This window comes from Ixodes scapularis, unplaced genomic scaffold, assembly GCF_016920785.2.
Source record: "Ixodes scapularis isolate PalLabHiFi unplaced genomic scaffold, ASM1692078v2 PGA_scaffold9__187_contigs__length_104089568, whole genome shotgun sequence".
In the NCBI taxonomy this organism is placed as follows: domain Eukaryota; kingdom Metazoa; phylum Arthropoda; class Arachnida; order Ixodida; family Ixodidae; genus Ixodes; species Ixodes scapularis.
The window spans coordinates 44,232,742-44,294,239 of NW_024609884.1; the positions used below are offsets into that span (position 1 = coordinate 44,232,742).

At 44.4% G+C, this 61,498-nt stretch overlaps 6 protein-coding genes across 11 annotated transcripts; 3 read left to right on the forward strand and 3 right to left on the reverse strand.

Moving 5' to 3' along the window:
- Positions 1-16,456: 16,456 nt before the first annotated feature.
- On the forward strand, positions 16,457-17,522 carry LOC121833780 (uncharacterized protein K02A2.6-like). The gene is made up of 2 exons (XM_042287402.1): positions 16,457-17,098; positions 17,179-17,522. Exons 1-2 carry the CDS (start codon positions 16,513-16,515, stop codon positions 17,520-17,522), a joined length of 930 nt encoding a protein of 309 aa, XP_042143336.1. The 5' UTR covers positions 16,457-16,512.
- A 4,590-nt stretch (positions 17,523-22,112) lies between these two features.
- LOC8037124 (trafficking protein particle complex subunit 2-like protein) lies at positions 22,113-26,077 on the reverse strand. The gene is made up of 4 exons (XM_029968370.3): positions 25,845-26,077; positions 22,560-22,820; positions 22,419-22,498; positions 22,113-22,283 (listed from the first exon to the last, which is right to left on the reverse strand). The coding sequence occupies exons 1-4, from the start codon at positions 25,875-25,877 to the stop codon at positions 22,241-22,243; spliced, it is 417 nt and encodes a 138-aa protein (XP_029824230.1). The 5' UTR covers positions 25,878-26,077; the 3' UTR covers positions 22,113-22,240.
- Positions 26,078-26,174: 97 nt separating this feature from the next.
- On the forward strand, positions 26,175-38,756 carry LOC8037121 (ankyrin repeat and SAM domain-containing protein 6). Of its 5 annotated transcripts, none has more exons than XM_029968367.4 (17): positions 26,175-26,502; positions 26,854-27,081; positions 27,825-28,034; positions 28,580-28,768; positions 33,274-33,318; positions 33,391-33,598; positions 33,997-34,094; positions 34,167-34,272; positions 34,427-34,463; positions 34,572-34,757; positions 34,889-34,999; positions 35,149-35,215; positions 35,359-35,422; positions 35,560-35,602; positions 36,120-36,177; positions 36,237-36,304; positions 38,540-38,756. In XM_029968367.4, the coding sequence occupies exons 1-17, from the start codon at positions 26,427-26,429 to the stop codon at positions 38,666-38,668; spliced, it is 1,923 nt and encodes a 640-aa protein (XP_029824227.2). In that variant the 5' UTR covers positions 26,175-26,426; the 3' UTR covers positions 38,669-38,756. The 5 variants fall into 5 exon arrangements, 3 of the variants coding, with proteins under 3 accessions (XP_029824227.2, XP_029824228.2, XP_042143107.1); XM_029968368.4 differs by having other exon boundaries at positions 35,584-35,602; XM_042287173.1 differs by lacking the exon at positions 35,359-35,422 and having other exon boundaries at positions 35,584-35,602; positions 38,540-38,669.
- Positions 38,714-40,454, reverse strand: LOC8037123 (periodic tryptophan protein 1 homolog). Its single transcript, XM_002404235.5, has one exon. The coding sequence runs from the start codon at positions 40,327-40,329 to the stop codon at positions 38,890-38,892; it is 1,440 nt and encodes a 479-aa protein (XP_002404279.4). The 5' UTR covers positions 40,330-40,454; the 3' UTR covers positions 38,714-38,889.
- A 220-nt stretch (positions 40,455-40,674) lies between these two features.
- On the forward strand, positions 40,675-45,659 carry LOC8037120 (AN1-type zinc finger protein 1). Of its 2 annotated transcripts, none has more exons than XM_029968362.4 (7): positions 40,675-40,973; positions 41,230-41,272; positions 41,752-41,797; positions 42,508-42,733; positions 43,276-43,469; positions 43,836-43,916; positions 45,491-45,659. In XM_029968362.4, exons 1-7 carry the CDS (start codon positions 40,916-40,918, stop codon positions 45,656-45,658), a joined length of 816 nt encoding a protein of 271 aa, XP_029824222.1. In that variant the 5' UTR covers positions 40,675-40,915; the 3' UTR covers position 45,659. The 2 variants fall into 2 exon arrangements, with proteins under 2 accessions (XP_029824222.1, XP_029824223.1); XM_029968363.3 differs by having other exon boundaries at positions 40,720-40,973; positions 43,279-43,469.
- A 4,159-nt stretch (positions 45,660-49,818) lies between these two features.
- Positions 49,819-60,661, reverse strand: LOC8037119 (39S ribosomal protein L38, mitochondrial). The gene is made up of 10 exons (XM_029968371.4): positions 60,411-60,661; positions 60,057-60,209; positions 59,766-59,974; positions 56,208-56,326; positions 55,145-55,303; positions 53,436-53,572; positions 51,374-51,461; positions 50,837-51,018; positions 50,598-50,776; positions 49,819-49,878 (listed from the first exon to the last, which is right to left on the reverse strand). The coding sequence occupies exons 1-9, from the start codon at positions 60,553-60,555 to the stop codon at positions 50,634-50,636; spliced, it is 1,335 nt and encodes a 444-aa protein (XP_029824231.3). The 5' UTR covers positions 60,556-60,661; the 3' UTR covers positions 49,819-49,878; positions 50,598-50,633.
- Positions 60,662-61,498: the final 837 nt, after the last annotated feature.

Here is a 61,498-nt window from a genome sequence, read left to right on the forward strand (position 1 = left end):
CCACACTCTCTAGTGGCAACATTGATGCTTACAGCACGTTATCACCAATACAAATATATTCCTTGAGGCAAAATGGAGGCAAAGCATCATACAAAATGAAGCACCGTGGTCAAAGGCCATACAAAACGCACCGGTGCGATGAATATTGAGTTGCTATAATAGTGATGCCGGAACGCCTATCAAATTGTCTTAGTTTTTAATCATTTTTCTCTCAGTTGAATTAACCTTTCACGTTTTATTACACTCATAGGCGCGGCAGTGCTGTTGTACCACCCTGTTAAGGAAGCCTGGTTCTTCTACGGATCAACACCCGAACCCAGGTGCTACCACACAGCCGTCCTCGTGGGTAACGCCGTCATCGTGTCCGGTAGGTAGACGCCAAGTTGCTACCCCGTGACCTGACATTTTAGCGATTCCAAAAATGAAAAAGCAAATGAATGAGGTTCCCAATTCTACTGGTAAATGAGATCTTAACGTTTTCTTACCGTACCAAAAAGGACCGCGACCACTGGCCTTCTCTGCGATTTTAGAACGCACGGGGGAGCGAAACATGCTAAGCGGGACACCAACAAATCACCTTTCCGGGCATATATTGATGTATGTATTGCACGCCACAATCGTGCATTGGGTCTAAAGAATCAAATCCAACACGATGAATATGCACGCAAAAATTTAACGTCACTCCTTTATGCTAATGCTTGTTTCATTGCTCATATAGATTTTTCTTATTATCAAAAATCCGTCCCTTTGAGTGCAAATGTCGACAAGCGGATTTTTGCTATACGGTTCTTCAGAACTATAGTCCTGAGTTTTAGCATACAACCGAGGGAGTGTGAAAGCACGTTTCGTCCGTTCCGTGTATTGCGTTGCGCATGGTAAGCACCCTTGGGCGCCTCAATGAACGGGCACTTCCATTCACGCAGCCTGGGTCGCCCACGGTTCTTTGTTGTCCTTCATATACAGGCGGCTTCGATCCCCTTCGGGTGGGCACGAACGGAGAGATGCGGCCGTCGAGCAAAGTGTTCCTTCTGGACCTCGCCTACCGCAGCTGGCGGACTTTGGCCAACATGCGACACGACAGAGCCTACCACGCTGCTGTTGGCTGGCACGACCGGATGGTCGTCTTCGGAGGCATGGACCACACTGGAAGGTACTTGGGTAATGGCCCAAGCAAGCAATGGGTGCTTGCCAGGTTTACTCGGTATCAATACACGAAATGGAAGAAACGTGCAATCTCCCTTTCTGCGTGCCGCTACTAATAAAAAGCTCGCTCAAATATGAATCTTTTAACCAGCGAATATTCCAAGCACTTAGCGTCAAAGATGATCGATGTTAGTGTTATTCCTGACAAGCTGCTGCTGTGGGATAGTATACTTCGTTTCACCTTATGTTGAACCTCTTAGAACGCTACTAGTAATCCAAGCCAATGCAATGTTGTGCGCGCGTGCCACGTGATATTAGGGAAGAACGCAGCAACGCGCGAGGTTACAGTGCTGGATTGGCTGGGAGGGCTCGTGAAGATGAAACGGAGTACCGTAAGCAAGCGAGGTAATGAATGACCCCTTCGGTAAACGTTCTTGACATGCGCGTTTTTTTTTTTTTTTTTCTTTCTTTTCAGAACTCTTTCAAGCTGCGAGGTGTACTACCGAAAGCCCAATCAGTGGGCCATAATCCACCCGATGCCGCTGCCTCTCATGGGCATGGGTGCCACCACGCTCAACGGCCGCGTCTGGGTCCTCGGGGGCCTCACGCGTACCCGCCACGGTGTTTCGCTTCGAGACTCCGTCTACGTGTTCGACCCCAAGACCGACTCGTGAGTCAGATGTGCGTTGCCATGGACCCCCGTGCAACCCTTGTTTGCGCGCAGATGGCAAGAGGAAGTCCCCCTGCTGCAGCCTCGCGCTTTCTGCACGGCGGCCACGGTCCTCTGGGATGTCTGGGTGGTCGGCGGGATTCTGGACCTGCACTCGCTCCAGTGCACCTCGCGCATCGACGTCCTCGACGTGGCTGGTGGCTTGTGGGAGAGGCGCGCCGATTTGCCAGCCCCGAAACACTCGGTCCAGATTGCCAAAGCAGGTCACAAGTTCAGTGTTCTTCGAAACAGAGATGCGTTCACAGTGGCCGCGAAGAGAACGGTGGGCAAGGTATGCTGAGTCCTTGCAGGCTTTGCGGGAGACAACAGTCACAGGGAAAGAGAAAATATCAGATGTGTTGTGAGCGGAATAGCAGTGTTCATTTAAGGTCGAAGGAAGTGCGTGCGAAGTATTTTAAGATTTATTACCACCGAAGGAGGGCCGATATGCTGAAACGCAAGGGTATACCCATACAGCCACTGGAAGCGATACTGTTGCCTTTTCTGTGTAAGAGTTGTGCCGGTCGTTTGGGAGTTTCAACCCCTAAACAGACTGACATTGCATCTGGATATTTCAGAAGTGGACAGATACCATACGTTCTGGCACGATTAAGTACTGCACATAAGGGCCCTAAAACAAGCGTGTTTGCACCTGTTGGTAATGGGCACATCCAGCTCGCAAGAAGGAAAGCCGATCAATCTGGTGTCGAATGAATATTGCACTGGCACTCATCATCCTGCAAGTCTGTTACCAATATCCTATTCCTTTGATTCGTTGTGCAGGTCACCTCGTGTACATGATTGGTGGACAGGCTTCTGCGAACAAGGCCTCCAACACCATGACCGCATTTGACCGGCGTGATCGCACCTTCCATTCGTGTCCTCCTTTGCCCAAATCGATAGCGGGATTCACGGCCCTCGGTCTACCCGAAGATAAGAAGGCACTGCACGGACGCTTTTGGGTAAGTCTTGTGTGATTCAAGAACTGCAAAAAACAATCCATACGAGGCCTAATTATTGTAGCGAGCGCGCCCGCGAAGCGCTCCCATGTAATGCTTGCATCAAGAACAAAGCTTCACTGCAGTGTTCAATCATGCACGACTGCACCAGCCACGGTCGTTTACAGGCGTGCGTCAGCATCTGTTAACGCGCGGTAAGAGTCTGAAATAACTAGAAAAAGGTTTAAATAAACAAAACAAAAATGCAGCTCGCGCTGTTCTATCAAGACCAAAAGAGTGATTTTCTCTTAGTTTTTTTTTTTTTTTTTCTTGCTGTTTTTAATTCCGTAGTTTGTATATACCAATGATATTATGCCAGCTTAGCGTCCGCGAGCAAGGTGAAAAAGCGCATTGACACGCAACCGAAACGCGCCCAAGAAATACTCGACTTTGCTCGCCAGAGGCGCTGCCCAAACTTGAAAGTTACAGCCCTAAAAAGACTTCAGCCCACCAATTCGCGACTCCAATTCATTATAGGTGGCGCCACTCGTTTTCCAAAATGGCGGTTATAGTGAGGGTCGGAGATGCGTGCCGGTATACCAGTTGCTGATCCTGTCTGGTGTGCTGGCTTCACTGAGTGACACAAATTATTCCTGCCTATACGAGGAAGCTAGGGTGCTATGAGCGAACGTCACCTCTTCATCCTTAGGACAAAGACAGCTAGTGTTTAAAGTAATATTTACGCCAGGAGGCTACGTTTTAATTCTGGAACAAAACCGAAACTAACCTCTATTTTGGATTTTATTTTTCGGTATGGAATTTCGGTACGGAATTTCGGATTCTTTCCTAACTGAAGATGTTTCTCACAGCGTAATTATTGAGCTAAAGAAGTTGTTCGCGGTAACTTTATTTTGCGACATACGTGTCCGATCCACGCACTTCAAAATAAATTCTATAGTTCAGTGTCCCCTTAGATACACCTTAGGGCTCAAATAGAATATTGTATTTGTTGAAAAAATCAGTGCAGATATGTGTGTGTTCTTGCTGCCTTTTCTCGCTCAGATAATGGTCATGTGAAATAATGAACTGCGGGCCTTTTAATTGTTTTGGGGGGTATTTAGATGATTACCTGCTTTAACGTTATTCCCAAAATAAGAATAACAGAACCAATCAAAATTTCACAAAATATCACCATGGGCGATTAGTTTAGAAAATTTTCACAAGACGTATAAATTAAGAAACGCAGTTCTCACTACAAAAACACCGAGACGGAATTCGAGTCAGACAGCAGAAGTGTGTGTTTATTAAAGCTACGCGTGACGAATATGACTTCATATTGAATCCAGTGTTTGTTTATCTACTTTGATAACGATGTCAGAGCTTTTCATATGCTAAAAAGAAAACAAAATTAGACCTTTCTTGAAATACTGTTACAGCTAAATGGCGTCTTTTTGTGATCATGGCGTTTATTCGGGGCCTACATTGCCGCAATTAGTATTAATAATAATAATACAACTAAGATATTTTAATATGTAGTTTTTCAAGCTCAAATATAATTTGTTGCTTTGCATCTAATTTCAAACGCGCGAACAAGTATGACAATCAAAAATGTCCAAATTATCTTCACTAGTACCAATCGCACCATTTTTAATTTACAAGTTATAAAATAAAAATAGCCTAAAATTAATGAATCATTCTAGCTAATTAATCTGAGAAATAAGCGTAAAATTATATTAATATTAGGTAAAGCATTTAGTGCTATCGAAGTCGCGAATTTTGACAATCGGAAAACTTCAGAAGTCGCCGCCAATCCTTCCATACCAATATAGAACCGCGTTTTTCTTTCTCTTTCTCGGTATAGCTTTTTAAAATTAGAGGTCAGCCTATCGCGCTAAGCCAGGCGCTCCCCCAGGTCAGCCACTGCTCCTAGCACTCCGGTGCAAAGCGGCGAAGCTTGACACGCGCGCGCTTGTGTGAGGCGATGAATGTTGACACGAGTGGGCGCCAGTGCCACCGAACACTGCAGCCACGGCACGGAGGCATGTGGCAGACATGATAATCAAGTTATCATGTTGGGAGTGCAAGACCCTGGTTCTGCCTTATAACAGAAGCCGCCATCTTATTATTTGACAAATTATTCTCGCGATTAGCTCCTGACATTGCCGACATTGCCGGCGATGCAGGAGGTGTCTGTGATCAACCGGCCAGCGCATCAATCGGTCAACGAGATTGACGAGCATTCTCCATACTTCGTATATCGCTCTATACTTCGTATAGAGCAATCACTACAAGCCAATGGGACAAATCAAACAGCGTCAAAGCGCGACATTATGGCATTCGTGATCTTCCTGCTCGTGTTCTTTCATCGGCTACACCAATCAAGTGCAGCGAATGTACCGTAACTTGCTCTTTTATTATGCGTGTTCGTGGTTGTATAAGTTCGAGCCTTAAACTGTGCTCTGACCTAAGATGAAACAAACTACACGGTGAGTATAGAAACGCTGTGAAATCCATATCTGTACCCTTTTCCTTTCCTCTTATTTTAGTCGACCAACAATAAAATATTTTTATTGTTTTGTGCTGGGCGCAGGTGTGGCGCAATTCTTAGAATAGAAAAAAATGGCATTTTGGCGCAAGATGTAGCAGAGTTTCGTTCCTGGTGCAATTTGCAGCGAATGACGCAACACTTCCATATGCGCGTTGCCACGCTATTGGTGGAAAACAAGTGTCAACCACGCGAAAGGGAAATAGTTTCTGTCACCTCTGACACCAATCCATCTCTTCTCAACCCTTCCCCCTTGTCCCGCTGTGCTAGCCGTTAGAACTTAGATATTTGCGTTTTTCACATTGAAACGGAATACGCAAGCAGATCATTTGTGGATTTTAAAAATTCATGAAGCATGTAAACGAAGTTAGTCTTAGAAAGACAAAGTTGGAAACCTCTTTGGAGTATCTTCAACGGACAAATACACGGCCACGCCACACAATGATTACCAGTTACCAATGCCCATTCCTATTAAAGACTATCTAGATGCAATTGAGAATCCCCATACACCAATGCAACCAACCTGTGCACTCCTTATGTTCTTCTAGCCAGGGACCAATGCAACACCACAAACTCGATGGAATGCGGCAATAATCATCCAGCGAGCGTATCGACAATACAGGAGAGAAGGACACCTACAGCACTGTTCTACCGTGAGTAGATCCAGTATTTATGCGTGCCGCTAGTTTAACCGTTGGAAAAAATAACCGAACACTATAAGCCAATAAGTAACAAAAGTCGTTATATGAAGAGAACAACTGTTCATCTAATGATACAAGTTACACATTTCACTTTTCTACAGACAATGCAGCCTTCTCTCAAGACTTCTTACCACCGAGGTCCATCGAATCAAATTCTGCCATCGGTCCAGATTGAGGTGAAAGCGATAGCCAAACATTTTTGTGCCAGGTCATTATTGCTTAATGGCAGCAACACCCAAGAGAAAAAGGATACCTTTGTATTGTATGTCATAAGTCCTTGCTGGTATTGCCCAAGCTTTTATGAACCAAAAAAGCGATTTTGGCACGCTTTACAACTCGGCACTATGAATACACTTGTGCACGAGCTGATGTCACATTTCCGACTTGATGTATAACTTTATGAAGCCACCCATAGACGAGTTCAGTGAAGTTCCAACCGAGTACAAATGAGAAACTGTGTAAAAGACTAGTCGCCGCGCAGTCGGTCAACATTTGCGAGAACATGTGCATTCCGATAGTCATTCCAGAATAAAAGGAAAGCACCAATCCTGGATTGAGATGGGGAAGTGCGCCAAAGAATCCAATCTGGTAAAGGAATAAGAAACCCAGTTTCAAAGTTCGATGAACACACCTGCAAGTGTAGTTGTGCAGGTGTATGTCTGATGGGCGGAGGGGTGAGGTAACCTAACAGTGTAGACATTTTTAACGGGTGGTTATATTATATGTATATCAAGAGCGACGGCGGTTTAGGAGGTAGCAACGGAGCAGCAGCCCCTACTGTTTTCAGTCCGTCTCCCAATCACTCTTCAAAGTCATTTTCGAAACAGTGCGTGTACCCTTGTTTGTACACTCCCTGTTTGCCCCTTCGTCCGTCTGCTGCCAAACCTCGCCTCTTGACTGAGATGACGTCACAACAAAAGTGCGCTCCAAACTCGGTCCACAACTTTTTCTTTCGCGATTTTAACATAGTAAAGTAATGGGATTTAGGGTGCAGATATACGTATGTACTAAAGTCGCCATTGCAACCGCAAACTTAGAGTTGTTTCTTCGGTTGAGTATCCAAGAATATATGGCATAATGAGTAATCAGAGAGTGATAGAAATACTTTCGCAAATCTCATTTAGATACAAAAGAAAGGCCCTAGCGAAAACACGCACGATGTACACTTCGATCAACGTCCGTGAGGGCTTGGTCGACGGTTTCGTGACAGAATGTCAGTGTATGACGTCCTGCGTCAAACAACAATCGTTTTAAAAGACACACAGTAATGCCCGAGTCCCACTAGAGCGACAAACGAAAACAACCGACACGGAAAAGCCGCGAACGCATGCAGCATGCTCGTGATGGTACCTTTGGCAAGCGTTTAATCGTTCGTTGCTCGTGAAGTAAACATGAGTGATTACAAGCCTGCCAAAGATACCCTCGCGTGCATGATGCTCGTGTTTGAGCACAGCCTCCTTTATTCTACAAAGCCTGCCAAATCATGAAAGACTCTGGTTTGAGGCTTGTTGCTGTCGTTTGTTTCTGTTTGTCGCTCTAGTAAGACTTGGGCATAAAGAATATTCAACATTATGAAGCACAGCGCTAAGAGCAGTGTAAACTAGTTTTTTTCACGAAAATCTAGACTACGACTGAAAAGGTCTAATGGTCTACCTCCCATGGAACAAAGCGGGATATCCCATTGCCAGTATCCTCATATAAGCACTTCATAGATAAGCTACAAACTTTTCATGTCATTATAGAATGCCTGGCGAAAAATACGCGCAAGTAATTGACACTGCAACGTTTTTGTATTTTTTTTTTTAAGCAGAAGTGGCCACCCAGCACTCGGTCATCCACGACCGTTGACTCAAAATTAGGTGATTGCATCACTGGAGAGAAAAGGTGTCTGCACTATGAACCACTACCACTCGACATGGATCCAAACCTTGGAATGCTGATCAACATGGACAATTCATTCCTGAAGACAAAGTAAGTTGAAACTCACTGTGGCCGAGGGTCAGATTGCTCGAATGCGCACAAAAGGGATAATCGCCTGCTCTGCTGGATTGTAGGGCGAGTTTTGAGCCATGACCAGTAGCTCTCTTCTCCGAAATATCAGACGTCGCGCATGCGTCCAAAACCCAGTGACTCAGCATTTTTCGCCAGTGTGATAAGCGCGGGAAAGGTGCATTGATATTGTAACGGATCAAAACGGACATAATTAACAGAATGCTGAACGGGAAAATATTTCGAGCTCCACTGGCTTGACTCACTTTAGCCTTGGTATTGGACACGTGCACAGCGCGCAAGATGCCACTGTGCGCACCCCGGTCGGATCGTGGGTAGAAAAGGAGCTCCTTTCCGGATGGCGAAAAGCGTCCCCGGAGATAAGGCAAGGAGATGGTCAAAGAGCGCGGCAATGGGTTTTGTAGTGCCCAGCAGCAAAATGCTCATCCGAGCAGAACCTGTTCTGCCAGGGCCGTGCTTCTCTTGGTGTGAATTAAGGTCTTGAACGGACTCAGTATCGAAGACCGCACGTTACAGGGCAACTTCGGAAACCTGTTTGATTTGCGAAAATGCTGGCTGTTGCGTTTTTGTTCCTCGAATTCTGTTAACCAACAGTTCCCAGTGATTTTCTAGAAAATATATATCTCGTGCTCAACCTTTTGAAACGTTCATGGCCACTGAGATGTCCTGTCAATATCTGCAACTCTATGAACATCCCCAGACATGTACACGAAGGAGCAACAGTTCCGCAGTTAGTTCCTTTTAATTCATGCGAAGATTAAGCAAATCCGCCATGGACAAGGCTAATAACACAACGTAGAGCCAGCTTCCATTTCTTGAAAACGAAGGCATTTGCACATATTTCTAAACCTTATGAGGCAGATGGTAGTGTGCATATTACGTTTTAAGCGCACAGAAATTCGCAGTTTCCTCTGGTATATATCTTTTCATAAACGGATGATGAAATTTCGATCCAGGAAAACTTACAAGCGTATCACTTCTGCTAAGTGAACCAGACATATCAGTTCAGCTTTTGCGTTCATGCAAAGCGAAAGAACGCCTTCTCGTCCAAATGATATTGAGGCCCCAAATGCCTGTCCAAACTTACCTACCATAGATTACGGTAATTAACACCCCTTCTTGTTTGTTTTTCATTCGCACCAACGAACACAAAACTAGGACCCTCCTCGGATTGCGGATGACGCCAGAGAACCTCTCAGCGGGCATTCGCCTTCTTCGCCTTGCGCGCCAGCCGTGCGATCCTTGCTTACCCGTCATCCTGCTCTTCGGAGGCCTCGATCCCCGAAACCCGCTGGACACAGGTCAAACGCACTTTCAGGCCAGTCCTCCAAGAATTAAGTAGGGAACACATGAGTGATGAAAACTAAGCGCCGCGTAGCAGTTTCCATAGCAACTTGAGCGGACGCTCGGATGTGGACCTATGCCATGCCGCCACGTCACAGCGTCCGCGCAAGTTACTATGAAATGAAACTGCCGAGAAGCGCCTGTTTTCATCGCTCATGTGTCCACATCGGTCAAACGTTTCGTGCATCAACTACGCATCGCACAGAAATAAGATTCAAACCGGATTAGTCAGAGTCGAGGGGCCTCTTTAGTGAGGAGGTACATAGCGTTTAGGATAATTCATTTAGGATTGCATAATTAATTTTTAATGGGTAAAAATAAAGATTAGAAACTTTTTGGGCATCACCGAAAACCACTGAATCATTCAATTTTATTTTAGAGATTTGAAGCGCAAGTTTCGTTTTTCTGGGTCCCGAAAATGCATTCAACTTCGACGCGCCGCGCGGTGTTTCCGCATTTGCGTTCCGCCAGGCTTGCGCCTGTATACCCAGGCGGCAACTTTTGCACACCCCCAGGCTTCCCCCCACGCGTTTCAAGTCTACCCGAAATCTACCAATTTAGTGGTTTTTGATGATACTCAGCAGGTTTATAATTGGAACTATATATTTATTTTCACTAATCAGAAAGTTGATACAAAACAAATTAACGATTTCGTTATCCGAAACACTATTGTACCTCACCAAATTGTTCCTCGGCAGTGAGTGACTAATCGTTTTCGTCTGATGCGTATAGTTTTCGCAGAAGTTTGGCCGATGTTTGACGAAACAACAATCAGTAGGCTGATCAACAAACCTGTTAATTATATTTTTAATTAATGATCTTTCGGGTCATGTAACGACTGCAGTATCAACCAATTTAAACTTATTTCTTTCGAACAGGAAAAGTGTTTTTGAGATATTCATTGATAAGTTTTTTCCATGGTTATTGACATATTCTGCGACTGAACACAGAAGACCCAGGGTGATGCACTCGTTTCGGGCGGCACCTCGTGTCCTCGGCGGGTGCCGAGGTGCGCGATGCGAGCATGTGTCTTCTACGAATCCTTACGGACAGGGTTCGCGGCGCTTCCTTTTTGTCAGCTTCGGAATCGGGCGATAAAAACGACAAAACTAATCGATTAATACTCTAAAGCCCGTTGCCCTTTTCACGAATTGTTTAAATTGGTGTAGCCTCTAAAAATTATGGCTGTCTTTAAAACTGCAATTTAAACATGAACGATAAAAACAATTAAAATGAAAAATTTAGTTAATCATCCAACTTATCGTGACGGTTCTTCCCCATACAATAGAGAGTTTTAGTAGATCGTTGTGATACTCCGCCACCACCTTTGCGTATGCATTAGAACGTTTTAGTAGATCGTTCCAATACCTCCGATACCCCCGATAACGATAGTGCGATGCATTCCAAAAGGCGGCGGCGGAGTGTCGATAGCATAATTATCCGAGTCATCGGATAGATCTACTAAAACTCTCCATTGAATCATTATCGGGTATCGTTATCGGAGGTATCGGAGCGATCGACTAAAATTCTCTAATGCCCACCGATCTCCATGGACACGCAGCGAGGACATAATCCGTTTAAATTGCTCTTCCTTATATATTTTAAATATGTTTATATTAAAATTAAACCATCAGTATGTCGTTTTTTTTTAACTCACGATTTTTTTTTGCGTTTTTTTTTTTTTTTTTTGCTCTGAATGAACAATTGATAATTGTTTGTCTTCCAAAGATTCTTAGTCAACCTTCTTTCTTTTTTTTTTCTTTTTTTTTCTCATTTGTTGAGGAATTTTACACAATTAATTCCACGCGTTCAAGGAATTAACTTATTTCTTTGGACAAATGATATTTCCTTTGATTTCCTTTAAAAATACTAAAATACTAAAACAAAAAATTAAAAGGAGGGGAGGGCGAGGGCACTGAATCAGAAGTCCAAGTTTTGAGTCAACTCAAGCAGAAAGTGGAATAATATATTTACTTCGAGAATGCAGAACCGTGTTCCTTTTTATCGGGGGTAACCATCCTTCCCACCTTTGCTGTATCACCAGGTTCAGCAGTCTTGCAATACCACCCGTTTAAAGACCGCTGGATGCTGGTCAATGTCATGCCGGAACAACGGAACTACCACGCAGCAGCATATGTCGATGGCACTGTGTTCGTGACAGGTGTGTCTCGTCTTGTCAAGTTGATATTAGTTAGTCCAGACGTTTAGGCTGTTTGTTTGCGTTGCGTTACATCGTCTTACAGTAAATCTGTAACTGGCATTTATCATCTTGCTTGAAATTCTAAAATGCAATCTGAGACATACTTTTCCACTCGACTTGTTGATTAGATCATTCCTGGTGACAACATCCCTGACCCTGTAGCAAGAAGCTCCGAAGTCATTTAATTCATATTGACGACCTAGTATTAATGAAATTTAAAGGACATCAGACACGATACTCTTGCATGCCTAGACCGTTTACAGAAACACGACTTGCAAGGACTAGAGTATCAAGAAAGAGTACGTGCAACACAAAATCTGACTTCTTCCCGCGCGGAAAACCGCCGGTCAAAGACAAACTTCTATTGACTTATTTTCAAAGTAAGGAGTCATGATGCGAAGCAAATCTTTAATAAAAACAATATACTGTAACCCACCAAGATTGAAGGGCAAATATGTCGAATGAAGCTCTGTTGTCCTTCCATTGCATAAATCTGGTGATCGATCCATGGATAACAACTATCGGCCTGTCTCCCTCCACTCTTTAGTTTGTCGAAAGTATATGAAATTGTGCTGCACACTTGCCTCTATGCATATATTTTTGTCGGAAGATTATTCCTGAACAACATGGTTTCATAAAAAAAGGCCGCTTTGCAGAAACAAACCTATTTTTCCTTTCTGAGTTAAGTAGTACCATCTGAATACAGCGGAGGACAAGCGGATGTAGTGTACTTTGATATGACCAAAGCTTTTGATAAAGTAAACCATTGACTACTGTTGAGTAAACTTCCTAATTGCGGTCTGTCCACTAAGCACAGTCGTCTGTTCGATAGCCATCTGTCTCATCGAGTGAACTTCGTGCAAGTATCGGGTCGATTATCAGCTCCTTTTTTATCTACCTGCGATATTCCCCAAGACAGTATCCTCTGTCATTTACTCTTTTTTAATTTTTGTGAATGATATCGCTTCTTCTGGGAGCCATTACGCGAATAAAATGCAGTTTTTCTCAACCATTTTGTTTTTTACGTTTGTTTTCTTCAATTGTGCGCAGTCGTGTCGAACATGCCTCAACTGTATGGAACTGTATTGGAGTGACTAATTCAAGTGTAATAATTGAGCGTGTTCAATGTAAATTAATTTGTGTATTGTTTGATCGCTATTTTCAACCGAACTATTTCTACAGTTACGAAAGGATTTTCGGCCTCGTAAGATTGGACACGTTGCACAACAGGACGACGATCAGTGCATTGATGTTACAAAGTCGCGTCTACTTGCACGTTCCTCGTAGGTCTAGTAGACTTTATTCTTTGTTTTATCCTTCTGATTTTATCACGCAGCACCCATGACACGCCCTCAATTGACGTATAATGATTTAGCACAGATATTTGGGAATGTTAGCCTAGATATTTTTGACGAAGAGCGTAAATTTAGAAAGTGTGTTGCTACCATTGTTTTGTGTTTAACTTTCCGTTTTTGTTTTTCATTGTGTCCGAATAATATGACTACTATCTGACATTGAGAAGTGCACCACTAAGGAGGCGTCAAGTTGTTTGTGAATCACTAAAAAAAAGACGACACAACTACACCTTTCAAAGATGTTCTAGGACGATGACAATGTTTCAAAGTTGTGGTTGTGTCATCTTCGTCCAACATGTTTATTCTTTTTTTTTTCAATTTTGACCCGCACCAACACGCTTTTCGTCCATTACTAACCCACCAATCACGATTTTTACGACCACCGATGACCCAGGGTCTCTGACGTCATATCCTCTAAATCCGCCACTGGTTGTGCCGAGGATAAAAGTTCAGGGGAGGCACCTCGCACCCCTTTCCACTTTAGCAATGTGAACGCTGGAGTTCGCCCCCTCTCCAGCGTTCACTTTGCTAAAGTGGAAAGGGGTGGGAGGTGTGTTCCCTGAATTCTTAACCTGTCAGGCTATCACCGACTTTAGAGCTTCGTATTGGAAGCAAGCCTCTTCTTTTCTGACAATGCTGGTGACGACCTTATCAACTGCGCAAAAGTGACCCTAACAGCATTGGAAAAATTAACTTCAGATAATGAGCTAAAAATCTATACGAGTAAGACAGAGGCAAACATCTTTCGGCCTCAAAAAGGACAGTCTTAAATGTAAATGATATTGTAGATAATTTTAAGAATCTAGGTGTTATTTTTAATCAGTACTTATCTTGGGACAATCATGTAAATGACACGCACTATAGATTATCAAGGGTCATTGGACTAGTCTGTCGTAATCGTTTTATTTTACCAACAAATGTTAAACTTCTTGTACGCAACTTTTTTTTTTTTTCGTACCTATATTACCGTATGGGGCACAACCACCCGCACAAATCTTTAAAAAATACACCTCTTGCGAGACAAATGTGTGCGCCTAATTGAGAATGCTTCCTACAACTCAAGCAACCAGGATTTGTTTATAAAATATAATACGATTATAAACTCGCAGTCCGTTTTTTTTTTGTTTTTTTTTTTAAGTTAGAAAAAAAAAATGGGAATAGCTTAGTAAACCTTGCGGAGCTAAAGGAACATGTTACTTCCTACCGAAACTCGTTCGGCGGAAAATTGGACTGTGCATCTGTGTCATAATTATTATTCTATACAATCACTGGAGTTCACACTCACTACTGTATTCAACGTCTCGAGAAAAAAAACATTATTTCTATTACATTGCAGTACTTACGAATTAAACCAAAGTGGGGCGCAAACGAATGAATCAAGTTACGAGACCTGCTATTTAACTTTGTTATGTTAGTTTTCTCTGTGTTCGCCTTTACGATTTTACTTTGTTTGGGCTAGTGTATTTGAAACTGCAAGGGAAAAAAAGCTGTTTATACAGCTTTGTTCCCCCTTGTTTCCTCCATTTATGTGTTGAAATCGGAAATAAAGTGTATTAGTAAATTATTATTAAATGCATTTTGTGGAGTGTTATATACATTCGTGTTGGAGATATGTCGCAGTAACTTACAGTCGCAAATAAACCATTTTAATTCGAGAGGTATAAATCCTAGACAGAACAGAAAAACAGGACATGCCACTTACTTTTTCCTTCGATTTTTATGGGGGCACACGAGCACTTCTCAATTCCCAAACTTTCTGGGAACAATTAAGGTGCCCCAAATGCTCCTGATGATTAAATAGTTGCACAGTTATCCTTCAAAGTGCATACTAGTCAATTTTCGATGCTTTAAAGCAGTGGTTCTGAAAGAAGGGTTCGCGGACTCTTTGGTGTCCGCGAAGGCCATTCTAGGGGTCCGCAAAACCCGGCCTCATCAGGCAAGCCCGGTATTAAAAGTTGTCTTTTTTCAGATTGAGAACAAACGTTCCAATTTTAGAATGAGTTTTCTCGTGTATGTGTCAATAAGAGAAGTCTACTTCAACTCAAGAAAATAGGGCGAGGAAAAGGAAGGTGGGAAAGTCAAATTTGGGGGTTTTTACGTGCCAAACCAACGATGGGCATCTGGCACGCCCCAGCGGAGGACTGAGGATTAATTTGGACCACCTGGGGATCTTTTGACGTGCAACCGAAAGCTCGGTTACACGGCGCCTTCTCCGCAATAAGCCTCCGTCAGATTGCGGGCACCTCGGCCGGGATTCGAACCCGCCACATGGGGATCCGTAGGCCAGCGCACTCGCCTCGGAGCCACCGAGGCGGCTAGGAAGGTGGGAGAGGAGGAAATCGACGCAACGCTGGCGAGGGGATCTCCCCACCCCTCAACAGCGTTGCGTCCGCTTCCTTCTCTCCCACCTTCCTTTCCCTCGTCCTACCTTCTTAACCTGCAACATACTATAGTTGTATTAATTTACTGAACCATTATCATATTTAACCTATAGCTTTCTCTTCGCCTCACTGCAAGCGGGGTCCTCCATCATCTCCGCCCATCCACAAGGGGTCCGCGAAACAACAATGGTTGAGAACCACTGCTTTAAAGCATTACATAGTAAATGTTTCTCGTGGGAATTCTTTCGGCGTCACTTCCAACTTGTCAAACTTTGTTCCACTCGAAAGCTTAATGGAAACCCTGTCACGTGCAAACCAGGTGAATGATGAACCATGGCATGATTTACATTCACTATCGAAGAATGGTCTCGTGATGGTCCCAGAAACAATCGTGTCGCAGGAAAGTTGGCGTCGGCGTCAGTGTCACGAGAAAATCCCGATTGGTCGATAGGGTCATGACGTGACGGCCACATGACCTCGCGCGGGAATTTCAAACAACCCACAACGTTATTAGATTAGCTCAGTTGGAGAGCAGTACCCTCAGTCACTCACCACGACTCGCCTCGCCGTTCGGCGCGCCGGACGGCTGCTGTGGTAACTGCAGTTTATTCTATGGGATACGTACGTTTCTGTTGTGTCATCATGTCCGAATCTAATGTCATGTGTCGGTTAACTGTGACGTCACTCTTTAACCTATAGATAGCGCGGCTGCTATCAGTATAAAAGCAGCCATGAGTGTGCCTACGGGGTTGTTGTAGTCTTGGCATCATCGAATAAACATGCAAGCTGCAGAACTGAGTACTTCCCTTGAGGCTAAAACAGTGGCGACGAGGATGGGATAGCCGAGAAGACAGAAGCCAGCACTGTCATCGGCAAAAACCCAAGCGCCTTGACCGAGGACCACGGGATGGCTTCGTGCGGCGGCCGGTTCGAGCAGTTCATAGAAGATGGGGAGGAAGACTTCGAGTCGTACGTCGAGCGGATGGAACACTATCTTCGAGCAACGAAGGTGAGCGACGACTTGAAAGTCTCGGTCTTCGTAACGGCCATCGGGAAGCAAGCGTACCGCACGTTGAAGACGCTGTTAACACCAGTGAAGCCAGAACAAAAGGACTATGCGTATCGCGATCAGCAATGGTTTCTTGTGCTGGTGGACGCCCATTCTAAATGGATTGAAGTGTTTGTGATGAACAGTACTAGTAGTGAGAAGACCGTGGAAAAACTGCGCAGTGTGTTTGCGGCATACGGGCTACCGGAAGAGGTAGTGACCGATAATGGGCCTCAATTCACATCAGCAGATTTCGAACTCTTTTTGAGTAAGAATGGCGTCCTACACAGCAAGTCTCCGCCCTACCATCCCGCCTCCAATGGCAGCGCGGAACGCTGCGTACAAACCGTGAAAAAGGCTTTGTTTAAACAAGTGCTGGACGAGCAGAGAAGCGGCCATGCGAAGTCTCTGCAACATCGCGTCGATCAGTTCCTATTTAGTTACAGGAACACACCCACCGGGACAACCGATGAAACTCCGGCCCAGCTGTTCCTGTCCTGGAGGCCCAGAACAAGACTGAGTCTGCTGCACCCCGACATAGAGCAACGAATGAAAAAAAGACTCGAGCGAACCAAAGAATACGCAGACCAGCACCGGGGGCCCTGGAGAGAGTTCACTGAGGGTGACCAAGTTATAATAAAAGGCTTACGGGCCGGAGATTCCAAATGGCTGACGGGCACAATAAGCAAGCGTGTGAGCCCAGCTACGTATCTGGTTTGGGTTGGGGGGGAAGAGCCAAACAGGAACGTTTGGGTTGGGGGGGAAGAGCCAAACAGGAAGAGCCAAACAGGAACAGCACTGCAGGGGGGGAAGAGCGGTACATTCATGCTGACAACCTGCGGCCAAGATCATTTCAGGCGGACCTGAGGACACCTAACCGACTGGAGCAGTTTTCGGACATCGAGACCGATACGGCTACAACTGACAATGAATCACCTGACGACCATGACCCGGCACAAGCAGAGAACGGAGCCGCGACACCACGGGCACCTGACCCAGGCCGCAGCATGCCCAGTGCTGTGACTGTTGGTCCCAATGCCCCACCATCGGACAACCGGGCCTCCAGACTGGAAGCTCCGCCGGCTTCTCCACTCTTGCCTCGGCGCAGCACACGGCCAAGCCGACCCCCAGAGCGCTACAAGCCGTAGACTCCACAAACTTTCTAAAGGGGAAGGAATGTTGTGTCATCATGTCCGAATCTAATGTCATGTGTCGGTTAACTGTGACGTCACTCTTTAACCTATAGATAGCGCGGCTGCTATCAGTATAAAAGCAGCCATGAGTGTGCCTACGGGGTTGTTGTAGTCTTGGCATCATCGAATAAACATGCAAGCTGCAGAACTGAGTACTTCCCTTGAGGCTAAAACAGTTTCGAAGCAGTGTCTAGATGGCGTTCTACCGCACTCTATGGAACACATACGAAAATCTGGATGGCGCTTCGAACGACGGGAGGCGGTCTGAAGTGAGTGAGGGGGGGTACTTCCTTCCGCGGGAGTTCCACAACTGAGGTAATCTAGTAACGCTGACAAGCCACAACGCTCACGTCAAACATGACGTCACCCGTGGATTGAAAGTGATTAAAACATGACATGTACTGCGCGATTACAGGTCACCGCATGTCTCAAATTATTTCACTTTATAAAGCAATTCATTTGCCTCAAAGAAAAAATTTGAAGAATTTTAGGTGGAGGCGGGATTCCAATCCACGACCATTGGGTTGCGAGCCAGACACGCTACCGAAAAGGCCACGCAGACACGTTTGCACGGCTTGGAAACGATCGGGGGTTTATTTATATATGCTCTCATATGTTATGCACAAATAAAAACCTTAGCGAGCATAAATACCCTGTCAGTGTCCCTTTTAAAAAACTCCTGAAAATAAGTTTTTTTTTTTTTTTTTTTAATAGTATGGTTGGAACCATTGATCAGTGGTTGGAACACGCATGTCAAAGAAAAAAAAATTAATTTGACGCGAGAAAAAACAAACAAATATATTTTTAGAGCAATATTGACGGCGCGAGACGCGATTTAGTCGGTAGTCACCTCCTTTCCATTTGTTCTCTCTCTCGGCATTTCGGGCGCGTGGAGGAGAGGTGGATCGGCTTCGCCTTCACGTTGAGGTGGAAAGGGCTAAGAAAGAGCGAATGCCCGAGATGGTCATGGACTTTGCGCCCAGAATTTCAAATGTCTTGTCGTCAATATTGCTCTAATTTTTTTTTTCGTGTAAAATTTATTTTTTGAAACGCAAGCCTCAACCAGATTGTTAAAAAAAAAAAAAAAAAAAAAACTTTTCTTTCTTTTCAAGGGCCCTTTACGAGTCCTCCTGTAACTTTTTTAAGTCTCCATCATACCGAGAAGAAAAACTGAGTTGACAAGTAACGATCACATATGATCTAGATCAGTGGTCTCAGATTCATTGGAGTGTGGGGGCCAGGCAGCCCACACCGGAAAAATCAAAGGCCAACGTAAAAAAAAAAAAAAAAAAAAAAAAAAAAGAGGGGGGGGGGGGGGCGGTCGAACGATTTTAGAGAGAAGAGACGTTGTGAATTGTGCTTTTCGTAAACTCAGTTTTGCCAGTGACATCTTTAGATTTGATTTGTTTATATGATTACTTTGGGCCCTGACCTGATGTAATAGCAAGAATTAAAATGACGCCACCCCGCCAACGTCCTGGCATTTTTAATGGAACAAGAGAGCAAGTACAGCGTCTTTCCCTTGCTCAATTCTCTCAGGAATTAACCAAGCTCAACATGCCTCTAAAAACTATCGGTTCATTTGGCAGTTCTTGCTTCCCTGACGATTTTTATTACAACACTCTGAACAAATATGTCTTTTAATTGTGATATATTTTAAGGCGAGAATCACGAGCTCGTAGCTCTATCTTTGGCAGTTGCTCCTGCTGATCGAGGGTTCGCACAGCCGAGATACATCCTTCAACGAATAGCTCGCGCTTGCAGCCTAGTAGCGGAATTGTTCTACTGTACAAAAACCTGAGAAGCAAAAAATAAAACGAAACAAAGGGCAAATGAACACAATTAAGTATAAACTATGTGAATATACGTTAAAAGAGCAGAGCTACTTTTCGAGCGAAAATGAATCGACGAGATGGAACCGGGACTCGTAGCCGGTTGCCTGCGGGCCGCGTCCCAGAGAGTCGCGGGCCGCGTGTTTGAAACCCCTGACCTAGATGAACAAAATATATATTACACCACATTAGAAGATTACTGAATAGATTACTGACACACCGAATTGTCCCGCAAGGCAAACCTGAGCTTTCTATTTTTCAGAGGTTAGCCCAAATTCAATGTGTTGAACAGGACATTCAATTTGAACGAACAATTGAATGACTCATTAGATGAGATATCCTATATAGACGCTTTGCAGCAGCTGTGCATGGACGCCGCCATAACTGACCTTCAGTTTTTGTTTCCTCTTACTTCATTTATTTCACTTCATCTTTACCCTAGCAGGCCAGGTTATTGCCAGATTAGATTCAACTGTGTCCTTTTCTAAAGCATCGGCCTTTGTAGAGGATCGTCAACTACCGTTTCAGTTGCTCGGCATCTCGGTAAGACAAGAGAAGGTCAGCAATGGCGGCTGTAATTTGGCGCGTGTGTAAAGCGTCTATACCAGGGGTGGCCAAACCGCGGCTCGTGAGCCGCATGCGGCTCTTTGCTGGTCCAAGTGCGGCTCGCGGATTCCTCCTAAGGGGACCCCCCCCCCCCTTCGCCCCTTTCCGCGTTTCCCCAGGAAAAAAAAAAAAGAAAGGGTTTCAGAATAAAGCACACCGCAGCTTCCGGTTTGGCAGCCCCATGTACTCTCATACGTACAGTCTTACAGCCTTGTGCCCCCATACGTACAGTCAGAATCTGAACAAAAGTTAAGTTTGCACCCCCCCCCCCCCCCCCCCCCCCCCGCGGCTCTTAGAAGCTCCGTGGTTTTGTTTGCGGCTCTTAGGCCAGGCCAGCCTGGCCCGTATACTGTGAATGATGCTTTTGAGCATATAAAATCCTTATTACATGTCAATTACTACCTATATGAATGATGGGCATGTTAGGTAGGCCTCTCTTGGACATGTGTTTAGTAGGATGGGTCTGCATGCAGATGTGGTGATGGTGGTGGTCGTCGCAGTGTAGAAAACTTTTAAAGGAATGTCTGCACTTCACCAAGAGTTATACTCTTATTTTCATTGTTATCACCCCGTGCAAGACACAAATTTATTATTTCACTACATTAGAAATCTGCCTTTACTGCACTGAGAACTTTCTGCAAATGTTCAGGATTTTATAGCAGTTGGTAATAGTAAATGAAATGCCAAATACAGAAACAACTGTATGCTGATGGCCAGAGGATGTTGTTAATTTAATGAATGTGAGTTTCAGATAGTTTTGTGGCAACAAAGTGTATACATTACTTATTCACCATTTGGGGTCACTAATTAGCAGTTGTTCTTTTTTAAATAAAATTAGGTTTTTACAAAAAACAAGTTCTTCACAAAAGTGACATATTTTCTTTCCAGAAGCAAAGTAGAAAGTAGATTTCCTATTCTTAATTAGAAACTGCCTCCAACAGGTGGCTATTCAGCCTATTTAAGGAAATCAGGGGAAATGGTTGCCACAAAAACCACCTTTGCCATGAGCACCCAGACAGGAGCATGGGAGAGGCTCCCAGACATGATCTTTCCCAGGGCCTGTCATGCATCGATTGCCGCTGCCGGAAGGGTCTTTGTCTTCGGCGGCAGAGGACATGATGGCAGGTGTGTTTCTGCTGACCGAGGTCATGTGCAAAGCACCAAGACGTTGTGCACCTCCCTTTGTTACGCAGGTTGATGTCCTCCACAGAGGAGTACAACTTCAGAACAAAAAAATGGGAGCCCCGAAGCACAATGCCCGAGTCTCGAATGGGGATGGCCATCGCTTTCAAGAATGACTTGGTCTGGCTCATGGGTGGAATGTCAGACAGAGGCTGCACACCAGTAGTGTCAGAAGTGTTCACCTACTCTCCAAAACTTGACAGGCAATAACTACTTCCTTAAGTACACACATTTCAGAAACTTCCTGGTACTCTAATGAGCATGTATAAAATGTGGCCGAGCCAACGTACAAATAAACTGCTGCATCAATTACCCTCTTGTTTAGCTGGTCTCAGGGTGCACCTCTAAGAACATCACGGGCATTTGCATCGGCAGCTGCCATTGGTGAAAACATTTGGCTTTGTGGAGGCTGCCACATGGCCAAGAAAGATAAGTGCCCCGTCAGCATGAACTCTGTTGACAAGAATTCTTGGAACTCTGAATGGCAAAAGGCATGTAAACTAGTGGTTGCCAGGCACAGTGCTTCCATTGCAACTATTGGTGAGCAATTCAGTGAACAAAATATGCATCCAATAACATGTCAGTTATTTTAGTCATATCGCTAAAGAAATGTGCACTGCAATTAGAAAAGTTATTAACTTTGTTTCAGGTCCCTGCATCTACATTTTTGGTGGCATAAACAGCCACGAGTGGGGTGTGCTGTCGAAGAATACACTCCTAATGACTGATCGCAGCATTACGCTGTCACCGAGCAACATGCCTGAACCTCTGGCAGGCCACGTGACTGTCACAATACTGCCACACACATCAATTCACAAGACCTCCAGTTCCAACTGGAGCAGTGCTATATTCAACAGGCTCATGTAAAAACATGTCACAAGAGAGCCACACAAATTAGTTGTTCAAGCAAAGGAATCTCATCATGTATACATTCACAACACAGTAGAACAGAATTTTACTCGTCATTGTATAGTACCTTCATTTAAAAGCTGGAAAATGGACGTCTTCAGCTTTCTTCGTCAGTGCCGAAACTGCATCACCCAGCCACGGAATTTACTCTCCTGTCATTATTCCACTGACAGTGCTGTCAAAGGTTCTGTAACAAGACACATGCTTTGTACCACCCTAAAACACATTGCAGATAATTAAGATTTGACTCATTAGGACACAAAAACAATATTTCCAGTGCATCACAAAAAGAAATCACAAAGAAAAATATGTTTAAACATACTTGGACACTATCTGATCACCAGGAACATAGAAGGGATTGCACACGACATCAGCATATGATGTATGCAGTTTGTGAAACATCTGTAACAGGAAGTCATAATGCTATTAAAAGAGAAAGGCAACAACTCTGGATCACACTTGCCTGTCTTATTTCGTTGTCACGCAGAGTCGTACGGGAGGTCTCCACTATGACAATAAATTTTGTTTTTGTGTTTGTCACGTATCCATACACCTTGCAGTCTTCTGTGGGATATAACAGTCCTAAGTACAGCTCACGAACATCTCCAGAGCTCTTGTTGCCAGGCGATATCTTCTCTTCAACGACATCCAATGATGTGTGTATTGTGTAGAGAAACTTCAGCTCATTGCATGGTGTAACTGTTTTCACAAATAGTGGAGAATTCTGGAAGGTAAGCAATATATGTACAATATAACAGACATGTAATACTGCAATCTATCTACATATCTCTGGAGAAACTTTGTACAGATTTCAGAAATGCCCAAGTATGCCTAAAAGGTAGCTTAATCACCTTTGGTGCCATCAATTTAAATTCTATAGGTACTTTTAGGCTTCATGTCCCAATGACAGACATCTTTGTGGTATCCTATGGTATTTGAGGCATCGAGCATTCATTTGTTAATTTCTTTTGTACTGGTTTACTCATGATACATTTGCACTAACATTGCCAAAGGAAAAGTTTAACTGAGAAGCAACTCCAGCATGTAGTTCAGCTCCGATTTGTTAGGCTTTTGATGCAGCAATTTGAATCCTTAGAAATTATACTTCTTAAAATGCTTTATACTTTTGGTTTGCATTAACCGTCAAAATTAAAAGCAAGGGCTAGGTGGCGCAAGCCTCCGCCCCACTTGAAGGGTTCGGCCATATCATCCATTCATCGAAGTGTTCTTTCGTGCAGCGCAAGTCATAAGGACCGTTGGCTGTTTGAAGGAACCACATATATCAGTTTCTGAACTTGTCGAGCTAAGATTTTTGTACAGAGGTGGCCAAAGACTGTGCATTAAGGTCATAAACATGTCACTGAACAAGCTTACCTGAATAAAAGGTTAGAAACAAAAAACTTTAAATTCCTACCTAAGACGTCCGTCTGGTAATGAAAGGTGTCAGATTGGCGCAACATCCGACAGATGGCAGTACCCGAGATTGCAGGCGGACACAACGGACGCCTTTCGTTGGTAGACGGACAGCGTAGGTAGGAATTCTAGGTTTTTAATAAGAAAGCATTAACTGTCCCATGGAGCGGAGCCAGCAGCGTCTGTAACCACAAAAAGCACGCAAGAAGCCGGTAGCGTCTGTAACCACGCAAAACATGCGAGAAAGTCCCAGGAGCTGGCCGCGTCTGCAACCGCTGAAGTAACCACGGAGAAACATGAAAGAAATTTCCAGCGAAACGGCTCCTAGATAGCCGTTGACTGGGATGCGTCATACTTCCAAAGAACACCACCCCACAGAGAGGCCCTCTTCCTGGCTCTCCGGCCCACATGCCAGGAAGGAGCGCGCTTGGCCGTCACTCTCGTGTCAGTCAACGCCAAAAGAGGAAGGGGGGGGGGGGGTTTCTGCTTCTCTCGGCGCCGATGAACATTGTGGCGCCTGAGGTATCTATATCGTCGGCAGCCACAACCTCGGCAGTAGCGAAAAGTGGCCGTCCACGCCAGTACACCGCAGACGAACTGAGGGAGCGGAAGAACGACATTCATGCTTTCGCATTTACAACTCATAAGAAGTGCGTAGGTGTCCTCGGAATTTTGATTTCAAACTTTTTACTCGAGTAAATTTGTTCAGTGAAAGTTTTATAAAATTAAAGGGACACTGACGGGGTATTTATGATCGCCAAGACTTTTATTTGTACATGCCAGCCACATGACAGCCCAACAGTCCAGAACACAATTTGTGGCTCGAAATTTGTTTTCTTTCTTCCTGAAAACCACCGATCGAGAACTGGCCGGTTTGAGTCGCGCTCACTCTCTTCTCCGTGGTCACGTGCCATTTTCTATGGTTTAGACACAACCACCAAATATAATCAAAGTCGTGGGTCATCGAAGGAATAGACTAATCAAAAATACAAAAAGAAATATCATACCCATTTTTTGTGGCTTCTAAAAAGCTGCAAATACGTTGATTAAAAAATAATAAAGTTCCACAGCCATGTGACTTCTGACAATGCTCTCCTCCTCTATATATCTTCCTCCTCCCCAGTCCAGTGGCAGTTACGGTTACAAGAAGGTGCATTTTTTTACTTTATTAAAAATATATGTGACGCTGTAGCAAAATATTGATTGGGTAGTCTTCTGACACCATTGTGAATCGCCTGGCAAAAAATAAAAAAAGCATTATCCGTTTAATGCATATTCTTCGGCCACCTATGTATAAAATCTTAGCTCAACACATTCAGAAACCGATTTATGCGGACCCTTCAAACAGTCAAGAATACGTTCGACTTGCACTGTATCTACCATTGTTGCTGCAACAAGCCATAGACATACTCCAATCACTGAGGATCAAAGACTCCAAAGACTTAAGAAGCTGATACATGGCATTTGTGAGTAAACCAAGCGCAGACAAGTGCCATCTGGATGGTTTTATGCATACAGTGGCTCATAGATTCCCTATCATTTGTATATGAGTTATTATGTAAGCTATCCTCAAGCCCAGTCTTTGACCTATACCCCTAAGTTACTTTGCCCATAGAACATAGCTCACTGCACAGAGCTATATGCTGTTTCACAATAATATGAAAAATACTTATATTGAGCTCTATGTTGCTGCTTCTGCAATTTTCCAAGCTATGCTGAAGCAAAGTATAGTTGCATATCAGAGCTACTCAGGTTCTTAACCTTAATGAAGCCCAAAAGTATAAATGAAACTGATATTAACAACCTAGCTGAAAAACACTTATGGACGGTTATGTTCGATTTTTCTATTTGGGGCGGGGGGGGGGGGGGGGTCAGGTGTCAGAACATCAGAACACCCCCCGTAATTTTATTTTCTTTTTTTTTATTGTGTGTGTGGTTGCACCAGCACCTTGAAATCACACCCGAAAATATTTTCTGGCTACGACAGTGCTTCAGAAGCAACCACAGGTTAAGAGTTCAGGGGGAACTCCTTCCATCTCTTTCCCTTTTAGCAGAGCGAACGCTGGAGAGGAGGTCGCCTCCTCTCCAGCGTTCGGTCAGTGGAGAGGTGCGAGGAGTTTCTCCCGATTAGTGAAACGCCCTGTACTTCAATAAACCCCTATCCAATTTCTTCTTCAACACACCGCGTTCTTGATAGATAGGTTTTGCTTACAAAAAAAAAAAAAAAAGAAAAAGAAAAGCATTTGATGGTTAAGGGCAGTATTAAACAAAATCGTTTTCTTAGCCAAAACTAGTGTTTTGGTCGATGATGTTTCAACATGAAAGCCATATGTACCTCTTTTCCAATCACAGCAACAGCAACAGCCATCACAAGTCTTGGTAGAGGAGTCAAAGAGTCGTTGAAGGTCCCTAGGGTTTACTCGTATTTTGACAGTATCTGCGAAAACGTGCGACTCGAATACCGATAAAAACCCTGCAAAACACTCACCCACACCCCACCGCTAATACACCACGACCGAAGCGGAGTCTGGATTGGATTGCATTGGACTGGATTAAATTTTCGTCAAGGCACACAGTGTCGCCACACAAAACGCAGAACTCGCTACATTTAGCGCATTTAGCACAAGCGTCGATTTACGTAATCAGCCAAACCGCAAGCCATCACTGCCATCACTATCCAATCCAATCACGCAGTGTCGCCAGTGTCGCGCGGCGGCGCGATTTTAGGAAGTTGTACTGAAAGTTTAATGCGACGCGGACAGCAAAGTTTTTGCTCTGCCTTAGTTCTAATTACGCTCCAATTTCTCAAATAGTGTACTGTGCAGTAGGTAGCGTCCAGAAGCAGCTGTAGCGCTATCAATGCTACGGGTACATGCACGACCGAAGCCTCCTGTGGTAGAGTGACAACAGCCATCCAATGGACGAGATGGAAAAGTTTCTAACGGCATGCGTCACGAATAGCATAACGGCAGCGCGGAATCTTCTGTTAAACGGTGAGCGTCGCCGGCTCTCGAGTGTTTCCTTGCCCTCAAGGAGAAGGCCACGAACTAACCGTGCAAATTAAGGAGAACGGAAATACTTTAAAACAAGTGAACTGTAATTATAATGCAATTAAATGCAAAGGTGCAAGTTGACTGTTTATTCTTGAAAACGACCCGAGACAGTTTGTCACTGCCGTTCAGAAAATATATTTTGTTGCCAATGTTCATTCTGACGGAGGAGCGTATAATATAGAGTGTAGAAACTCCAAACCATCCCCTCATCTCCCCTGTACCCCATAATCATAATGGGTGTTATTTGAAGAGTGACGCCACGGATTTGTCCATTCTTTTCTGTGCTTCTAGGAATTCCCATCAATGGTCAAGACGTCGAAGGCATATCCGGCCTGCATGTTGCAGCAGCAAATGGCCACGTCAGTTTGGCAGAGCTCCTTCTTGAGGAAGGGGCAGACATCGATGTGGCAAACAACTGTGGCTGGACACCACTCATGCATGCAGCTCAGCATGGGCAGGTGTCCATGGTGTCGCTGCTGATCAGGCACAGTGCAAACATCAATGCAACAAATGTCTTAGGTTTGTTTCATTTCCTAATTATTAGCTATATCCAAACAGCCTAATATTCACTAATGCCAAACAATGTCAGAAGGATGGGCTACTTTTTCAGTAATATGTGTGCACCTTACTGGTAATAACACAGATTTAATTTTATTGATGGCACCCTGGCGAGCAGTTTCTGGCAACGATGCAACGCAATTTTCTTGATATTGAGAGCTTGTTGGTAACTATAGTTAGAATAGGGAACACACACAACACATTGACCTCGTGTTTTGTGTGTCTTCTCCACATTATTTTGAGTCGTTGGGCTGTTTTATTCCTCGTTCTCAAGGGTTAGTACTATAAATTTTATGAATATCAGTCTGTAGCTTACTTAAATTAAATGACTAGTTGGCTTGAATGCACCTTAAAAGTATTGATACATATCCAGATGCAAAATGATTTAATAAGACAGAGTGCATTAGTAAGCTGCATTCTAAAAATAAAAATGCCCGCCCCCCCTCTCCCCCCCCCCCCCCTTCCCCCCCAAAAAAAACAAAAAAACGACAAAGTAAAGGGACATTTTTTTTGGGGGGGGGGGGGGGGAGGAAGAGGGGAAAGGAGGAGGGGAGGGGGGAGGAGGGGAGGGGGGCGGGCATTTTTATTTTTAGAATGCAGCTTACTAATGCACTCTGTCTTATTACATCATTTTGCATCTGGATATGTATCAATATAATGCTTGCTCATGCTAAATTGGAATGTATGCATGTCTTTACCACTAGGTGCAGGTGCCCTAACACTGGCAGCTGGTGGCGGTCACCATTCCACCGTGCGTCTCCTTTTAGAGGCTGGGGCAGACATTGCCGTGGGCAGATTCCACCACACCTTTGATCCCATGCCCCTGACAGCTGCCGCCACCAACGGCCACGCCTCCATCATTTTGCTGCTTCTTCAGAAAGGCTGTCCCGTGAATCAGGCATACCCCACCACTGGTATGTTCGTCCTTCACTTCCCACGAATTGGGAGCACCGTTGGGGGCCGCTTTTGGTGTGCTGAACAAGCTATAGTATGTTTCAGCATATGATCTGCAGGAGAAGCTCTGCCTTCAGCACATGCTGATTGCCTTCCATCATGCTTAGGCTGCGCATGCTCATGAGACACCGAAGTGCTATCAAAGGCAGAATGCTTGTACTGGAGGCAAAGCTTCTACTGCAGATCTTATGTTTCAACCGGCTAATAGACCTCTTTCAGCTCAAGACATTTCTCCCCTCTCCCCGGTGTTGATTTTCCAAATTAGAAAATCTTGGTTCTTACATTGCTCAGATCTTATTGATTGAATATCTTTATTGTTTGAAGGATGGCTCAATGGCCTACAGTTTTAAACATGGTTATCTGGGCATTCATTTCAGAGTGGCCTTGAGTCCTTCCTTTGAGTAATGACTTGACACTAAAATCACTGACATGGTCGTGATGGAGCCTTCAGATATGCCTGTAATAACTACTACTCTCCTTGAAGCATATTGATGGCACTGTATAGGCACGACTGCCCTCATGCTGTGTGCGGCTGGTGGACATCTCCAGGCAGCTCAGGCCCTGGTTGAACACGGCGCCGACCCAGACCTCAAGGATATGTGCGGCAAGACTGCCCTTGATATTGCGGTGGCCTGTACAAAAATGGAGGTAGCTGAATTCCTTCGTACCAAGACACAGGTGGCACATAGCCCAGGTATGTGGCTATTGCTGAGAAAATGAGCTGCAAGTAGTGCCAGGTGAAACATGTTAAAGACCTAAGGCTATCACTCGGAGTGCACATAGAGTTATAATGTTCACTAGAGGTTTAACTGGCGCTAGTGTGCTGTCACAAATTGAAGCAGACAGCAACCACTCAATAATTGACTTCCGATAATGCATTTATGTGGAAAAATTGAGTGCATTTTCTCCCTGCACTCAATTGTAAGAGTGAATATCCCCAGAAAATTCGGCAGAGACACTTAAAACTGACGACGTGTAGGAATATGAAAGCATTCCTACACTCAGCACATTCCTACAAGCAGTGCGCCACGTCTTCCTATCGCACACGGTGCTCCAGCGGTGACATCACACTCCCCCACTGCAAAGGCGCGGCGAACCCTGCCAGCTTCATGACGGCTTCCGTGACTAACCATTGCGTTGCTGTGCTTTTCTTTGTTTTTTTTATTTCTGAAATCCTCCTGCTTCTTTGACGAGGCATCTGCGTTGCTGTGCTTTTCTTTGTGTTTTATTTCTGAAACCCGCTGGCTTCCGTGACGAGGCATCTGCGTTGCTGTGCTTTTCTTTGTGTTTTATTGGGCATTTGCCAATGGGAACTTAGGTGCCGCTTCTCTCAGCCAATGGGAATTTAGGTGCCGTTTCGCTCAGCCAATGGGAATTTAGGTGCCGTTTTTCGCCGGCTTCGCTTCATGCGACATTTACTGCTTTCACATTAATAATTCGTACATACTAGGTAGCTTGGAACATTTTTCAGTCAGGCAGACAGAATAATTAGTCAGTTACGGCGTTTTTTTTTTTCAAATCTATTGCATTACGAACGGTGCTAAAATGGCTTCGTACATCTATTTGTGTGCACTGTCAGACACTGTTAGCGCGAACACGACGTCGGCGCTTCTCAGCATGGGAGATATGCATGCTAAATGAACGGAGGACATATGGAAAGCCAAGAGAGACAGCAAGAGCTACACAGTAACACTAGGGTGCCTACATGTTTCCACTACGTTTTAGGGTGGCGCCAACTTCTTGTTACCCTGTTCCAGATCCTCTCCCACCGCCATTTTTTGCCACCACTTATTTCGCTAAACGGAATCAACATTGAGCTTCTGTAGTATCGAAGATCCGGCAACACTGTGAGGCCACTTTCGTTTCCGTTCATAGGACGAGTCCGAGGCTCAGCGGGTTGGCGGTCGTGGTGCCTGTCGCTGCCTGTCGCCTGATAACAGACAACCACGCCATCCTTCTTTCCTGCTTGCTGGGGAATCTATTCGCGACTCTAGCGACCTATGGGGGGGCGCCACCACCAAGCAAACATGGCGGCTGGGTCCAGGTCGCGTCGGCTCGGCCGGGCCGCCTGAACGGGTGGCGCATTCAATTAAACAAGTTTTCTTTTGTTTAATGCCCAAATTTATGAATATTTGAACTGAGACGGTTAAGTGTAGCCGGTGCGCATAAACTTGCCGAGCATAGTTTTGGTTGGGCGGTGTTTTTTGTTATTTTCTTGTCAAACTTTCGTTTCGGAGACTTCGTTCAAAACCGAAACTATGGACTCCGGAAAAACGGTAATAGACTTTAATTAGTTTTGATCAGCAAAGGAAAGCGGCAATGGCTACAGAATTGTTCCACCAAGAGTAATTTTTAGCTAACTCGCATGCCTCGACCATGCGACTTATCTGTCCGAGAAATCGAGCTTTTGTGCGTATCCGCGTTTAAGAAACAGCTCCAGTCGTCTGCTCGGTCAAGAACACAGGCTGCAGGAAAATTGCGAAAATTAAGTAAGCGCTTCTTGAGCCAAGGAGCATGTTAACCCACTGGCGCTTCACTAAGCAGCTGATACTCATATTTAAATTCAGGTTTTAGTAGCAATCGAGAAGTCATTTTGACGAGCGGGTTTTGTATTATATTACCTCTATGTCCCACTAAAGCAAAATTAGTATATTCTTCTGGTTGAAATATGAACTTAGTTGACTAGCTATTAGGTGAACTGCTGAATAAAAGTATATTTGACAGACAGAGAGATACTACTTAAACTTAGCCAAATGGTTCTAGCCGGTAGAACGGAGACGAATGCGGACAAACTGAGGGGAGTCTCTATCGGAGATTCACTCAGACCTTTCTGCATTGAGCTTGACTTCGAATCCTGAACGGATAAAATGAGTATTTTTTGTGGCCGGACAACATGAGCAATGTAGACGTATATTACTGCTGGCTTCGACGGGGTATAATATGAATATTGGAGGCTCGATAGATCCTAATGCCGTGACAGCTTCCAGTTTGCGAGACGCGTCCCCCACTTTTTGAAAGCAGATAATTTCCCTCATTAATCATATTGAGCGAGCAGGTTTTTCTGAATCAAATAATTGCGAAATCAGCCCAACTTCTTCAGTGTGGTCCAGAGGCTTTTTTGGCGAAAAGCAGCCAAGATGAATAGCCAATGCACCGGCCAGCGTGAGTGGCTCAAACTTGAAGCTAATCGAGCACAACCATACTCAAGAAAAGCAGCTATCGAACCTTCCCATTCATTTGACTGCAACATTGGTGTTCCCTCCAGTGACACACTTCTTCTGTCGACCTCAGTCCACTGTTCTACATCCTTATAAAGAAACCACTTATCAGTTACGAAGTAGTCGTCACTTTGAATGTGAATCAAGACAGACAAGAAATCAAAACATTTTTTTCCGTGATTCCTCCCCATCCAAGAAATTGAAAGCATGCGACCGTGTGTTGTGGAGTAAACGAGCTTTCAAACACTTGATGGAAAGAAACAATCTACTGAGGCTTCACCACACTAATGAACACTCAGGCAAACTTAAAAAATTTTTCGTACCTTCGTCAAATTACATTGTTCACCACCGCGCGAAAAACACGTGTCCGCGAAAGCCACCAGACACGCGGAGAAAAAGCGGAGTGACCTGGTCCGGCTGGTTCCCGGTTTTCCCACTTGGCGGCGTTCGTTTTGCTGGAGTCGCGAATACAACACTCCGCCATCTCTGGAGTTCCCGCGACAAAACGGAACGCAACAGACCGCATTGCACGCCGAAACCTCACCGTCCGAATGAGAGGAGTGAGCGCTCCCTAGCCCTAATGAGGATTAGCGTAGTGCAAGTGTGACAAAATGGTCCACGAAAACAGCGGGGGTTGCCATGGTAACGAGGTAGGCAACACAGGTTCGTCGGCAACAGCTATCACAAAGGTTGCCGCCACCCTAAACAGTGTAGCTGTGGACACATGTAGGCACTTTAAGTAACACTGGATCAGTAACTCCCTGTGCATATACAATCAAAATAAATTGGCCACGTAATATAGTCAGATTTTTGATAAGTAAGTACTGCTTTATTCTTTCTGCTCTATGCAAAGATGCTTCTTCTATGTTCAAAGCATCATCCGCACGCTCGAAATCTTTTCGAGAACGAGTGCCTGGTAAATTTGCCCGGCATAGAAAATAATAAAAAAGAGACACCTTTCATAGCCCACATACTTTATACTTTACGTTTTGAATTTTTTACTGCTCGTAAAGATGCAAGATGGGGTCATTTTTATATAGTGACAGGACTGGCATATTAGCAATTAAGTGTCACCGGAATGCTGGCGAACCTTGAACACACTCTATATTTCTTTCGATTGTTATTTTGCTTAGAATTGTCGCTTGTTTTTATGCACCTGCTGTGGAACACAGGTTTGGGCCTGAAATATAGCAAAGTTAAACATTGTTTACTGATGAAGAAAAATGCACTAACTAAAGCACTTTTACAATGTTAATAAAGTTACATACTATTTGGTACGACCCAAATAACAAAAGTGTTCCATGTTATTTTCCAGCAAAGAGGCAAAATGCTTGCATGTTTCCCTTGGGAATGCACAGGAGTATCACAAAAGTAGACGGTTGCTATTTGCTTCGATTTGCATCCCGGAAGTCGCATAGACACTAGCACCAGTTGAACCTCTAGCATGCATTATAAAACTCTCTGTAAGTGCGCTAGCGAAATTGGCCCTTTGTGGTGAAGGCATAAAACGTCAGGGGTGGTGAAACTGTGGTTCACAATTTTTTTTTTTGTGAAATAGTTGCAGTGAGTAACAGGCTGAGAATGAGACAAATGCAATATTACTGACTCTAAAACTGTGGTACCTATTTCCTCAGTGAGCATGGCGAAATAGAATTGTCTAACAAGCAATGTAGATTGCATTACACTACTTAGATTGTTATTTTGCTAAGGTCTTTGCTGGTTTCTGGCATGTTATGTAGAAAGCCAGGTGCACAAGTTTTGGACGTTAAAGTCGACCTAAGAAAGGTCTCTCGACTATGTTCACTTATTGGCAGTGTGCAGATACTGAACTACGTGAGAATAGAATAGGCTAGCTCGAATGTAAATTAAAAACTCTGACTGTCTCATTAAAAAAGGACAAATTTGAGGTGTCAACAAAATGTGACATTCCCTGCCTCCTGGTTCTGATTTGATTTTGATTTGTTTTTCTTGGTTCTGTCAGAACAAAACCCAACCATCAACGACATGCTTGATGCCATTGGAAAAAGTAAGCAGTGCATTGAACTTTCTGATGCTTGATGTGACACATACAGTGAATGGAAACATATTTTTTTTAAAGCTGACTTGAAGTGGATTAACGAAATGCTCAAGGAGTACCCTTCGAGTGCCAACTGGACTCATCCTATCAAGGGAACCACTCCCCTAATGTATGCAGCAGAGTTGGGTCACCTGGACATAGCTGCACTCTTGGTTCACAACAGTGCAGACATCGAGCTACAGGACTATTCTTCTGGGTGGACGGCTCTGATGCATGCTGTATTTCATGGGTGGGTTGCCTTTTCGGGCATTGTGAGAGATAATAAGCAAGGTGTCAAGTTGAGACTGCATGAAGATAGTATGTTTGAGCCTCAGTATAGCGGTTTTCAGATTTTCAGAAATAATCAGCAGTGTTTAGATGTTAATTCGCATGTTTTTAGAGTATCCGGGTAAGCTCGGCAACAGAATATAACTTAATCCTTGTTTAACATTGTGGAGAAGAGAGCAGACAATGGTATCTTTTCTCTGTACTTTGTCTTTCGAACGATGCCAGGCCAGCCCTTCACCAATAAATCCAAGAAACTTGCCTTGATATCTCACTAAAATAGATTGTGAGTACAAGAGAATTGTAGAGGATAGCAACTCAAGTGGTAACCAGCAGTGATGTCTACATTGTCCACTTAAACAGGCAGACAAGCATTGTCCGTTATCTCGTCACTGTGGGAGCCAGTGTTGACGCTCTGGCTTGCAATGGTGCAACCGCTCTTGACATCGCTTGTTACAATGGTTAGTCGGTGATCCCTCACCCTCTGGATAGACACCATGGTACTTATGTAGCTAATTTTTTTTCATTTCTAGAAAACATGGATGCCAGAATTAGGCAAATATTGACTGACAAAGCTGTGGGGCAAAGCTTGCCTCGAGAACCAGCGGTGATGGTACCTACCGACCCAGGGCACACCAAGTGGGTGCACAAAGTTGAACCAGACCTTACTTGCTATCCAAAAGTTTTTTTTTTTCTGAAGACAGTAAATTTTGGCATGTCATGTTCAGTGAAAATTACAAATGAAGTCGCAGCTCGTAACACCATTAGCCATCCTTTAATCCTCTGCTTTCAGAGAGCCTCTTGAATTGCAGCCACCCAAAGGACTGAAGGTTGGTTAAACAATGAATGGCATTTATTTCTGTCAACCTAACCTGTGCAAATATACTAGTGTAGTTGAAAGGTTATCCTGTATCTTATTCTTCCATCTTCCATTATAGGGTTGGATTGGACAGGTAACACAAAAGCTTACTCAACTCACAGTCAAGCAGTCGGGGCCCTCAACACCGGGCATGGCAGTGCCGTCTACAATCCCTGTAACTCCAAATCTGCAATCGCTAAGCCTGTCACCAATCAGGCCCTGTGCAATACCAGTTCTGAACATCTGCTTTGCAGCAGCCCCTGCTGTAAGAAAACTATCATATGTATTGATACAATTGATTTTAATTTTAAACCACAAATGTGAACTTTCTTCTTTTTTTTTTTTTCCCTTAAGATTTGGTAATTGTGCCAATCATTATCTGCTGGTATATTCCAGTCTTCTTTCCAAACAAGTACTCTTGCTCCAGTTGTGCTTCAGGACCTCTTGGAAAAAAAGACCGCCTTCTCGCCAATAATGTCATCAGCACCAGCGTGCCATTCGGACTGGGTAAGGATATGTAAGAGAAGATGTCGTCTAAAGAACAATTACTTCATCGGGCTTTCTGATATGACTCGGAACCACGAACCTTCTCTTTGACTTTGATGAAAAATGTGGCATTACATTCTGTGTCAAAACACATAATTCTGGTCCTGCAGGTTACACAAAAACTCTGGGAACCAAAACACCTCATTCATCCTCTCATGAGATCCAATCTTGGCCAAGGTATGTTGAAGCAGCAAGCTTTTTTTTAGTCTGTAGTAACTTCCAGGTATCCATTGTGCAGCATATCTCTGTAAGTCTTCAGTATGAAGCTTTTAACAGTATGGAGTTGAATTCTCTGTATATCTTGTACGACTTTTTCATAGTATCACAAATCACGTGGATCTCTACAGTGCATAAACAAGCAACGTCCACCTTGTTAAAGAAAGGGTAAGATTATTACTTCAACCTTTTTGCTTCCGCTTTGCTATTTTTTTTTTTTTTTTTTTTTGTAATAGCCAGCTTGTGAGGTCGTCAATTCAATAACACAATCTTCCTATTTTTATCTCCTCTTGCTGTGGACAAAGCACATCCGTCCTGAATTGCTCCAGCTACCCCGATACCAACAAGGTAAACGCCCTTGAATGAGAATTTTAATGTTTTTCCCTAAATTTATTACTTTTTCTCCGTCTGTTCTCATCCTTTGTGGAAACTAGTGTAAGTGCCGTGCCCTTCATAGCTCTTTATAAAGGTTGCCTACATACCGTATTTACTCGAGTAATAGCCGCAGTATTTATAAACAAAGCCCTTGCGTCTACTTTCCAGTCATTGCGTTGCGCATAAATAACACAGCGAATAACCAGATCGAGAACATGATTCTCCAAACAAATGCAATCTTCACAGATCGTATCTTTGCACGAAGACGTTATCTTTGTCCTGTAAACAGCTGGAGTCATGCTGTCGGTCGCGGTGTTTGGCGATCTGCGTGCTGTGCGGAAAAGCGAACGCTCGGATTTCTTCATAAACAGTGCGGCTATCACTCGAGTAAATATGGTACTGCATGGAATTAAAAAAAATTAACAGAACTGCCACGACAAATTACAAATTTTGTTTTACTGCAGCTTAGCTTTTCTTTTTTTTCCAACAGCTGTCTGATTGCCAATCAGCTCCTATATCATCTTCTAGTGCTACTATATCCTTCTGTGGTAAGGCAGTCATCAAATCATAACTGACAGGACATGACATTGTTGAAAGCATTCTTCAGGCACTCTTCGTGATCTCTTGAAAGAGCTACACCTCGAGAGATATGCAAGCAACTTTGAAGAAAATGAGGCATGTATTACTTTTTACCGAAACATCTCGCAAGCATTTTGTTAATAAATCAGTCGTACCTAGTAAATCCTGCGGCAGTCTTGGGCATCAATGTTAGCAAGTGCAGTGCCATATTAAAAAAAATTGGGTAGACACGCAATAAATGTCTATTAAAACTTAGAAGCAAGCAATGGAAAGGATCATACTTGTTTTGCAGTGACGATATTAGTGCTACTTTTCTCGGAAATGGGTTGCAACTTAATACTACCTGTGGAGAAGTGCCTCAAATTTGCCCATGAACACCATTTTATGGTGACCGCAACGAAGACGTACAACAAACAGATCTTTCACTTTGTGATAGCAAAGCCAAAGCTACAAGCACAAGTTTGTTGCCACAAACGATGACTGCACTGCACAAGCGTGCATGCTTGGCAGGAGCGCTGAATTCCTGGAGCTCGCCCTTATAGCTTCTGCTACACTTGCACTTAAAATGAAACGAAGTAAAGCTCATTTTTTTCAGTAACAAACTTAAATTGACCCTTGGTTGAAGATTAAAAAAAAGTTGTAAAAAAACTTTAGTGCTCCACCATCCTATTCCTATACACATTTGCAAGTCCGGTCTCGGGGCATCGTCATCTTGCACAGTGGGGTGTGCTTGGGCGCGGCCCAGCTGAGCAAGATGGCAGTGCCCTAAAGCCGGACTTGCAAACGTGTATATATCATGGTCCTAAAGGCCTATACACACATTCGCATTTGAATGCGAAGCAGCATCTTTGCAGTCAAAAACGCTTGCTTGAGGGGTACGATGTGCACCGGAAGAGAGCAGAGACCGGCTCAACCTTAGATGGAGCAGTAGCGGCAGCGGGTTGTGTTAGACCAATTGGAAGCCAAGAAAGGAAAGGAGGGTTACGTGTTTGCTCGCACCACTCGGCGAGGCGTATCCAGTTCTCCGCTTGCAGGACTTGGCTTTTTCGTTTTGGGGAGCAGTGGGGACTGCTTTTTTCCAAGGCTACGATGGTTTAAGCTTGACAGAATGCCTGGGAAGCCAGCTGGATTGTCCCAAGATCGAACATTTCGACGCTGTCGCCGGGTGCCGCCATGTTGCCATGGATTTCGTTTAATATTGGTGAGCCGCTGGAGATGATAGCGCATTCTTATTGGCTCTTGACTGCGGTTGACTGCGTGTCAATGCAGCTGTGTGTACAAGCTTGGCAGAAGTGCTCAGACACAAATGTACGTAGGGGCCTTAACTGGAGAAGTGTGTATTGCTATATCTCCTTTCTATAGACAGTGGCAAATAATATAGGTGTGAAGAGTAGCATTTGTTAGTTCTCTCACTGCACAAGCATTTACACAGGCACACTTATTGCCTTTAGAAGAAGCAAGCTAAGAGCTTACTTTAGTAGCCTTCAGTATGATCCACATCAAATAAAAAACCACTGAAAAGAAAAAAAGTTATTTTTTCAAACAGTTTTTTTGGGAGATGAGTGTCAAAAAATAAATTTTATGCAGTTTTCTTTTCTTTTTTTTTTAGCAATATTGACTGCGCAAGATGCGATTTAGTCAGAAGTCACCTCCTTTCCACTTGTTTCCTCTCGGCATTTCGGCCGTGTGGAGGAGAGGTGGATCGGCTTGGCCATCACGTTGAGGTGGAGTGCGTGTGTGACCATTTCGTTGAGGTGGAAAGAGTGTATGGCCATTCAGCGACGTCATGGACTTTGCGCTCAGAATTTCAAAATAAACCTCTCGTCAATATTTCTCCAAAATTTATATTCTTTTTTTTTTTTTTTTTTTGAGTAAAATTAATTTTTTGACATGTGTCCCTACCAGACTGTTTAAAAAAAAAAAAAACTTTTTTTTTTTTTTGTGGTTTCTTAAGGCGACACAAAGTACAGGGCATTCCTGAGGGGAAAAAAAAAACAGTGTTTTTCGACCCGGGTAAATAAACTATGCATTGCAGAAAGCTTCTTGTTTTGATGACATTAGACTTAGCTGGACTTGCAACTCTTAGAGAAATTTAGTCTTTCTCAATTATCTTTTGATCCAAGTAATGTCATGTTCTCCAACTTTGGTGTTCTATCTCAACTGCTAGCATCACATTCTCACGAAGTTTGAGCTTTCTGTGATGCATAGTTCATTTGCCTGGGCCGACAAATGCGGCTCTTTTCACGGAAGTGTACTGTACAAGAGCTGGCGAGTGTTCTACATGCGCATGTATGGCAACCAGATATACTAGAGGTTGTCCCGTGAATGCAGGTCAACTTGGATGCATTTGTGACTTTGAACCAAGAGGACATTGAAGCCATTGGAGTTGAAACTGTTACCAGCAAGGAAGTATTGTTGGAAGCAATATGTCTTCTTCGCAAAGAAAGAAAGATTTTGTGACTGCAACAAAGTTACCCATATAAAAATGTGACATTCTGCAGAGCCTTAGTCTGTACAGTTTGTTCAATAAAGAACCACCTTTATTTAAGTTCTCATTTTGTGCTCTGTCATTCCTTGATCAGACATGGGAGTTTCGGCAACAGCCCTTGCCAACAATTTCACGTAGCCCCACTAACCAGGAGAACGGGACTGTTGGTGCAATGGGCCATGTTTGAGAAGTTTCACTGGTTTCCTTCGGCGTCTTCCAGCGAAAGCTCGGTCAGTGCTCCTGCAGGGGCATCCATCTCCATAGGGGTGTCTCCCAAGCTTGGACCAAGGTCTGCACTCAACAATTTGCGCCCTTCAAACCGACTCAGGGAAGTCCAATCTTTCAGGTCAACTACGGCGAAGCCATGTGCTTTATCGTCTCCTCCGACAGCCACCACGAATGGCTCATCGGGGCTGTTTGCCAGGGCCAGCACTGAGCCAACCTTCAGGTTCTCCTTCTCGAAGACAAACGTAGGCTTGTGATCGAGGACGTCCCATACCTTGAGTGACTTGTCTTCCGAGGCCGTGATTAGGCAGCCAGGGCAATGCGCGCTAAGTACCATTCCGGAAACTGCCTTGGTATGTGCAGAAAGGGTGAAGGCAGGCTGATCCATGCGCGCATCGAAACCGTACACCCGTCCGGCATCGGTGCTCGCATAGAAGTAGAAAGGGTCGAAATGGTTCCATAACACCTTCTCAACCTCTCCATCCAGCGTCCACGTCTTGCAACCGGCACTGATGTTCCGACTGTCCCAGAGCTTGACCGCGTTATCGCAGCCGCCCGTCAACAGCGTGTACGCCTCAAAAGGATGCCACATGACTGACTGGACCTTCTCTCGGTGCGCCGAGATGCAACTTGTGGGCACTCCGCTGCTGAGATCCCAGACGAGGGCCTTGTAATCGGCCGATCCACTGACAAGCAGGTTCTTCGCCTGCTTGTTCCAGGACAGGCTGAGGACGGCGTCTTCGTGCTGTTTCATGGCAACCACCTTCTTGGCTTTTTTCTTCTTGGTCTTCTTGCCAAGTTTGTACGCGGGCTCCAGGGTATCAACAATGTCAAGGTCCCAGACGTTGATAATTGGGTGCATATCGCCGATGGCCACGAAGTTACCTGCACCCGACTCTTCCGCCGGGTCGAAACTCAACCACTCGATGCAGAGGGGGTACGCCGGGAGTATGATGTCGTGGTGGACGTACAAGTGGTCCTCGTGATGGTTATTTACGTACACTTCTACTGTTGCGCATGACTGTTCGTCAACACGTGCCACTGTGATCAAGTTGTCGGTGGGGCGAATGGTGAAGTCGTCCACTTCTTCCTCGCTTTCTTCGTCGTCACCCTGCTCGAGGTACGGGTCGTCGGCATTGCTCGCGTACATGGCCAGACCAGCGAGGCTGCTCATCGCTGTTGGAGCATCATCTTCATCATCGTATGTGTCCAGGCCGTATTTAGCCGTAATGTCGTCCGCATCTGCGACCGTTCCATGTTCCTCGTCCTGCTTGTCGTCCGGGTTGCCGGTGGCCGCGCTGTCGGCCTCGATGAGTTCTTTCAGCTGATCCTTCAGTAACCTCACCTTCTCGGGATTGGATTTGGACACACCCCTTTTCACCCAGGTTAGACAAGGCACGAAATTCATCGCGATTTTGATTTTTTTTTCAACAGTTCTAGATTTGAGGGATACGCACACGCGGTCTCAGCGTCTCAGCTGCCGCAGCCTGGTTGGCCTGGTGGTGCGTTCGCATACTCTACGGAACTGTGGAGCGGACAGCGGAGACCTGGCGGAGACGACAAGCAAGCAGAAACGGCACAGACGCACAAATTTTGTTTTCGTTTATCTGAGAGAAGTTAACATAAAGATCTACATAGATAAATTATTAAAAATGTCCTTGCGAAGAAATTTTTAAAATTGCACGCGACAGCCCAGATTAAAAAAATCTACACTGAAACGCATTTTGGAAGACGTTCAACGAACAGGTGCGCCACTGCGGTTGGTGGGTGCGCCAGTGGCGCTAGTAGGGTCGTAGGGTTTCTGTCGTGACCACCGTGGTCGTGACAAAACAGGTGAAATGAGCTAGAGAACCAACAATCCCTGCTCTGCATTTGTGTACAGCGCTTTGAGCTGCAGTTTATAATCGCTGTTGCATCAGAGTTGCATTTGTAACATAGCGTCCATAGCGCATAGCTGGCGAGTCACCGTCGTCACCGTGTGCCAACGATAAACTATGGCTGAACTGCCGCAGCTGGGTAAACATTGTCACGTGGAGTCGTGCAATCGTTTAGGTATTGTGAGCATTCTTTTCTATTTATTTTAAGCTAAATATAGGGTCTTCAAAGCCAGTAATAATGCTTAAATGTGGCGAGACAACCTTATTACGAATATCCGAGAACTTGAACTCGATCCGTGCCCCATTCTGCACGTCATCCCAATTAGTTCGTTCCATCTGTGCCAGTCATAAAGACAAGTACTTTCGAGGCCGCAATCCAACAGGCTTTCTTCATCCGTCCCTTTGAACTACAACTTCTAGTTTCATTTCAGATTTCCTGCCTTTCGAGTGCGCACATTGCAAGAAAATATTTTGGTAAGCACACCCACGTATCGGCTATATATTCCTATGAAAAAAAAAAAAAAAAATTGTGATCGTTTTTAGAGAATAGTGTAGTTTCCACGAGATAGGGACCGAGCAAAAGTACAACGAAGTCTGAACTACTGCAGTGTCCCTTCCCCCCCCCCCCCCCCCCCCCTCCCTCTCTAAAAAGAAGAAAAAAATAATAATAATATGCGTCACTTTTTATTTATTTTTTATTTACAGCAAACATAAACTGCAGTGCCTAACGCTCATTCTCCGCCCAAATGTAGCGCTAGCGGTCCGAGCCAGATGCCAAAGTTGCAGCATGAGCCGTAATCTTATTTGAAAGCTATGTTATTTTCTGAAAATTTCAATGGGAAGATGAGGCCAATTTTCGCCCTTTTTGGGGACCTGTAGCTAAGCATTTAGCACAGCTCCAGTGAAACTAACGACTGAATTCAGTGTTCATAATGGTTGCTTTCCTTCAACAGCAACGACCACAGGACATCCGACGCCCACGTTTGCGACCAAATAGAGGTGAGCGCTATACTTTGTTTTAAGTTCGGATGCTACGAGCTAATGGAACCAATCAGTGTCAAAAGTGCAGGTCACTAAGCCTTCCCTCCACATGATTGGTCCAGCGATGATAGACCACACACATAAACATGAGGAACACAATGATAATGCACTTTTGATGTTGTCTGATTGGTCCCATCAGCATGTACATTGCTTAAAGTCAGTGGGGTCTCGGGGGATCTAAGACCCCCCCCCCCCCCAAGGATTTCAACGAAGGGGGGGGGGGGGGAGGAGAGGAGGGAGGGAGGGGGGGGAGGGAGGGAGGGAGAGCGAGGGAGGAGGAGGAGGAGGAGGAGGAGGAGGAGGGAAGGGAGGGAAAGAAGGGGGAAATCTGAGACCCCTTTGGGGTTGTAGATCCATTCATCGCACCCCTATACTCCGTGTCACTAGTTGTGTGCAGTGCAGGCCAAGGCAACGCCAGGTGAAGAGAGGAAGGCCGAATGGGAGAGGAAGGCACTGGAGGGCGAGGGGAGGAAGGGAGAGCACTAGGACATTAGAGAGGAGAGGAGGTTCCTCTCTTCTGCCCCAGCCTTTCTAGTGCTTGCCCTTTCTCCCCTCACCTGGCATTGCCTTCGCCTGTACGGCACGCAACTACTAGTGACACGGAGTATAGCGGCGAAGTTGAGAACTAAACCCATGGGTACAACATAAATTATTTGGGCGTGTTTCAGACGCATGTGCTCACCGACAGCCAAGCAAAGAACAGCAAGACTGGCACACTCTTCGGCTGCACTTTTGGTGACTGCAAACAGAAGGAGCTAATGCCCGTTGTGTGTACCCTCTGCAGTGACAACTTTTGTGTGCACCATCGCCATGCGCAGGATCACAAGTGCAAGTACCTCGCGTCTCCGTCGGAGCACATGCCACTTACCACCCAAGTGGTGCAAAAAATACTAGGTAAACAATTCTAGATCACAGTAAGGCACACGTGTAGTCGAGGGATAGCAGGCCATTGCCATTTTTAACCTGTTTTCTGTATGATTAGCGACTGGTGTGATGTTGCAGCAGAGCCATGAACTTTCACACTATATGTGGCTTTGGAAGGGAGGAGTCTACTGGTGGCAACGTTAATACGGTAGCAGTCGTGGCGTCGAAGTCATGAGAACTGCTGCCATGATGTAGCAAGTTGTGCCACAAGGAGTGTCTATACTTGTATTTACTTTTTCCCTGGCACCAAACACTTTGGAGAGTACAATCCCCACAGAGTATTGCTCGTAATTACAAAAACCTCTTCTATGTGTTCCTCTATTTCAGGTGTGTCTTTAATTATGAGTAGCAACCAGCTACCTTGTTTTCCAAGTATCAACAGTGTACTTTACAGGAAACTTGGCACGCACACAGCACAAGACATCATTCCACATTTGTTAAAAAACAAAGGAAGAAAAAAAAAAAAAAGAGAAAGCAGTGCCCTAACTGATTGCTCATTTAAATTGTTTCAGAAGCAAAGAAACCCAGTGAGAAGCCTGCATCAGCCAGAGCAAACATCTCTCCAACAGCACAGAAAGTCAAGTTGATGAGAATGAAAATGCATGCTGCAGGAGAAAAGAGCATCCCTCTAGTCGACAGAGTTTACTTTGAAGTATACCTTCCAAAGGGTCACAAAGTACGTTCAAAGCCTTACCACTTTTCTAAGGTAAGCGACATTTATAAGTTACACTGCGTTTCAAAATGTTCCTTGGTGCACAATCTGTGGCGTACTTGGCCCAAATGTAATGTTTTTTTTTGTTAAAAATTTGCCGGTGGAACTGCCAGTGTGGTGGAATGTGTGCATAACTTGTACCAACTTTAGAATTCGAGGCTAACATTCAAAAGCAAAATGCAAAAAGTAAAAAAAAAAAAAAAAAAGAAAGTTGCACTCGAGCTAATTGTGTCACACCGTAAATACTGCACATTGTTTAGCAGAAGTGACAAATCTAGTCTTTATTTTTTTTCATCATATGTACCTGATATTACTTGCAGTTTATTTTTTGATCATGTATACCTATGATACCACTTGCAGTTGTGGACAGTGGGACGAGCAATTGATAGCACTGCAATGATAGAAAAGCTACCCAATCAGAACAACAGGGCAAGTGAAAAGGTGGGCATTCATTTTTGTCACTTCAGACAAATGGAACATTCCATTCCATTTTGTATGGCACATCACAATCTTTTGCATGAAGTACAAACCTACAAGTTAACCAACTAAAAAAAAAAAAAAGTAATATTTTTTTTTCTATGTGCAAACGTCCAGCTGCTTTGTTGTGCAAACTCATCAAATGGCATTGTGGCCTTTGTTATGACAAAGTCTGGTGTAAGGTAAATTGAATAAAATTGCTTTACATCTTATCCCCTTTATTTCCCAAAATGTATGCCAAAGTGGTCCGCCATGTCATTTGGTGGATCCACAGGAGTAAAGCTTAGCCCATAGAAAAGGGGTGTTTGTAATTTTCTTTATACTAAAATGAGCTCATCCCATGTTTACTAAAAGCCGCACATCTATTTACACCCCCGTGCTAAATTATATCGCAATCCGTTTAGAAACTAATTTATGCGGTTTAGTAAAGGTCAATGTGCCATAGGGTATGCGCTGTACCCTGTACCACCAGACCCCCTTTGCCAGTTACAGCATTGAGTTGCAAAGGCTTTACTGGTTTCTTTGTGCATTTCAGGTGTCATGTTTTTGTGCCATCTCCATGCAATACTGCATCATCCTAAATCACACTCCCATTTTACATTTTTTACAAACAAGCAGTCGTCATCTACAATCATAGTCTACAATAGGCTTGTAGTCATTGTTACTAGATCAGCCCAGTTATGGAACTTCCCATAGACGCTGTACATTTGAGGGGTTCCGAAACCGTGTCCGATTTTTTTGCAGCTAGGTGGCACTGCCGGCGCATTATTCCACGCGTTTTCGTCTGCTACTGCTCCGCGGCTGCTTGCGAGTCCCGATTCCTCTCGAGGTTCAGCATGGTTTTTGGTTAATTTTTGCCCTTTCGCCAGTAAAAATTAAAATTTGAGCACGAAAAGCGCTACGACCGTTTGGCATACGCTTTGCATTATTGTAAAATGATGCTGCCTTAGCTGTGCTGACAGTGCGAAGCGTTTCGAACAACCCAAATTCGTCAGCGCCACAATCTGGTGGCTACAATCAGGGTAAGTTTGTACATACTGTAATAGTAGACGTGCCGATGACTACCAACTGCAGCAGAAACAATTTGAAAGTCGTCTGCTACTGTCAGAAAAAGCGCCACGAACATCCGCAAGCTCAGTAGGCCAGATGCAACGGCCATGTACGATCTCTATGGCAACGGCCACAAGCGCGCCGTCAATGATGATAGTGAGTATTAATGCGGAGCGCGCGCCACACAAATGGACCCCCCTCCGGAGCGGAGTTCCAGAACTGAGTTAGTTCTAATAGCGTTGCTTGTAGTTATTAGGTTGTGAGCAGCACACCTGGCAGGAAAAGTCTGATATTTTTAGGTTGCATTTCAGTTCATCGTGCTCACTAATCTTGGGCTGGAATGAATACCTACATTCATATTAATTTATGAAAAAAATTAAGGACAAAAAGGCTGAAGAAAAACATTAGCATTTTGATAGGATGCCGAAAGTGGGAATTCAAAAATAGAACTGCAACGGTGCAAATGCTTTCTTGTCTCCCTTTTTCAGAAGTTGCTGCTTTTTCACGGCAGTAGCCTAAAAGCTCTTGGACTGAGTGAAGACTTCGAAAGCTTGCTTGGTTCAAAACTGTTAAACGAGGCTGAAGCCCTTATCCTGGAATACGTCTCTCACAACTGCGATTCCTTAGCAGCTGATTATCAGTATCATGAAACCTGAATTACTCTTGTTGCTGTCCAATTCCATTTTATCCATTTTTTCTTTCGCAGCTGTATATTTAGGCACGTGGATGGCTGTGCAAGGCAGTCTAGTTTGTTAAGACTATACCCTGTTTCAGCTTATGTTGTACCGCAGCAAAGGCTAGAAGCGCGAGCTCATAGCGTTGGCAGCCGCCCTTAAAGGGATACTACAACGAAATTTAGGCGCTCATTTTTTGGTCTATATGTGTTCAAAGGTGCAGTATCACATCGAACATACCAATATCTTGTTAAAAAAAGTCTCAAAAAGGAATTTTAAAACGAATTAAACGATTAGCGAAGAGCACCTGGTGGATGTCGCTAACGCCACGTTTGTAATGCTCATCTAGGAACCTTGACAGCTTGTGACGGAGGTTGTCTCGCCTCCGGCCACGACGAAAGAAGAGGGGAAGGAGGAACTCCCCTCTTCCCGAGAATGCCTTTTGTGTGTCGCAAAAGTTGCTATTGTCCCTCTACAAGATTATAGAAGATTAACCCGTCACTCAACATTCGTACAAAAGCAGCCGCTTCAATGGCTGGAACGACTAGGCCATCCTCTCGACGTCAGCCTCGCCATAGCTTTGCTTGTCCCGAGACGACCTACGTCACGATTGCGTTGGATGTCACGTGGTCTCCGCTGGGCCTTCTCCGAGTGCTTGCCGGAGTGGGCCTTTTATAACGAAAAATACAGCCACCAGGCTCAAAATACAAATGTGTGATTGTCTTTTACGGATATTGTGGATCATATTCAACCTATTTTTGAACACGACGGGAATATTTAAAATTTCGTTGAAGTATCCCTTTAATGCACGAAAGCTTGTGCCGCCGAGATGTGCACTAGACCAAGGAGCTTGCGCTTGTAGCCTTTTCTGCGGTACATCATAAGGTGATATGGAGTATATATAGTGCTCACTAATCATTGAAAACCAAAAACTAACATACTTGCCCTGGATGCGGAGAATATATATATAGTAAACAGTTTTGTTTTAAAGTGCAATTTAAAAACTACATTTCCTCTTGCTGTTACCTTGAGAAAAAAAAAAAAAAAGTTTTGGTTGTCAGGGGAAAACATTATGCTTTTTGCATGTAAATGCGGATGACATGAAAGGCCCAGGCGATCGTGCGGCTCCAAAGACCTGTGCACAACCGGCATTTTAGTGGCTATTCAATTTTTTTTCTTACTCCCGTTCTTTTATTCAGTGATCTGAATATCAAACACTTTTTAACTGATTTCTCAACTTGCCACTTGGTAATTTCAACCTCGTTTGATCTCGCCTTTTTTTTTTTTTTTTTGCTAGACTTTTTGACACTTAGCGTTGACATCAGCATAAACTCAGCGACAGACGTCAAGTGGAGAGTGATGACAAAAATTTAACAGCCACTGAAGTCCGATAATGCTTGAGATTTCCTCCGATAGATAGGGCTGCAGGCCTTCCAAGCCGTGCGCTCGCCTGGGCTTCTTCATATCAACCGCGAATGTACTTTTCGGTAGCACGTGAAGGGGAACTGAAAGAAGTGCACTCTCATACTGTTTATTCCCCAGACTTAAAGGGGCCCTGCAAGGACTTTTTTACTGGTTTTTAATTTACACCGAACCTGAGTGCACTGAACATAAATAACATAATGGAACATAATGGAACTTTTCTTTTCTCGAATTTCGTTTTATTTTAAAAGTTATAGGCAAATTAAAATTACAAAAACAAGCAAAAAATAACTTCCTTCATGACATCTTTGGTCGCTTGAGTGGCCGTGATCGAGAGGAGGGGTAGTGAGCTCGGCGAGCGCTCACGGCTGCCGCACTCCGTGTTGACGGCTCGACAGGGCGCCACTAAAGCATGTTCTGGATAGCCTGTATGAAGCGGGCAGCCAGGGCGGCTCGCATTGCATTTGCTGTGCGGTTAAACACTAATTCGGCATGACACTTTACTGGCCACAAACGACAGCAAACACGGGGTAAAGATCAGTTCAGAACGGGAGCCACTTCGCAAAACGCCCCAACTGCAGGCCAAAGCTGCTCACCGAAGGCCTTCGGAGCACTCGGAACCAGTCGGATCCTCCAGTCCATACTACTGCAGCGCAGACGCGTACATCTGGGACCTTTCTACGCTCGTTGGTGTCTGATCCCACTACACCTTTCTAGTATGCGTCGCCTTTTCCACCACTTGGTGGCGGGTATGTCGACGGGTCATTTCTTGTTTTCATACCTTCTAAACCATTTTTTTTCTTTCCTGATCTAAAATACTGAACAAAAACTACTTTTATAAATAATTGAAACGATTCGCGCCACTTATATTTTGTATTTCGACTAAAAAGAAGCTTTTAGCGGCTCTGACCAGTAGTAAGCCAAGGACCAAAAACATTGCATATCGCGCACTTTCGGCACCGCGGGTCGCCCTTGTAACTGGAGGAGGTTTCCATGCTGTCCGGTTAAAATATGACGCACTAATATTTAGTTACTCTCTCCGTGCCCGCTGGCTTGCCCGGACCCAAAGAGACGTGGAAACCGCTAAAAAGGTAGACGCTTAAATATGATTGCAGGGCCCCTTTAAGGAAACCGTAAGCACAAGCTGCTTGCTTGAGAATTTGGAAAAGCAGTCCCTCAATGTGTGCACCTCTGCTTCAAGCTCATACTTGTCGTATTTGCTCCAGTACGCAAAAATTGTGATCTAATTCATTTATTGCAAAGTGCCCCAAGTTTCTCACATGTCCATTATGGCAAGAACAGAAACGCACAAACTTGGTCTTTCGACAAAGCAACCTAATCTAAATTAGTATGTGCTGAATAGGAAATACTAGGCCTAAAGAGGCAATTGCATGACCACCTGAAAAGGGTATGGAAACAAAATTTTAGTACTTTGCCTAATTATGGCCCATCGAATACAATAACCTAAAACACCAGTCGTTGGTTCGGAAATGTGAGAAAAGATAATTTAAAGCGAAATTAACGATCCACAAATTTCACCTAGTCGATACTCCTGAAGCTTCAGTGAAGGGTTCTCTTGTTATTGAACCCGTAAGAGCAGCACTGCACTATGAGAGTATGGCGTACTAGTGTATTAGAATCTAGCCTGTACACGAGCGCGATTGGTCAGCAAACTTCGTAGGGCCATTTTTGTGTTGACAGCCAAGCAACCATCCCCTTCAAAAAGATTCGTTGCTTCGTTGGACAGATCAAATGTTTACGATCATTGTCTGTAAACAGCCGGATGCCGTGCTATTATGCAGCAGAGGGATTGAGCAGCAGTATAGTGTATTGACTATCATGAGAGGCCGGTGCACTGACCCACCAGTTCGTAAACGGGAGGAACTACGGAAGCTGTCTGTGCCGTTTGTCCGTCGTATCCCAAGCTTGTGCAGCAATCATTTTTGTAGTAAAGGCTTTACTACGAAAGGAGCACAAAAGCGCTAAAGTAGTATGTGGACCAAACACCAGCATGGCTTCAACGAATAACCGCATTGCTTGGCTGTGATCTCACTGCAAGCGAGCCGGAGCAGCCGACTGATGTCGTCACTGTAGAGGATGATCTTCGTGTTGATGTGGTATTCTACACACACAACCTCAGGCAGCCTGCAGCGCAAGCACTCTGTGAATGCATTGGAGATGGTGCGGTCATCTAGTCGTTCAGTCCTCGGCTACCTCGACAAAGCGAGGTAGTAACGCGTCGACGCTACGAAGTGGCAAAGCTCACAACTACAGTATGCTTGGCCCTGCCAGACACGATGACATCACGGGCACGACGGATCTCCCGGGCCACACTGTGCTCGCCAAAATCCGGCATTAAGAACGAAAAATATAGCCATCCGCTAAAAATAGAAGCGTGCAATTATCATTTGCAGGTACTATTGATTCTATTTGGCTTATTTCTGAACGTTTCGCATATATTTTAAGTTTCAATTCCCCCCCCCTTTAAGTGATGACGCTATTTGGAACGCAACTTTTTCAATAGCTTTTTCTTCCTTGTAGGAATTGTTGACACTTAACTGCAAAAAAATTACTGATCATGAACCATATCGACATGTAAAATGTTCAAAACTACATTACAAATTTATAAAGAAGTTGAAGGATCCATTTCCTGCTTTAAGAGCAAAGTAGCAGGAATGGTTCGTGTAGAGCCCCCATGGGCTCTGAAGGTGCTGACAAGATGATAAATTAAATCATGTTTAATGCTATGCACCAAAGAAGAGGCCTCCAGCATTTGGTTCCTGCAAAAGAAAAAAAGTGCTGTTAGAATTCTACACAGTGGATTAAGTCTGAATTGTACAAAAATGCATGCCATTACTGCCATGCAATAAAACATTTTCTCTGTATTTTGTGATTACTGCATTTCTCGTAAAAGACAAAGTGTGATTCAATGGAAGTGTGTTCAAAACCCATAGATGTAGCAAATGAGGCATAAGAATACATATGCTCAAACGGTATCAATTGCAATGCAGTAGCTGACTACTTGACACACAGTAACCTGGAGAAAGGCCACACCAAACAAATTTGCCATCTGCACAAATCCTTTCCTTGCTGCGACAAGAGCGAAACGTGTCGAAGGTCTCCAAAACAAATACAACTAATTAAATGCAACCAAAATAGAACACACGATTATGGGATTATTATTATTACATGATTGGATACAGTTGAACTGTAGAGCGAGTTCAAACATTTCCCGCTCATTATGCTCGGGTTTTTCTCACGATTCCACAGGTTGTGACACTGGCATGCTGCTGGTGGCTGTAGGATTACGATGTAGGTCGTTTACAGATGTGCATTAAATATAGGCATGCCACTCTACATTAAAAGCTAAATGTGTTTTCAAACATTTTTCTCATGGGGTCAATTTAATTCCACCAGCCGATTTTTTTTTCTAAATTACACATCCGTCATTTAGTTTGGGACTTTTCTACTACACAGAAAGTAAAGAAACAACACACACCTCAACAATAGCAGTTGGGACTCTACTGCTCCTGACCTAAGGTGATTTTTCGGGCTTCTTTCTCTTTCCTTCTGCCCACTCGCGTTCCAGCTGCTCTTGCTCCCTCAGCGCCTTCTCCTTGGGGTCCTCGTACTCAGCCTCGGGATAGAGCGAGAATGGCCGTAGGTCTCGGTATTTGCCTATAAAAACATGATACGATAAGCACAAACTTGTACAACAGACCAAACCAACGAACTTGCCTATCCGGAAACGCTCCTTTCGCATTTCATCCACAAGCCAGCTCGGAGTTCCCTGCGGCACCTTGTAGATGTTGGGGTATTTCGGCATGGGCGGCTCTTCCTCAAGTGGGTTCAGCTTCCTTAGCCGTTTGAGGCACACCTCTTCCCTCAGGTCACGTGGGTCTCGGTACTTGTCCAGGTATCTGTGCACACACAGTCTCAATCGCACAAAGGTCGGTCGTTTCGAAGGGCCTAGAAGTCGGGGGGGGGGGGGGCTCCCAGGCACACGTGGACCGAAGGGCTTCCTGGGAGGATCTCAAAGCCGACCTGTCATTCTCCCCAAAGAAGCATAGACCACGGTGCTCCCGGCACTGACGTTTAACTCCTGCACCACCGGTGGCTCAAGCAGATTTGCCAGATTAATGTACAAATGATGCGGAAGTTGAATGTCAATCTTGAGGCACGTCGTAGTCAACATGAGCTGACTCGGTTCACCTGTGCAGCGAGCCCTTCAATCTCTGCCATAAAAACTTGAGAAAGATGTTGCAAACCACTTACATGTTGAAAGGTTCCTTGTGTGGGTACGTGACCTGCTTGGGGATATACTCTGGTGGCTGCACATATTCGAAGGTTGGTGCCCTCATTTCTGCAATTTAGTCAGCCATCAAAACAGTCTTAGCTTGTGATCATAACTGCTTGCAAGTTACTAGTCATTAGTAACATGATTTCCTGAATAACACCCTTTCATGTGCCTGTTCCAGCCGGTATTTGACATATTGCTTATCTCCACATCTGTCATTAGTTTACACCAATTGTTGAAGGTCCCATCTATCGCAGCATTCACAATTTTTTCAGCAGTGTGGCAAAGCTTATGATTAGAGCTTCTGGTTTATGTTGTCATTTATGGCAGTATCAGCAGGGTATCTCAAAATTTAGTAAAGCACAAAAATTATTGATCTGTACTCATTCTGCACCGGAAAAACTCCAGCACATTAAAATTTGTTAAAAATTTACACACAAAGTGCCAAGACGCAGCAGCAGAGCAAGGAAAAGCCTGTCTTATTGGATATGTAAAGAACTGCAACCCTTCCCTACAAAGGAAGTGCCAGGAACAGAAGCAACCAAAACCAAATAGATCATTGGTGGCCATCCATTTTCATCAATTTGGCAAAAAAAAAAACAGGGCATGCATGTCTCATTATTTTTTGGTAAATTCCAAAAGACCAGGCAGCCTAAATTATGACCAGAATTGTTGGTATGCCCCTGGTCTGGTAACTGCCAATTTCTACTTAAGTTGGTTTGTTCCCCGATATATGTCACCATCGTTTCAAACGGGTGCTTGAGACCGTATAAAGCTTAAAGGTGCACTAAAGACGTTTCTTAGATTGTCTGTTCTTGGTGTTAACTCATTCTATGGGATATTAGTAACCCAGAAGTCGAAAAATATGCTCGTGCAACCTCCATTTTCCTACTGAAAAGGGGATCGAAGATTGTGCCACGCCCCTTTCTGAGCAGAAAAAGCAGGAGCAAAGATTTCAGTGGAGGCGCCGGCAACGTGATGACAAGCGCGCATCAGCCAATTGCAAACAAAGGCGCGGGCAGCGGAGGCACCGCCTCCGCTGCCGGGGCAATGCCTCTGCTACCGGAAGCGGGGCGGTGCCACCACCTCCGCTCCACTTCAATCACATTTTTAGTAGGGAAATAGACGTCACACAAGCATAATTTTTAGATTTCTAGGATGCTTGGAGACCGCAAGATACGTTATCACCAAGAACAGACAATCTCAGAAACGTCTTTAATGTCCCTTTAAGAGAAACAAAATACCGTAAAATACCAACCATCTGCCACACCCACAATAAGCGCCCACCCCTCAATTTTTTAACATTTGGAAAATAAACAAAAGACATATCTTTACATATTGTTGACTTAAGCAGCACCCATTCTCCACTTTTGCATCATCTCAAAATTTTAAGCGGGCGCTTGCTCGGGATTTTACGGTAGTCCTCGAGGTAGAACTTGCATTTGGGCAGAAAGCATTTTCTATATTACTATAGTTATAAATTGCTGTGATAGACGACTCCGTAGCCGTGCATTCAGGATCGCAGCACCTGGCGGCACCTGCTTTCCCATGGATGTTCCATGAAATGAAAAAAGTCACTGCCTGGCGAAACTTTCTTCATGGCAGCATTCAGCCGCTGCACCTCATGCATGTTGGTAGTTTCAAATGCATCTCTGGGAAAACACTGGTGTGGGTGCCAGCTATTGAAAACCTCTCTTGAAATGCTGCAAAAGCAGTGAAGCTTTTGCAAACGCTCACGAGAGATCTTGAGGTGGGGTATACAGGCCATTGATCCACCTCATAAGCTCTTCGCCTGATGCGATTGGTTGCTTTGTGGAGCCGAAAGGACACCTCCAGTGGTTGTGTTTGCCCCTAGGGAAGGGTCTCCCATATCATGACAGAAAATTCTCCAGACCAGAGATATCTAAGGGCAAGGTCTGAGTCAAATATATGATGTGGGTCACTTTTGCCATCTAGGGACGAATCAAAGTTATGTTTGCTCATTAAATATCTGCCATCAAGGCAATATCGGACGCAGTTCAATGCCAATGCCTGGCTCACTCAGAGTGTTGTGGAAGAAGTCCATGAGGCTGTCCTCCCAAGTGCACTGGAAAAATGCCAGTCCAGCTGGGGTCAAAACTTTCTCGTGCTCCTCATAGAAGTTGTGTGTTTTGAATGTCCTCTGTTCCAGGCTGGTGCTGGAAAATGAGATGCAAGTAAGGGTTCTGCACATAACTTGAGTGTCCAAGGACACACTTACCTAGATTGCCAGAATATCCTAAACATCCTCAATCATGACTAATCGTTGGTAGTTAACAAGAGCGAAGATTTCCTGCCTAGACATGCAGACACACCTATTGTAATATCCCAAGCACACCCCCCCCCCCCCCCCCCCCCCGCCACCTGAAATTCATAAAAAAGACGGGTGGGCCATGTCTCGGTAGGTAAGCACAAACTTTTGGAAAAAGTAAAAAACAAAAACACCCATTTTCCTGTACGCATCCAACACAGCTGCACAGGAGGTACATTAAACTCACTCGAATTAGTTTCATTGTTTTATACAAGAAATGCTCATGAAAAAATGCTTTACTATCGCAAAGTCTGTTGCTTGCACATGCACGATGAAAACTGCAAACAGGGCAAACGTTTGTTCCGTGAAAGCATTTTATGTGTTAAATGTAAGAGAGGAGCCAACAAGAAAATAGAAAAGCCAACCAGGCGCAATGAGAGAGCAAAAGCAGCGACGAAGAGCAATGCTGGGGAAGCAGGAAAGCCGGCAATTGCGTTAAGAAATACTTTGGCGTCGGGCACCTTGTCAATCATAGGAGCAGGTTCTTGTGACTTTCTGGTTTGGTGCATACATCTGTGCGTCCATGTGCGGCATGCTATCAATGCAGTTTGAAGCAGTGTTGCTGCGTGGCGTCGACGGCACCACGAACACGGAGCTCAAAATGGGCTGCTTTACGAACGTCTGTCTGTGTGCGGCGTTCCAGCAAATCTATATTTTCCCGTTGGCTTTGTCTCAAGCATTGCACAACCATACCAACCGCGGTCGCGAAGTTTTAGAAGAATGGCTAAGTATTCGCGGTGACCTTACTTTGGTGCAGACAAACTCCACGGTTACATTCTAGGATATGGGGCGTTCGCTGACCTCGTAATCCCTGAATGGGTTACTGCCATGTTATCTTTCCAATTTTTTTTTTTTTTTGTGTGCAATTAAATTTTTTTGTAGGCAAAACAAAGTTTAACATTTCCAGTTTTCCTTTTGCACGGATGTACTTCAAGGTCGTGAAAATCGGGGAGGAAATGCGTGAACAAAGTGAAGTGCCTTTCCTTCCTTCATTTTACTTTGTCATGGACGTCCTCCAATCGGTGTTTTTTTGGAAATCAATATTCGCCAAAAAAAGTAAGGTGGGCGATGACTCATGATATTAAGGTAATATTCTAGAAAACCATGCTACAGGCTATGGCAATACTTAGTTTCACAAAGTAGAAAACTGAAACAGAAAAAGAGGGCCGACGTCTGATTGACATGTGCCATGTGACAATCTTGTGATTGCTGGTTGGTGGCAATCCTGCCACCATAATGTGACTGAAGCAAATCAACATACTTTGAGTAAAAAAACAAAAAAAAAGCAGGCTTAATTTTTTTCAGATTGGTACACTTTGCAAGAAGCTTGTCCCTCCAAAAGATAGCTGACCCAGGAACTTTTCACCCAAAAGCTGATATAGGTAATACTGCACAAACATTTCTGAAAAAGCATTCTTACCATTTTGGGGGCAACTTGAACTTTGAGTAGTCAATGAGACCTTCTTGCTTGTACAGAACAAAGACATACCGATGATACCCTGTGCCTCGAGGCAAAAATGGCTGCATGTAGTCGCAGACTACTTCACCGTTTGCGACATTGCCTCCCTTGATATTACCCCTGATGGAGAGGGAAAAAGCAGAATCTCTCAATTGCACATCACAATGTTCCTAAACTAACTGTGCTTGCCATTTATGGTGAATAATAAAATTTTGCTTTTACTTTCAGTTGTGGGACAAAAAGCATATACTGTGAGATACCAAAGAAGCACTCACCCTAAATTTTGGAGGAAATCGAGTGAAACAAAGGCATGAGCATTTGTTTGGTTGGTGCACCAAAAAGAAAGATATCAGTCAATAATGAAACTTCTACCAGATTGCAAACACCGACAAACTGTGGCATTTAGAGCAATACCCCGTAAACTCTAAGAAAGCTTTTTCAAGGTACAAATTCAATCCTTTTAAGTGATTTATGTTCCTCGAACATTCATCTCAAAAACATGAATGTGAACAAAAATAAAAGGAACTACCCAAAGAAAAAAGCTGCCTACCAAGAATACTGAAATGACTTTACGTGCTCAGCAGTCGTGCAACGCACGTCAAGGCTGTTTTAGTTTTCTTCCCAGTTGAGGAGTGTTCTATGCCCTTAGCAGATTGCCCATGAAAGAAACGAGTAGCTGGTTTTTCTTGTTTTTATTTGCTTGTTTAAGTAAATTCGGTATTATTTTGGCCAATGACAACTCTTTTGGACAGGCACCTGGTATGTACTTTACACTTTTCAAGTCTGTAAAAGCCGACAGTGGCCACTTGCACAAATGTGGTGCTTCCTCTGTATTTTACAGTAATATGCATGCAACGCCCAGTCATGAGCACAAGATATCTATGCAGAAACTTGTCTCTACCAATGAGTAAGAGAGGGTTCACTGGCATGATTACATCATGTTCCAGGAAGTATCACAAGCAACTGCCAGACTGTTCGAAGTATAGATTAAAGACTATATTGCCAATCAAATAGCGATACTTACACAAACCAGTGCAAATATTCCTTGTCATTATCAAGCAGATGGCCATCCAGGCTTGTCAAGACAAGTGACCAAAGCGCGTCAGGCTCGGAGTCAAAAGAAACTGACGGAGCCTGGGATGCCTGAAATTGCACAGAAAAAAATTAAGCGGAGGGCAAACGTGCTAGAATTCATTGCCATTGCTTGAAATATGGTTGCTAACAATGAGCACAACTGTAAACGATAGGAAATATAAAGGCAGGACACCTGCACTACTGCAATGACACAGAGCAGTTTATTAGCAAACCCTCGTCAAACTGAGAGGTGGAAACTTCGGTCTTTAGCCATTAAATCACCATTCAAAATCAGTAAGAGTGCCTGGGAACAGTTATCAAAGTGCACAAAGAAAAGCTTGCAAACTTAGCCAATAAGAAAGTCCACAAGCTGTAGCTAAAAAACCTTTCCCAGCCATAACAGGCAGTGGACGAATTTTTATAACGGCGAATACTGAAACGCTTGCCTGTCGTATGTGTTTCTATTCTGTCCTTCTTTTATGCACTCTTTTTACATATCATGATTCAAGACCAACTTTCAACCCTTCTACTGATGACCAGATATGTTAGTACAAAGCTCTAATGAAGATTAAAAAAAAACAAGTTACTGATAGTTGACTACCTTTTTTGTAGAAAATTATGGGGAATATATAATCGTCAGGGGAGAGTCAAGGCTACTCTCTTGCACCTGTATTATCAAGATGCAGTAAAATGTGAACAGCGGAGCACGCGGCCTATGATACATGTTGCACTGCCAAAGGCCAAGCGGAAGAACTATTCGTCTTGCTTAGCAGAGGCCAAATCTCTCCAGAGGGAAATAGAAAAGCAAGCCTATACAGCCCACTTCAAGTATGCAATGGACATAGTGGCCTTGGTAACGAAAGAACTCGAGCGCTTCTGGGCTTACGTCAAACACCAGCGAAAAACATCGGTGAGCCCCCGTTTTCTCCACAACAAGAAGCCGGTTACTTTACCAACAGAAATAGCTGAACTTTCCAGCTCTCATTTCATCTCAATCTGGTCCCACAGCAGCACTCCCCTGACCACTCCAATGCCTGCAGAGAATGCTCTCACTGCACCCCCAAGTACTAGCACCGTTTTTTTTCCCCCCATCACCATAGCAGAAGACGACTTAAAAGATGCTCTCTCCAGGCTCCGCCCTTTCCAGAGTCCCGGCCCGGATGCTGTGCATTCTTCACTCTTTAAACTTTCATGTCACAACATTCACCAAGTTTTAACAAAGCCGTCCCAACGGATTGTCGATTCTGCCTCCGTGCCTTCGTCGTGGAAAAAGGCCCCTGTCACCCCGATCTACAAGGGAGGGGGAATGTGCACTGATCTCATAGAGTCTTATCGCCCAATCGCCTCCACATTTGTTGTTTGCAGGACTTCAGAGCGTATCATCAACAAAAAGTTACTCTGCCACCTCACAGAAAACAATGTGCTCTCCAACACTCAACATGGGTTTTGTCCCAGACGGTGCTGTGAAACAGCACTGGGGGTCGTAATCCACACATTCAGTACGTCCCTTGACAACCGGCTGCCACGTGAGCTGGTACAACTTGACTTAGCAAAGACATTTGATTGGATTGATCATCATGTCCTTTTTATGAAACTCAGTAAAGCAGGTATCCAGGGCTCTTTACTCCAATGGCTGCACAGCCTGGTCACTGCGAGGATGCAGCGCATACTGTTTCACGGTTCAACATCATCCCGCGACCTTCTCTCAGGGCTGCCTCAGGGTAGTATAGTTGACCCCACTCTCCTCGATTTACATTGATGGAACCAATAAAAACCTGCGTCCTACGGCCATTTTGTATGCTAACGACTTGACCCAAATCAAGCCCCTCAGCTCCCCGCGCTCATACTTGGAGTTTCAAGCCCACCTAGAGATACGTGCCACCAGTGGTCTCTAAACCACCTACTACCACTAAATGCTACAAAGAGCGTGACGATCACAATCACCACTGGTGCTAAAAACCTACCTAATCAGCCCCTCGTCGTGGGTAGTCTCCCTCCAGACAGGTCTTTTCACCAAACTTCTGGGAGTAAGCTTTAACAACCGCCTGAGCTTTGCTAATCACGCAGGTACCATAGTAAAAAAGAGGCGGCGGACACTGGGCTTCGTAACAACAATAACGCACGGAATGCCTCCAAGTTTTGCTCCCCTGTGTGGAGTCCTTATCAGAAGTCGCTTCAAGAATCCCTCGAGGGTGTGCAGCGGAGGGTTGCTTACACACTGCATAGGAGAAGCATCCCCCAACCTACGCTATCCACCTACAGAGACACATCTAGATTGACTCTACTCAAAGGTGCAAAATGGTGCTGTCAGGCCCACCAACGAGTAACAGCTTCCATCCGCCTCTTGTGCAATCTCATGGGATTTCAATGAAGCCATCAGAAGCCCCCCACCTCAATTCCTGCACCGAAAGACTACAGCCGCTTCTAGCAAGAACTCTACGTCATCAAGAGACTTGCTTAATGCGCGCACTCAAGATTTGGAGCTTACTGCCCCCCGAGCTGACCTGCACAATACCCACCGACCCTGAGGAGATTCCAACCCTTTGTCGGCTGGTATTGTGACAAGAAATCTCTTATGCCCAAGTGCCACTAGAGTGACACAAACAGAAACAGCCGAAAGCGACAAGCCTCAAACCAGATTCTTTTGGGATTTGACAGGCATTGTAGAATAAAGGAGGCTATGCTCAAACACAAGCATCATGCCCGTGAGGGTATTTTTGGCAGGCTTGCAATCACTCGTGCTTACTTCACGAGCACCGAACGACTAAACGCATGCCAAAGGCACCATCGCGAGCACGCTGCATGTGTTAAAGGCTTGTCTGTGTCGGTTTCTTTTTTTTTTTTTTTTTTGTCGCTCTAGTGGGATTCAAGCATTAGTGTCTTGGCCTCACTGCTTTCATTAATAACTTTATAATTTAATGCTACTCTCTTTGCTCATTTTCAAGTGCAAGCTCCATTGTAATCATTGTCATACAACTTTACCATCTGTATACATTCATCCCATTATCACCTTAGTATTTTGCATCACTGCAGACCTCTTAGCTATGGGCCTCTAGCATTTCTGTGGTGTCACGACTGTAAAGAGCCTAAATAATAATAATAATAATAATTATTATTATTACCTAGAGGCAACTATGAATTAATAAAACTACAAGAGGAAAGGGGGTTGTGATGGTGCGCCTACTCTGATGTGCACACCCTCATAGCCCCTCTCCACTCTGCAGTTTTACGAGTTCCTAGTTGTGTCTAGGTTGCACAGCATGTACCTAAAACCACACGCTCCATTGTTTTTATTTTATTGCATCTTGATAGTACCTTTGATAGAGATGCACACGACTTGTGAGAGGGAGTGTAACTACAATTTAGGCCGGTGTTAACTGTTCCCATCAAACTGATTCCCATAATGGATTGCGACTGCACAACACACATTACACTTATAGTGAAGCAGCTGTATAAACATCACTACAGCAAACCTACTATGCACTGCACCAAAGCAAAAGATTCTCACCTCTGATGGAAGGATGTGATTTCCATGGTACACCGGCATCACATGTTCCGCATCATGCTCATAATAAACGTTCAGGTACATAATAGGGTGAAAATATCCATATGCATAGAGGTCTTTGAAAATGCCGTAGTGGTCGGCAATTTCCTTCACGTGGTTGGGTGCCTCATCAGCTAGCCAATTTTGTCTTGCCTCTTCGTAGGATATTTTTACTTGAAAAGGGGAGAAAGAAAATGTCACCTCATATGGGGGATTAACGAATACCGGTGGAAATCGAAATTTTTAGGAGATTACATGTTCCGCTCCGTGACCTCTCAGCCAGATCCAAGTCATCCTTGTTTTCCTTCCAGAGTTGGTATCGGGCTTTCAGGAGTGCTTTGTTCTTGATTGCTGACTGCCGAAATCCAATATCAACTCTTGCTTCTACTGGATCAGCAGCAGACAATTCTGAGAATAAAAGCAAATATAACCCCACAAAACCAACCAAGGCAAAAAATGAGATCCAATCGCAGGTGCGATTGGATCTCAAGCAGGTGCAAACAATAGTACGCAGAAAGATGGGGTTAGTTAACATATGTTTTACAGGGCACACGAACAGCTGGGATTACGTTTACACCGTACAAATAAGCCAGAGAGTAAGAAACCAACCTCTGAGTTTGTCTTCTAAGGTTTTTGCACTCTCGGGAGGAGCACCTCGAAGACCCCGGCTCAGTACTGGTTGCCGGATAAATGCTGGTTGAAGATGAACCCCTAAGGTGCGTACGCCTCTGAGAAGTGTTGTTAAAGCCGTCATTTCACTATTCACGAGAATACACCTTGCTAAAATATATCATGAAACCGAACTTCGGTCACATGGAAAAGGTAGCCATGAGTGATGTTGCTAGCAATTGGACTAGAGTGGTACAACAGCGCATCGACGGGAACGCAGACGACGTAGCTGACGTAGCACCCGCGCGCCCGCGCGTTCTCTCATTTTCCTCGAACGGTAAGTCGCAAACAAAAAATGTTTCAAGCTTCAACTAGCGTCCTGCATAAAAATTAAAAAAAAAAAGACCGAGGATCGCGTTTATGTTAACTTTGTCGTATTCTGAGTGTTTCGCCAGTTTCGCTGTTCCGTGTACCATAGAGTTATTATAATGTAAATTTACACGGTCTTTTTCACCGCAAAAATAAACTAGGCATCGCCGAACGCTCATTCTCTGCCCAAAGGTAGAGCTAAAGGTCACAACCAGATGCCAAAGTTTCAGCCCGATCCGATAACTTAATCAAAAGTTATAAGTGATTTTCTGAAAATTTCAATGGGAAAATGGAGCCCAATTTTGCCCGTTTTCGGTTTCCGGTGCCATAGAGCCCCATGTGTTTGAAAACTCCGTCGGCCGCCATTTTCCCATTGAAATTTTCAGAAAATCACTTATAACTTTTGATTAAGTTATTGGATCGGGCTGAAACTTTGGCATCTGTTTGTGACCTCTAGCTCTACCTTTGGGCGGAAAATGAGCGTTGGGCGATGCTTAGTTTATTTTTGTGGTAAAAAAGACCGTGTAAATTTTCTTTTGTGACACCCTGTACATTATAATAACTCTATGCAGAGTACAATGATCGCGCGCACACCCGCACACTTCGTGGAAGGTCGTCCTCGCGAATGATGAAGATACTAACGACTAAAGTGTTCACCCAAGAAACAAAGCACAATGGAAAAGGCGTGCAGTTACCCCAGACTGATGAATCGGGTTGCT

What these genes read in the sequence shown, in the direction of transcription:
- LOC121833780 (XM_042287402.1), top strand. Translation starts at nt 16,513, where the DNA reads ATGAACAGTACTAGTAGTGAGAAGACCGTGGAAAAACTGCGCAGTGTG. An exon ending in TACGTATCTGGTTTGGGTTG is followed by an intron (nt 17,099 to 17,178) that starts GGGGGGAAGAGC and finishes ACAGCACTGCAG; the next exon opens with GGGGGGAAGAGCGGTACATT.
- LOC8037124 (XM_029968370.3), bottom strand. Translation starts at nt 25,877, where the DNA reads ATGGCTGTTGCTGTTGCTGTGATTGGAAAAGAG. An exon ending in GTGACAACGAAATAAGACAG is followed by an intron (nt 22,499 to 22,559) that starts GCAAGTGTGATC and finishes TTCCTGTTACAG; the next exon opens with ATGTTTCACAAACTGCATAC. An exon ending in GGTGATCAGATAGTGTCCAA is followed by an intron (nt 22,284 to 22,418) that starts GTATGTTTAAAC and finishes GTCTTGTTACAG; the next exon opens with AACCTTTGACAGCACTGTCA.
- LOC8037121 (XM_029968367.4), top strand. Translation starts at nt 26,427, where the DNA reads ATGGACGAGATGGAAAAGTTTCTAACGGCATGCGTCACGAATAGCATA. An exon ending in AGCCACCCAAAGGACTGAAG is followed by an intron (nt 34,464 to 34,571) that starts GTTGGTTAAACA and finishes CTTCCATTATAG; the next exon opens with GGTTGGATTGGACAGGTAAC. An exon ending in GCAACTTTGAAGAAAATGAG is followed by an intron (nt 36,305 to 38,539) that starts GCATGTATTACT and finishes CCGTGAATGCAG; the next exon opens with GTCAACTTGGATGCATTTGT.
- LOC8037123 (XM_002404235.5), bottom strand. Translation starts at nt 40,329, where the DNA reads ATGAATTTCGTGCCTTGTCTAACCTGGGTGAAAAGGGGTGTGTCCAAA.
- LOC8037120 (XM_029968362.4), top strand. Translation starts at nt 40,916, where the DNA reads ATGGCTGAACTGCCGCAGCTGGGTAAACATTGTCACGTGGAGTCGTGC. An exon ending in CATTGCAAGAAAATATTTTG is followed by an intron (nt 41,273 to 41,751) that starts GTAAGCACACCC and finishes TTCCTTCAACAG; the next exon opens with CAACGACCACAGGACATCCG. An exon ending in AGCCTTACCACTTTTCTAAG is followed by an intron (nt 43,470 to 43,835) that starts GTAAGCGACATT and finishes TACCACTTGCAG; the next exon opens with TTGTGGACAGTGGGACGAGC.
- LOC8037119 (XM_029968371.4), bottom strand. Translation starts at nt 60,555, where the DNA reads ATGACGGCTTTAACAACACTTCTCAGAGGCGTACGCACCTTAGGGGTT. An exon ending in CTTAGAAGACAAACTCAGAG is followed by an intron (nt 60,210 to 60,410) that starts GTTGGTTTCTTA and finishes TTTTATTCTCAG; the next exon opens with AATTGTCTGCTGCTGATCCA. An exon ending in GAATATTTGCACTGGTTTGT is followed by an intron (nt 55,304 to 56,207) that starts GTAAGTATCGCT and finishes CCTCTCCATCAG; the next exon opens with GGGTAATATCAAGGGAGGCA.